General features: G+C 37.5%; 1 protein-coding gene across 1 annotated transcript; it reads left to right on the forward strand.

Annotated features, from left to right (window-relative positions):
* Positions 1 to 26,435: 26,435 nt before the first annotated feature.
* Positions 26,436 to 53,582, forward strand: SPESP1 (sperm equatorial segment protein 1). Its single transcript, XM_047739071.1, has 2 exons — positions 26,436 to 26,789; positions 50,584 to 53,582. The coding sequence occupies exons 1-2, from the start codon at positions 26,720 to 26,722 to the stop codon at positions 51,618 to 51,620; spliced, it is 1,107 nt and encodes a 368-aa protein (XP_047595027.1). The 5' UTR covers positions 26,436 to 26,719; the 3' UTR covers positions 51,621 to 53,582.
* Positions 53,583 to 60,948: the final 7,366 nt, after the last annotated feature.

Here is a 60,948-nt window from a genome sequence, read left to right on the forward strand (position 1 = left end):
ATCTGCGATTGTGGAAAGGTAAAGTGGGACAAAATTTTTAGAGGGCATTTGACTCTAAATACAAAATTTTATGTTTCTTCTTATTTTTTTAAGATTTATTTATTTATTTATTTGAGAGAGGGGGAGAGAGAGAGAGAGCTGTGATGGGGGGAGGAGCAGAGGGAGAAGGAAAGGGAATCCCAAGCAGACTCCACACTAAGAACGGAGCCCTACTTGGGGCTCGATCTCATGACCCTGCGATCAGGACCCCAGCCCAAACCAAGAGTCAGAAGCTTAACTGTGTGACCCAGGTGCCCCCCCAAATACATAATTTTAAATACAATGTATTGTGTGGAGTGGATGTGTCTGATGGAGCAGGGCTATTTCTAAGAATTTTGTTCACAGAAATATTGGCACAGATTTACAAAGATATATAAACAAGGAAATCTTATTGCTGAATAGTTATAATATTTGTGATGGTGAAAAGTTGACCACCTAGATGTTTAACAATCATGTTAAAAACTTTATGGTAGATCCAAGGGCGCCTGGGTGGCTCAGTTGGTTAAGTGTCCCACTCTTCGTCTCCATTCAGGTCATGATCTCAGGGTTGTGAGATCCAGCCCCACTTTGGGTTCTGCTGTCTCCTTGAAATTCTTTCCTCCTTCCTCTCCTGGCCCCTTTACTCTCCCAGCCCCCTCTGCTTGCATGCATGCGCTCAAATAAAAAATAAATAAATAAATAAATAAATAAATAAATAAATACTTTATTGTAGAGCCTTACTGAAGAATACTATGCAGCCATCCAAAAGAAGGAAATTGATCTATATGCAATTGACTTGGAAATAAGTCTTGGATATACCGGGGAAAAGAGAGCAAGCTGCAGAGCACCATGCATAGTATAGTTTTATTTTGTAAAATAAATTCAAAAAAACAATCTGAATACACATTCATATGTACGCTCATAAATAATTCAGCAAACACTATAGTCAGAGCAAACTTAAGAGCGGTTAGTGTTTGAGAGTGGGAATGTTTCTTTTACATTTTTTAAAATGTACTTACTTTTGTTTTTTTAAGGCAGAATTTCCTTTTTCTTTCTTTCTTTCTTTCTTTTTCTTTTTTTTTAAACCAAGGAACATCTTGTCAATTAAGTCCTGACTCAGAAAATCACTGTACCTCTCCCTTGGAATAACCACATCAGAGACAAAAGATAGCAGAGATCATATATAAAAAGACATCAAGGATCTTGCAAGTAAAAGCAGGCCTCTTCATACCATCCCAGGTATAGGGATGGAAGGGAAAAAAAAAAAAAAGAAGAGCTGTTTTATCCTGTATTTTTGGCAAGTTTTCAATTAGGTAACATATTAAGCCATTTATCAAATGCTGAATTCATTTACCAGTTCTAGCAGTTTTTTGGTGGAGTCTTTAGGGTTTTCTGTATGTAGTTTATGTCATCTGCAAATAGTGGAAGTTTTACTTCTTTCTTACCAATCTGGATGCCTTTTATTTCTTTTTGTTGTCTGATTGCTATGGCTAGGACTTCCAGTACTGTGCTGAATAAAAGTGGCGAGAGTGGACATCCCTGTCCTATTCCTGATCTTAGGGGAAAAGCCCTTAGCTTTCCCATTGAGTATGATGTTAGCTGTGGGTTTTTCATATAAAGTCTCATGTTGAGTTATGTTTCCTCTAAACCTACCTTGTTAGGGTTTTTATCATGAATGGATGTTGACTTTTCAAATGGTTTTTCTGAGTCTATTGAAATGATCATATGGTTTTTATTCTTTCTCTTACTGATGTGATGTAGCACATTGATTGATTTGCAAATACTGAACCACCTTGCATCCCAGGAATAAATCCCACTTGATTGTGGTGCATGATTTTTTTTAACATATTGTTGGATTTGGCCTAAGAATATTTTGTTGAGGATTTTGGTAACATGCTTATCAGAGATATTGGGCTCTAGTTCTCTCTCTCTCTCTCTTTTTAGATTTTATTTTTAAGTAATTTTTATACCCAATGTGGGGCTTGAACTTATAACCCCAAATTGAGTCACACGCTCTACTGACTGAGCCAACCAGGCACTCATGTGGTTTTTTTGTTTTGTCTTGTTTTTTGTGGTGTCTTTATCTGGTTTTGGTCTCAGGGTAATGCTGGCCTCATACAATGAATTTGGAAGTTTTCTTTCTTCTTCTTCTTCTATTTTTTTGGAATAGTTTGAGAAAAAATAGGCATTAACTCTTCTTTAAATGTTTGGCAGAACTCACCTGTGAAGCCATCTGATCTTGGACTTCCATTGTTGGGATTTTTTTTTTCTTTTTTAAAGAAACAAGCAATTGAGCAAAGGGCAGAGAGAGACAAACCAAGAACTGGGATTTTTTTTTCAAAGATTTTATTTATTTATTTGACAGACAGAGATCACAAGTAGGCAGAGAGGCAGACAGATAGAGAGAGAGGGGGAAGCAGGCTCCCTGCAGAGCACAGAGCCCGATGTGGGGCTCGATCCCAGGACACTGGGACCATGACCTGAGCTGAAGGCAGAGGCTTTAACCCACTGAGCCACCCAGGTGCCCCCCATTGTTGGGATTTTTTAAAAAAAAATTATTATTGATTCAATTTCATTTCTGGTAATTGGCCTGTTCAAATTTTCTGTTTCTTCATGCTTCAGTCTGGGTAGGTTATGTTCCTAAGAATTTATCCATTTCTTATTGGTTATCCAATCTGTTGGCATGGAATTTTTCACAATATTCTCTTGCAATCCTTTGTATTCTTGTGGTTTCGGTTGTTACTTCTCCTCTTCCATTTGTGATTTTGTTTATTTGAGTTCTCTCTCTCTCTCGTATTTGATGAATACGAGAAATGGATGAATGAATTTTGATGAACTTTTGTTGATCTTTTAAAGAACCAGCTCTTGGTTTCATTGTTCTGTTCTATTGTTTTTTTAGTTGCTGTTTCATTTATTTCTGTTCTAATCTTTATTATTTCCTTCTTTCTACTGGTTTTGGGTTTTGTTCTTTTCTAGCTCTTTCAGGTGTAGGGTTAGGTTGTTTTGGAGATTTTTCTTAGTTCTTGAGGTGGGCCTATTTTGCTATAAACTTCCATCTTCGAACCATTTTTGCTCCATCCCAGAAATTTTGTACCACTGTGTTTTCATTTTCATTTTTCTCCAAGTAATTTTTTATTTCCTTTTTTATTTCTCAGTTGACCTACTCATTATTTAGTAGCGTGTTATTTAAACTTCATTTATTTGTGGTCTTTCAAGATCTTTTCTTGTGGTTGATTTCTAGTTTCATAGTGGTGTGATCAGAAAAGATTCATGATCTATTGTGGAGAATGTTCCATGTGTGCTTGCAAAGAATGTGTATTCTACTGTTTTGGGATGGAATGTTCTAAATATATTTGTTAAATCCATCTGGTCTAGTGTGTCATTCAAAGCCATTGTTTCCTTGTTGATTTTCTGTTTGGCTGATCTGTCCATTGATGTAACTGGGGTGTTAAAGTCCCCTACTATTATTGTATTACTGTCAATTAGTTCCTTTATGCTTGTTATTAACTGTTTTATGTATCTGGGTGCTCCCATGTTGGGTGCATAAATATTTACAATTGTTATATCTTCTTGTTGGATTGTCCCCTTTATGATTATATGGTGTCCTTTTTTATCTCATTATAGTCTTCAATAGACAATAGGCAAAAGTCTATTTTGTCCAATTATGAGTATTGCTACCCTGCTTTCTTTTGACATCCATTTGCATGATAAGTGTTTCTCCATTCCCTCACTTTCAGTCTGCATGTGTCCTTAGGTCTTAAATGCAGCATATAGATGGGTCTTGTTTTTTTTCTCCATTTGGTCACTCTATGTCTTTTGATTGGAATGTTTAGTCCATTTACATTCAAAGTAGTTATTTATAAGTATTTATTTATTGCCATTTCATTACTTATTTTGTGGTTGTTTTTGTAGTTCTCTGATTCTTTTCTTCTCTTGCACTCTTTCATGGTTTGTTGCCTTTCTTCAGTGCTGTACTCAGAGTCCTTTCTCTTTTGCATATCTATTACTGGCTTTTGTTCTATACAAACCACTAAGTTTGTATATAACATCTTCTGCATATAGCAGTCTACATTAAGTTGGTGGTCGCTTAAGTATGAGCCCATTCTTTACTCCTCTCCTCCAACATTTTTGTATATGGTATATGATGCCATACTTTACATCTTTTTATTTTGTGAGCCCCTTCACTGATTTTTACAGATATGTTTGTTTTCACTGCTTTTGCACTTCCTACTTTTTAAACTCTTGCTTATGCTCTTTCCTTTCCACTCAGAGTCCCCTTTAACATTTCTTGTAGGGCTGGTTTATAGTCATAAACTCTTTTGGCTTTTTTTTTTTTTTTTTTTTTTTTTTTTTGTCTGGGGAACACATCTCTCTCCTTCTATTTTGAATGATACCTTACGGAGTATTCTTGGAGGCCAATATTTTTCCTTTTAGCACTTTGAATATATCATGCCACTCCCTTATGGCCCACAATGGTTCTCCTGAAAAATTCACTGATGGACTTATGGGATTTCCCCTCTACATAACTTTTTTTCCCCCACTCTTGCTTCTTTTAAGATTCTCTATGATTACTTTTGGTCATTTTAATTACTATGTGTCTTGGTGTGGACCTCCTTGTGTTGATTTTCTTGTGGGATCTCTGTGCCTCCTAGATCTGGATTTCTGTCTCCTTCCCCAGATTGGGGAAGGTTTCAGCTATTATTTCTTCAAATAAATTTTCTGCCCCCTTTTCTCTCTTCTTCTTTTGGGATTCCTATAATGCAAATATTATTAAGCTTGATGGAGTCACTGAGTTCCTTTAGTCTGTTTTCATTTTGCATAATTTTTTTCCCTCACCTGTGCAGCTTGATAACTATCCATTACCATCCCTCCAGGTCACTAATTTGCTCCTCTGCTTCTTCTAGTCTGCTATTTATTCCATCTAGTGTATTTTTAATTTCATTTATTGTGTTCTTCATTTCTGATCGGTTCTTTACACTTTCTATCTCTTCATTAAGGGTCTCACTGATGCCCTTCACTCTTTTCTCAAGTCCAGTGAGTATCTTTCTAATCATTACTTTAAATTCCCTACCAGGTATATTACTTATATCTGTTTTGCTTAAGTCTCTTATTGTAGTTTTATTCTGTTCTTTTATTTGGGACATATCCCTCTATCTCCTCATTTTGTCTAACTCTCTGCATCTTTTTCTGTGTGTTAGGAAAGTCAGCTATGTCTCCTGTTCTTAAAAGTAATGGCCTTATGAGGAAGAGGTCCTGTAATGCCCTGCAGTATGGTGTCCCCTGTTTATCAGAACCTGGTGCTTTAGGGGTATCTCCTATGTGTACTGCTGTTGTGTCCTGCCCATTTTTCTTTCAGTCCAGTTGTGTGCAGAGGCTCTCTTTGCCTGTTGTGACAGTGTTTGTCCAGATAGGTTTAACAAGGTACACACCAGTGAGCTTGCAAAATGAGGCCTGCTGCCACTGCTGGGACTGGCGCTGCCTGGGCAGGGTTCTCAGTTTTAACAAGGTGTGCCTTGGGCTTGCACAGGGCCTACAGCCACCACCACTGCTACCACTGTGCCCAAGGCCCCACAAAAAGTGCTGGTGGGGAGACACGGTGTTAGGAAGATTTGCATTAGTCTTCTGAGAAAGGGAACCCACATTGCCTGAACTGAGATAAAGTAATTGGGAAGGGTGGATCCACTGAAGCATAGAGGGTGGGGCTTGATGTAAGCAACTTAGTTAGTGAATGTCAGCATTGAGCTGGTTCCTGCAGTCCTACAGGTGGCTGTGTGTTCCTGTTGAAGTGTGGGGGAGGGAGATGGCACCTGCCACCTCCTTTGTTTCTGGAGAAGTACCTCCAATACTGCCCCTCTGGACATGCTCTGAGATGCATAAATAAGACTCTCACTCCTGTGAGTTCCAGGCATTTTTCAAACTGCTGTTTCTCTGCTGTAACTCACAGGTTGTTTGTCATGCTATCTCTTTAAGGGTGGGGACTCAGCTTCCTTATTGCCCTCCAGGCTCTCCTGGAACTGAGCTCTCTGATTTTTAAAATTCCAGGCTTTAGGTCTCACTGTAAGAAGTCACAAAATTTGGTCCCTTGGGTTTTCAAAGCCAAATGTTTTGGGGATTTATCTTCCCTGCATAGGCTCCCTGGTGTGATAATCAATTTCTCTCCTTTCTCTATGCCTGCAGCTTCCTTCCCCCTGGACAGCCACAGTCCATTTAGCTGCCCACCACATCTTTGTCCTGCCTGCCCTCTTTGATATGGCCTCTAGCCTCTTCTCTACCTTTTGTTGTAGTGTTTGTTCTGTCAGTTCTCAGGTCATTTTCTGGGTTATTTACACTGATATGTTATCTAGTTGTATCCATGGGACGAGGTGAACTTAGGGTTCTCTTACTTTGTCATCTTGGCACCCCACTGAATTAAAGTAAATTTTAAGATATTTTAAAACAGGAAGCAGAAGTTGTCTGTGAATGGCTCTAAATAAAAGGGTTATTTCTGGAAGGTTCCAAATGGACTAGGGGAAGGAAGTGGGTCAGGACATACTTGTGAGATGCAACAATTAGGAAGAGACTGAAGAGCAACTACTCAAAGACCAAGGATAACTCTCTCTCTTCCCACCCATTAAATAGTCCCTGTCAATCAACTTAGTACTCTGTGAAAGCAACCAAAGAACTAATGGAGAGTATTAGAAATGTATGGAATTAAGGAGAATTGCTAGGAATAACAGCAGTTTAATCTTGGAAAACATCATTTGAACTCTTATAAAGGGACTGAAAATAAACTTTTAATTGAAGTATAACATGCAAACATGAGTGTACTTACAATATACAGCTTATTAAATTTTCATAAACTCGACACACTCACATAACCAGCATCTAGATCAAGAAAGAGTACATTATTAGTACCTCAGGATTCCCCGCCCCCCACATTGTTGTTTTTTTAATGTCAAGTGACAGTGTGAGCCTGTTTCTGGGCTCTCTTGGGAGGGACTGACATTTCCACAATACTGAATTTTCCAATCTTTGAACATGATCTGACTCTTACAATGGGAAGCTTTACGATTCAACAGCTGCCCTTGGAAATGCAGGAATATCAAGAAGAGATTGGTTGAGTTCATCAATTTCTCTGGGGTTTCTGAGAAATTTTCTGGGGTCTCTGGGACTTCCTCTGAGAATCCCTTGAGGAAGTAGATGTCCCACCTCTCCATGATCTAAGAAGAATGTGAATGTGCCCCTTGGCTTCATGCAGCAAGTAAAAGTTGCTACCTGGAGCCTCCACTCCATTTCTTTATCCACATCACTGCAGGTGCTTGGTGTCTTCCCCTCTCCACAGGACGTCCTCCATCATTTTATGCCACTTTTTCTCTAGTTCCTCTTCTAAGAATTTACGTATGATCTGGCACTTTTGGTGGCCTTCCATCTTAGGTGCAGGGCTATTGGTCTATCTTTTATTCTTGTTGGTCACTTTGGAGTGGTGCTGCTAGCCGTTCCTTGTTGACTTGACTGCCTAACCTGGGACTGTCCTTGACATTTTTTCTTCATGCTGGTGTGTCTTAAGGGAAAACAGGGATACCTTTTTTTTTTTTTTTAAGATTTTTTTTTTTTTTTATTTGTCAGAGAGAGAGGGAGAGAGAACGAGCACAGGCAGACAGAATGGCAGGCAGAGGCAGAGGGAGAAGCAGGCTCCCCGCCAAGCAAGGAGCCCGATGTGGGACTCGATCCCAGGACGCTGGGATCATGACCTGAGCCGAAGGCAGCTGCTTAACCAACTGAGCCACCCAGGCGTCCCCAGGGATACCTTTTTAACATGTAATGCTTCCTACCAATTTCCATGATAAAGTTTTCAACATAAAAAAAAAACTAGAACAAATCAAATAGTCTATATACACATACCAGTCAACTACCATTAATATTTGCCATGTTTTCCATACTGGTCTTATTGTTGAGATGTTGTACAGCAAATACAGACATCATTATATTTCACCCTAAGTATTTCAGTAGGCATCTCTAAAAAGTAAGGTCATTTCCCTAAATGACAATAACCTTATCATCTCTAACTATATTCCTTCATATTATCTAATATCTAGAAGTTAGCCAAGATTTTTCAACTGTCCCCCAAATATCTTTATAGCTGGTTTATTCATTTATAATCTTATTGTATGTCTCTTCAATCTTGAACTATCTTACCATTCACTTATTGAAGTCACACCTTCTATATTTGTCTGTTTACTTCCTCATACAACTGCATGAGTTGTTTTTTCTATCCTTCCTCTTTTCTTTCAACCAGAAGTTAAATATTTTTTGGCAAAAATACTTGATAGGTGGTGCTGTATACTTCAGTTTTCATCATACTAGAAGGCACATGAATCTAGTTCTCCCAATATTTGCAATGCTAAGAGTGATCCCTGGGTTAAGATAATGATAACTTGATACCAGAATTACAAAATTAAATTTTCCTGTGCTTAGCAAGTAACCTGTTAGGTGAAATTTTGTGAAAATGTAAAACACCAGTTCCCATCGAGTCTTTCACCTGATGCTTTTAACATCTTTTTTGATCCTTGCATGTATCAACTATTTCATTAGGGGTTGTAAGTTGATTTTCTAATTCTATTATTCCTTCAACATTTATTATCCAGCATGTTCCTATAAATCAAACTCACCCTCATCAACAAGGTTAATCTGATTATCCTAATAACAGATCCTAGTGGAAAAGTAGGATAAATGCTTAATTACTTTCCTTTAATAACCTATTTTCAAAGTAAGAAAGTAATTACCAATTTTCAAAGTTAATGCTATAGCTACCACCACTAGTAACAAATGAGTTTGGTTTTTTACCCTTATTCTAATAGCATCATGAATTTACAATGGAATATCATTCTGAATTCTCAGTACTTCAACCAGTTATATTAAATATTTTTTGATGCCCACATTGTTACATATTTGGCCAGCAGAACCCTTTCAAGATGGTTTACTTCTTTTGACAAGCTTTTATAAATCTTTGAAAGTTTCCTTACTTTCTGACAAAACCAGATCTTCCACAGTCACCAGCTCATCATTTTACAAGCTGTGTAACCTAGAACAATTTTCTTAAACTTTCCAAGCTTCAGCATCCTCATTTATAAAATGGAAATAGTAGTACCTACCTCATAGTATTAATATGAAGAATAAATGTGATAGTGTTATTTGCTATAGTAACTGGCATTCAGTAAGTAAAAAAACATAGTTATTATTATTGGTCCAAGCTCTGCATAGTTTGGATAAGACATGTAGCCTCACCTTCTCTTTCTATACAATGGAAGATTTGGACTATAAACTTCCAATATTCAAGGATTCCCTTTTGTAACCAGATCAGTGGTTCTGTACAGACTTGACAAAAACAAAAACAAAAGAAAAAAAAGGGAAGGCCATATATGAAAACCCACAAATAAGGGGTGCCTGGGTGGCACAGTTGGTTAAGTGTCTGCCTTCAGCTCAGGTGATGATCCTAGGGTCCTGGGATGGAGCCCACATCCAGGTCCTTGCTCAGTGGAGAGCATGCTTCTCCCTCTCCCTCTGCTTGCCACTCTGCCTACTTGTGCTCTCTCTGTGTCAAATAATGAAATAAAATCTTAAAAAAAAAAACTCCACAAATTACACCATATTCAATAGTAAAAGGCTAAAATCTCTCCCCTTAAGATTAGAATCAAAATTAAAAGACTTCTTTTGTCAATGCTATTCAACATCATACTAGAAGTTCTAGTGGGAGCAATTAGGAATTGAAATGAGATGAAGGAGTGTCCTAGAACTGAGCCAATGTGCAAAGACTAGGAAAAGTGTCTCTCTCTGTGTCTTTCTCTCATTCAAGTTTCTGGGATTCAAGGAAATCTGTTAAAACACTACCTGAATATAAGCTAAAGAAAGAGAGACTTTGGAGATCACTTATAACAAAGACTGAAGACTTTACAGAATACTTTAGAAAAGTAACTAGGCAAACAAATAGCTGAAGCTTACAGAAAACAACAATAACAAACACTGAAGGAGTAAACAATCTGATCTTTTGGAGTTGCCACATTTTAATATTCAAAATGTTCAGTTTTCAAAAAAAATTATGAAGTATAAAAAGAAACAAAAAAAAAATGACCTAGTCACAGAAGATATGAATGTACCTAGGGAAGAACTGAACTTATTAGAAAAAACCTTTAAATAAATTGTCCTTAATATTCTCAAAGAACTAAAGGAAACCATGAACAAATGGTAAAGAAAACTGGAAAACAATATGGAGAAAGAGAATATTAACACAGAAATAGAAATGATAGAAAAAGAGCCAAACTGGATTCCGAAGCTAAGAATACCATAACTGAATGAAAAACCTACTAGAAGGTTTCAATAGATCTGACCAGGAAGAAGAAAAAGAAATGGCAAACTTGAAGATAGATCAAGTGAAAATACCCAGTTTGAGGAACAACAACAACAACAAAAAGAACAAAGAAAACTCAACAGAGCCTGAGAGATGTGTAGGACACTACCACACTAACATAGGTACAGTGGGGGTTCCAGAAGGAAAGGCCAGAGAAAAAAGTACACAAAGAATATTTGAAGAAATAATGGTATCACACTCCCTAAATTTGATAAAAGACATGGATTTAAACACTCAAGAAGCTCAATAAATTTCAAGAAGCATAAACAAAGAGAGCCACACTGAGACACATAATCGAATGGTCAACAAAGATAAAGAGTACCTTGAAAGTAGCAACAGATAAGTTGACTAAGTATATAAAAAGAATCCTCGATAATATTAAAGCAGATTTCACATCAGACACATGGAGGCTAGAAGCAAGTGACATGACATTTTTTAATGTTCTGAAAGAAAAAAAAACAAAAACAAACAAACAAACAAAAAACCCCTGGCAGCTGAGAATTGTGTTTATGGCAAAATTACCCTTCAAAGATGAAGGAGAAATTAGGACATTTCTGACTAGACAAAAACTAAAGGAATTTGTTGCCAGTAAAACTGCCCCACAAGAAATACTTAAAGGTGTTCTTTGGGTTGAAATGCACAGGCACTAAGCAGTAACTCAAAGCTATATGAGAAATATAGCTCTCTAATAGAAGTATGTAGGTAAATATAAAAGTCAGCATTGCTGTATTTTTGGTTTCTAACTCTACTTTTATATCTTACATGACTAAAAGACAAATGCAGAAAACAATCACTGAGTCTATGTCATGGGTGCACAGTATATAAGGATGTAATTTTTGAGGGGAAAAAAATCTAAGAAGGAAATGGAGCTGTATAGGAGCAGAATTTTGTATGCTATTAAAGTTAAGTTGAAATCAATTCAAACTAGATTGCCATTTAGGATGTTAATTGTAATCTCCATGGTAACCACTAGGAATATATCTAAAAATTATACACACAATGGTGCACTATGAAAAAATTAATGACCACCAAAGAAGGCAGTAATGAAGAAAACAGAAGAACAAAAAAGGTATAAGATATACAGAAAACAAATAGCAAATGAAAAAGTAAGTCTTTTATCTATAGTCACTTTAAATGTAAATGAATTAAACTCTCCAACAAAAGGCAGAGATTGGCAGGATGAATTTAAAAAACTATGATCCAAATGTGTGTCGATTACAAGAGACTCACTTTTTTAAGTCTTTATTATTTTTTTTTTTTTAGTTTCAGGTATAGAATTTAGTGATTCATCACAACACCCAGTGCTCATCACAACACATGCCCTCCTTAATACCCATCACCCATTTAACCCATCCCCCCACCCATCACCCCTCCAAGAAACCTCAGTTTGTTCTCTATAGTTAAGAGTCTTTTCTGGATTGCCCCTCTTTTTTCTTTTTTCCCCCTATGTTCATCTGTTTTGTTTCTTAAATTCCACATGAGTGAAATCATATGGTATTTATCTTTCTCTGACTTATTTCACTTAGCATATACTCTCTACTCCATCCACATCATTGCAAATGGAAAGATTGCATCCCTTTTTATGGCTGAGTAATAATCCATTATAGATATAGATATCTATCTATGCCTCTATATATCTATAATGGAAGATATATAGAGAAGATATGTATACATATATTCTTTATCTTCTTTATTCATCAGCTGATGGACACTTGAGCTCTTTCCATAATTTGGCTATTGTTGATAATGCTGCTATAAACATCAGGGTGCATATACCCCTTCAAATCTGTATTTTTGTATCCTTTGTGTAAATAACTAGTAGTTCAATTGCCGGATTATAGGGTAGTTCTATTTGTAACTTTCTGAGAAGCTCCATACTGTTTTCCGAAGTGGCTGTCCCAGTTTGCATTCCCACCAATAGTGCCTGAGGGTTCCCCTTTCTCTGCATCCTCACCAACACCTGTTGTTTACTGTGTTGTCAATTTTAGCCATTCTGACAGGTGTGAAGAGGTGCCTCATTAAGGCTTTGATTTGCATTTTCCTGATGATGAGTGATGTTGAGCATCTTTACATGTGTCTGTTGGCCATCTGGATGTCTTCTTTGGAAAAATGTCTATTCCTGTCTTCTGCCCATTTCTTAACTGGATTTCTTTTTGGGTGTTGAGTTAGATAAGCTCTTTGTAAATTTTGGATCACTAACCCTTTATCAGCTATGTCATTTGCAAATATCTTCTCCCATTCCATAGGCTGCCTTTTAGTTTTGTTGATTCTTTCCTTCACTGTGCAGAAGCTTTTTATCTTGATGAAATCCCAATAGTTCACTTTTGCTTTTGTTTTCCTTGCCTCTGGTGACATGTCCAGTAAGAAGTTGCTATGGCCAAGGTCAAGGAAGTTGCTACCTGTGTTCTCCTCTAGGAACTTGATGGATTCCTGTTTCACATTTAGGGCCTTCATCCATGTTGAGTTTATTTATGTGTATGGTATAAGAAAAATGGTCCAGTTTCAGTCTTCTGCATGTTGCTGTCCTGTTTTCCCAACACCATTTGTTGTAGAGACTTTTTCCATTGGATATTCTTCCCTGCTTTGTTGAAGGTTAGTAAACCATATGGTTGTGGGTCCATTTCTGGGTTTTCTATTCTGTTCCATTGATCTATGTGCCTGTTTTTGTGTCAGTACTGTACTGTCTTGATCACTACAGCTTTGTAACATAACGTGAAGTCCAGAATCATGATGCCTCCAGCTTTGCTTTCTTTTCCAAGATTGTTTTAGCTATTCAGAGTCTTTTGTGGTTCCATATATATTTTAGAATTGTTTGTTCTATCTCTGTGAAAAATGCTATTGCTATTTTGAGAGGGATTGTGTTAAATCTGTAGACCGCTTTGAGTAGTATAAACATTTTAACAATACTTGTTTTTCCAATCCATGAGCATGGAATGTCTTTCCATTTCTTTGTGTTCAATTTCTTTTATAAGTGTTTTATAGTTATCAGAGTACAGATATTTTATCTTTTTGGTTAAATTTATTCCTAGGTATCTTATGGCTTTGGGTGTAATTACAAATGAGATCAATTCCTTGATTTCTCTTTCTGTTACTTCATTATTGGGGATATAAAAATGCAACAGATGTCTGTGCATTGATTTTGTATCCTACAACTTTACTGAATTCGTGTATCAATTCTAGCAATTTTTGGTAGAGTGTCTGGGTTTTCTATATATATTATCATGTCATCTGCTAATAGTATAAGTTTGACTTCTTCCTTGCTGATTTGGATGCCTTTTATTCATCTTGTCATCTGCTGCTGAGGCTAGGACGTCCAGTACTAGGTTAAATAACAGTAGTGAGTGTGGACATCCCTGTCTTATTCCTTACCACAGAGGAAAAGCTCTCAGTTTTTCCCCATTGAGGATGATATTAGCTGTGTATTTTTCATCTATGGTCTTTATTTTTTTTAATTTTTTAATAAACATGTAATGTATTTTTAGCCCCAGGGGTACAGGTCTGTGAATTGCCCGGTTTACACACTTCATAGCACTCACCATAGCACATACCCTCCCCAATGTCCATAACCCCACCACTTTCTCCCGACCCCCCTCCCCCCAGCAACCCTCAGTTTGTTTTGTGAGATTAAGAGTCTCTGATGGCTTGCTTGTCTCCCTCCCAATCCCATCTTATTTCATTTATTCTTTTCCTACCCCCAAATCCCCCACGTTGCTTCTGCACTTCCTCATACCAGCAAGATCATATGATAGTTGTCTTTCTCCAATTGACTTAATTCACTAAGCATAATACCCTCTAGTTCCATCCACGTCGTCGCAAATGGCAAGATTTCATTTCTTTTGATGGCTACATAGTATTCCATTGTGTATATATACCACATCTTCTTTATCCATTCATCTGTTGATGGACATCTAGGTTCTTTCCATAGTTTGGCTATTGTGGACATTGCTGCTATAAACATTTGGGTGCATGTGCCCCTTCGGATCACTACGTTTGTATCTTTAGGGTAAATACCCAGTAGTGCAATTGCTGGGTCATAGGGTAGCTCTATTTTCAACTTTTTGAGGAACCTCCATGCTGTTTTCCAGAGTGGTTGCACCAGCTTGCATTCCCACCAACAGTGTAGGAGGGTTCCCCTTTCTCCACATCCTCGCCAGCATTTGTCATTTCCTGACTTGTTAATTTTAGCCATTCTGACTGGTGTGAGGTGGTATCTCATTGTGGTTTTGATTTGTATTTCCCTGATGCTGAGTGATGTGGAGCACTTTTTCATGTGTCTGTCGGCCATCTGGATGTCTTCTTGCAGAAATGTCTGTTCATGTCCTCTGCCCATTTCTTGATTGGATTATTTGTTCTTTGGGTGTTGAGTTTGCTAAGCTCTTTATAGATTTTAGGATACTAGCCCTTTATCTGATACGTCATTTGCAAATATCTTCTCCCATTCTGTCAGTTGTCTTTTGGTTTTGTTAACTGTTTCCTTTGCTGTGCAAAAGCTTTTGATCTTGACTAAATGCCACTAGTTCATTTTTGCCCTTGCTTCCCTTGCCTTTGGCGATGTTCCTAGGAAGAAGTTGCTGCGGCTAAGGTCTAAGAGGTTGCTGCCTGTGTTCTCAAGGATTTTGATGGATTCTTTTCTCACATTGAGATCCTTCATCCATTTTGAGTCTATTTTCATGTGTGGTGTAAGGAAATGGTCCAATTTCATTTCTCTGCATGTGGCTGTCCAATATTCCCAACACCATTTGTTGAAGAGGCTGTCTTTTTTCCATTGGACATTCTTTCCTGCTTTGTCGAAGATTAGTTGACCACATCTATGGCCTTTATTATGTTGAGGTATGTTCCCTCTAATCCGATTTTGTTGAGGATTTTTATCAAGAATGGACGTTGCATTTTGTCAAATGCTTTTTCTTCATTTATTGTTGATTTATTGATTGATTTATTGATTGATTATTGATTCTTTTATTGGTTCTTATCCTTATCCTTTCTTTTATTAAGAAAGTGTACCACGTTGTTGATTTACAAATATTGAGCCACCCTTGCAGCCCAGGAATAAATCCCACTTGGTCATGGTAAATGATTCTTTCATTGTACTGTTGGATTCAATTTGCTAGTATTTTGTTGAGAATTTTTACCTCCATGTTCATCACGGATATGGGCCTGTAGTTCTTTTTTTTAGTGGAGTCTTGGTCCAGTTTTGGAATCAGGGTAATGCTGGCCTCATCAATGAGTTTGGAAGTTTTCCTTCCATTTCTATTTTTTGGAATAGTTTGAGAAGAATAGTATTAACGCTTCTTTAGTGTATGTATTCTGCCGAAGCAAGCACAGGTGTTGACTATTCTTTAAATGTTTGATAGAATTCCCTTGTAAAGCCATCTGGCCCTGCACTTTTGTTTTATTTATGAAATTTCTTTGCTGGTTATTGGTCTGTTCAAGTTTTCCATTTCTTCCTGTTTCAGTTTTGGTAGTTTATATGTTTCCAGGAATTTATCCATTTCTTCCAGTTTGCCCATTTGGTAGCATATAATTTTTCATAATATACTCTTACAATTGTTTGTATTTCTGTAGGGTTGGTTGTGATTTCTCCTCTCTCATTTGTGATTTTACTTATTTGGGTCTTTTCTCTTTTCTTTTTGAAAAATCTGGCTAGGCATTTATCAATTTTATTAATTTTTTCAAAGAACAAGCTCCCAGCTCTTGGTTTCATTGATCTCTTATGTTTTTGTTTGTTTCTATATCATTTATTTCTGCTCTAATCTTTATTATTTTCCTTCCTCTGCTGGCTTTAGGCTTCATTTGTTATTCTTTTTCTAGCTCCTTTAGTGTAAGTTTAGGCTGTTTGAAATTTTTCTTGCTTTTTGAGGTAGGCCTATATTACTATATGCTTCCTCCTTATGACTGCTTATGCTGCATCCCTAAAGTTTTGGACCATAGTGTTTTCATTATCATTTGTGTCCATGTAGTTTTTAATTTCTTCTTTAACTTCTTTAATGGTTGACCCATTAAAACATGTCCTTTAACCTCCATGTATTTGTGGTCTTTCCATATTTTTTCTTGTGGTTGACTTCAAACTTCATAATGCTGTGGTCAGAAAATATGCATGGTATAATCTCAATCTTTTTGTACTGGTTGAGGCCTGATTTGTAAGCCCCATATGTGGTCTATTCTGGAGAGTGTCCCATGTGCATTTAAAAAGAATGTGTATTCTGCTGCTTTAGGATGAAATGTTCTGAATATATCTGTTAAGTCCATCTGATCCAGTATGCCATTCAAAGCCATTGTTTCCTTGTTGATTTTTTGCTTAGATAATCTCTCCACTGATGTAAGTTGAATGTTAAAGTCCCCTACTATTGTATTATTATCAAAGAGTTCGTTTATATTTCTTATTCATTGTTTTATACAAGTGGGTGCTCCCAAGTTAGGGGCATAAATATTTACAATTGTTAGATTTTCTTGTTGGATAGTTCCCTTTTTTATGATATAGTGCCCTTCTTCATTTCTTGTTACAGTATTTGGTTTAAAAACTACTTTGTCTGATAGAAGTATTGCTACTCTGGCTTTCTTTTGCTGTCCATTTGCATGATAAACGTTTTTCCATCCCCTCACTTTCTGCAGGTGTCTTTAGGTCTAAAATTGTCTCTGGTAGACAGCACATAGATGGGTCTTGTTTTTTGTTTTTTGTTTTTTTTAATCCATTCTGACATTGTATGTCTTTTAATTGCAGTGTTTAGTCCACTTATATTCAGAGTAATTATTGATAGATATGTATTTAGTGCCATTTTATTACTTGTTTCATCATTGTTTCTGAAGATTTTCTCTGTTCCTATCCAGTCTTTCTCACTTTTGGTCTTTTCTTCTACTCAAAGAATCCCTTTTAATATTTCTTGCAGGGCTGGGTTAGTGGTCACAAACTCCTTTAGTTTTTGTTTGTCTGGGAAACTCTTTACCTACAAGAGAGTCACTTCGGATCTAAGGACATGCATAGGTTGAAAGTGAAAGTTTGTAAAAAGATATTCCCATGCAAATGGTAGGCCAAGCAGAACTTTATGACAATACTAAAATCAGGGGGGAAAAATAGATCTTAATTCAAAAAACTATTATGAGACAAACAAGGACATAACATATTGGTAGAGGGGTTAATTCATCAAGAAGTTATAATAATTACACACACCAACCAACAAAGCCCCAAATATATGAAGCAAACAGTGATAGAACAGAAATGGAAAATAGTTCTACGATAGTTGGAGACTGCAATATCCTACTTTCAGTAATGAACAGAACATCTAAACAGAAGACCAATAAGGAAACAGAATAAGGAAATAGAACAACATTGTAAACCAACTAGACTTAACAGATATATAGGACATTCCACCCAATAATAGCAGAATACACATTCTACTGAAGTATACATGGAACATTCTCCAGGAGAGACCATACATTAGGCAATAGAAAAATCTTACCAATTTGTTTAACCATTTATGCATTGAATGACAGCTAAGTTGTTTCCAACCTTTTTGATTATCAATAAAACTGTTATGAAGATTCATGTCCAAGTTTTTGTATAAACACAAGTTTTTAATTCTCTTGGACAAGTGCTCAAAATTGCAACTACTGAGTCATATAGTTGTTTCAATCTGGTTTTTTTTTTTTTTAAGATTTTATTTATTTATTTGACAGATAGAGATTGCAAGTAGGCAGAGAGGCAGGCAGAGAGAGAGGAAGGGAAGCAGGCTCCCCGCTGAGCAGAGAGCCCAATGCGGAGCTCAATCCCAGGACCCTGAGATCATGACCTGAGCCAAAGGCAGAGGCTTAACCCATTGAGCCACCCAGTGCCCCGCTTCATCAGATTTTATAAGAAAATACCAAACCGTCATTCATGATGATTAGAACATTTTTTATCCCACCAGCAATTTATGAGTAATCCTATTTCCCTGCATTTTAAAAAAATTTTATTTATTTAAGTAATCTTTATATCCAACAAGGGGCTCAAACTCACAACCCCCAGATCAAGAGTCATGGGTTCTTCCAACTGAGCCAGTCAGTGTCCCTTTCCCTGCATTCTTGGCAGCATTTTGTGTTGTCACTATTTTTTTTTTAGTCATTCTAATATGTATGTAGTGGTACTCATGATGAGTTTAATTTGCAATTCCCTAATGGTTAATGATATTGAACATCTTTTTATAAGCAATATTTGCCATCTGTAGATTGTCTTCAATGAAGTGTGTCTTGCCCATTTTTAATTGAATTTTCTTTTTCTTCTGAGTTTAAGAACTCTTTATATATTCTGGATACTAATCCTTTGTCAGATTTGTGTTTCACAGATGTTTTCTCTAAGCCTGTAGCTTGTCTTTTCATCTTTTTAATAGGGTCTTTTTTGGAAAAAAATGTTATTAATTTTGATGAAATCCACTTCATCCATTTTTTCCTTGTATAGTCATGTTTTTGGCATCAAGTATAAGAATTCTTTGCTCAGTCCTAAGTCCTAAAGATTTTTTTCTATTTTTTTCTCCCTAAAGTTTTATAGTGCTCTATTTTGAGTTAATTTTTGTGAAAGGTGTGAGGTTCAGGTTGAGTTTTATTTTTTAACCTATGGATGTCCAATTGCTCCAGCTCCATTTCTTGAAAAGGTTACCATTTTCCCACTGAATTGCTTTTGCATTTTATAAAAATCCATTGATCTACATGGCTATCCTTCTGCTGCCAATACCACACAGTCTTGTTTTCCTGGTTATTTTTTAAAAGCTCTGTACTAATTCTAATGTGCTGTGAGGACTGAGAACCACTGCTGAAGCCAGAAAAATGGTCTGAAGAGACTGTCTAGTATGATTATCTCTTACACTCTGGAGAAATACAGTGAAAACATGTTGTACTTAGAAGCAAAAAAACATGTGTTTTGTGATCTTTGTAAATGAGGATGTGGCTAGGTGATCTGGCTGAATCTGTTAGCCCGAGTCTCAATTTTCTCATCAATGGAACTGGGATACTAATACATATTTAGTCTACCTTTCTGGTATGCCTGTGAGTATAAAAGGAAATATAGAGTCTGTAAGGTTTAGACTAAAGCCAGTATTCAAAAACAAAGGCTGAGTATTTGGGGGTGGGGTGGGGGTGGGGAAGGAAAATGAGATCCAGAGAGATTAACGTCTCTCTTACCCAAGGTCACCTTTTTATTTGATTCGGTGGCATTAGCTAGGAAATTTCAAGTTATTCAACAAATACTTACAGAGTACATTCTGCCAGACACTGTGAAAAGTTCCTGGGACACAAACACAAAAAGACACGGTCCCTGTCCTTAAGATTCTTCCCATTTAGTGAGGACATATACCATTTTTCAAAAGTTAAGTGAATTGAAATTAAATTTGTAGTGAGAACTCCTTTAGAATTCCAGGGACCTTTTAGGTAGATGGATTCATAGGGCAATAAATCATTGTTCTGACATCTCTGTAGGTCACCAGCTATATTCTCAGACTTTCACAGGATTTTGCATGCGGACTTTATAGAGACAAAAGGAAAGAGGGAGGGTTTCCCTGGAAAGAACTAAAAACATTCCTAGGCTCACATGCTTGCACCTCCTCTCATCCCCATTCCAAAATTTCTTTGCCATCCATTTATTAAAACAAAACAAAAACATTCCATGAAGCCAAGTCAGAGTCCTGTATTGTGAATAAAAAATACATTTGCCTACCTCAGGTGGTACAGCGCCTGCAGAAAAAGGGTAATTCCAAGGGTAAAACTACTACTTCTGTGTGCTTCCAGGTCTCATTTTACAAAGTGATTTCAGCCCAGGTCTGTCTGTAATGCAAACGCATATCGAGTAGCTTTAACAATTAGAGGAAGACTGGATATGCAACATTCCTCCAGATAGCCTAAACTGAAGAAAATCACCCGTGGAGAATAAAGGCTAGTATTACAGAATCATTTTTAGTATTATTAAATGCTATTTGGTGCGTTAAGAGTTCAAGGCATGAGAATAAATCAAAATGCATGCTAGCAAAACATCCTCTAGCACAACAAGATCAGAATCCAGTTCCCAGACCCCCAACTGGAGAGAAGCTCAGAAGTGCTTGCAAGTTCTAGCCCAGCCATTGGTGAGGCTCTGCTGCCCCCAGGTGGCTGAAGTTCTTTTCCGACAAAACCACGGGTGCTCTTGTGCTAGTAAGGGCTATGATGAGTTTTAGAATGGTTGAGTGGATGGATGGGTAGGGAGGTGGGTGGATTCATTCATTTAGTAAATATTGAATTTCAACTATTTTGCCAGGTACTGTGCCAAATGCTCTCAGGAAGTGACATTTAAGATTTGATATATGAAAATTGCATTGGCATTAAGTAAACCAAGGGCTATAGTCAGAGATGTCCTATGCATTGGTTTCAGAAGAATAGTGGAGATGAGGGCAGGACTTCCCAAACATGCTTCATTCTTCAGGGAGACAAACATAACTCTGCTAACCTTAGTCTATTAATTCAAATTCATTGGGTTAATAGGAGAAAGAATACAGAGCAGGCAGATCATGATCCCAGGGTCCTGGGATCAAGCCCCATATCAAGCTCCTTGGTCAGTGGGGAGACTGCTTCTCCCTCTCCTTCTGCTGCTCCTTCTATTTTTGTTCTCTCACTCATGCTCTCTCTCTCTCAAATTAAAAAAAAAAAATACAGAGCTGGTAAATGCAGGCTTTAGATACACATTAAGAGTATAGAGGAAGTTCTAGGTGGGGGAAGACAGGGAGAGTAAGCAGAAGTCTTTGCATCACTGAAAAACAAAGGGAAACAGATAGAAGAACAAGATACCATATTTAACATGGTTTATCCTCAAAGATGATGACACCCAGTATTAGTAAGTCATTATGCAATTTATTTTATTTTTTGTAATTCTTTTTTTAAAAAAAGATTTTATTTATTTGAGAGACAGAGCGAGCACAACAGTGGGGAGTGGCAGAGGGAGAAGCAGACTCCCTGTTGAACAGGAAGCCCGATGAGGGACTTGATCCTGGGACTCTGGGACTATGACCTGAGCCGAAGGCAGTCACCCAACCAACTGAGCCACCCAGGTGCCCTACTTTATTTTTTGAAAAAGAGAGAAAGAAAGCATGCACAAGCAGGCAGGGGAAAGGGGCAGAGTGAGAGAGAATCTTAACAGACTCCACACCTATCACAGAGCCTGAGATCATGACCTGAGCTGAAATCAAGAATCAGACACTTCCAACTGAGCCACCCAGGTGCCTCTTAAGTCATTACACTATTGATGGGTATGGGAATTGGTGCATTTCATTTGACAGCAATTCCACAATTAGAAATTTGTTGTCCAGAATTATTTGCAGGGATATATAGAGAAAAGAGCAGATGAGACTAGTGCCATTCCTTCCACCTGAGCTTAAACAATGGCCTCACAGACGCGTAAGAGCTGAGAAGTTTCTTCAGACGCGTAAGAGCTGAGAAGTTTCTTGATAATGCAATTTGCGCTGGAAGTTGTCTCTGCAGCTGAATAACTTAGTTCCTTTTAGGATTCTGTAAAAACCTACCAAAAAATTCCCAACCTTTCAATTTCCCTTGAACTCAAACATGCATTTATTGAGCAACCTATGAATGCAATATTTTGGCTGGGGTGGGGAGAGTGCAACGCAGGGATAACTTAAATCTGCTTCTCTGACCTCAAAGACTTTGGTCTAGAGAAGTTTGAATTGTAAAAATAAAACAGTAATTAAATGAAAAAAAACAGTAATTAAATGAAAAAATAGTATTGTGGGAATATGGGGAAGGGAAAAATACCATATATTCTAATTGGAAGGATAAGGAAGGGATGGCTTCCTAGCAGATATGGCATTTGGGCCTTGAAACACAGTGGATTTTAATAGATCTGGGAGATTCAGAGGAAGGACAGGTTGGTGTCTCTTCCTTTAGGCTGGAAGAGCATGAACTGTAAATCTTTACCGAGCACCAAGATGCTGTGTGAAATGGAGAAACATAAGAACCAATATAAAGGGAAGATACAATACATCCCTGAAAAAAAAATCATGTAATATTAAATGATACTGTGTGATTAGGCATCAGAACAGTTTAAAGACTCCAAAGGCGAAGCGGAGATACAGGCCAAAATACATTTTTGGGGGGTAGTGAATTAGTCACTTTAAAAATATTTCAGTGAAGGGCTCCTGGGTGGCTCAGTCAGCATCTGACTCTTGGATTTCAGCTCAGGTCATAATTTCAGGGTCATGAGATTGAGCCCCATATGGGCTCCACACTGGGCATGGAATCTACTTAAGATTCTCTCTCTCCCTATCCTATCATCTCTCCCTCCCTTCCTCTCCCTCTCTTAAAAAAACATATTTCAGTGAAGCCAATAGGAGAAAGCACAAGGCATAAAATGCATATTACTTTTACTACTACTTCTCCTCCAAGCTTCTAGATTTTGTAAAAAGTTTTTATTTTAATTGAATGATAAATACATAATATATAATACAATCTTGTTTGAAAAAATCAACAGGGGGTGCCTGGGTGGCGGTTAAACGGATGCCTTTGGCTCAGGTCATGATCCCAGGGCCCTGGGATTGAACCCCACATTGGCTCCTTGCTCAGCAGGAGCTTCTCCCCTGCCTGCCACTCCCCCTGCTTGTCCTTGCTCTCTCCCTCTCTCTCTGTGTCAAATAAATAAATTTTTTTAAATCTTTAAAAAAAAGAAGAAGAAAAAAAATTTAAGAGATAAGGGGGAAAAAACAGAGTAAAAAGAAAAATTCTCCTTTCAAAATCTTCACTTTCCCACCCAATCTCATTTCTTTTCCTAGAAGCAAGCACTGCTATCAGCTTGCTGTGTTTTCTTCAGAATGATTTCTGGAGTATTCATGTAAATATATAACTGTGCTATGGTTTTACATAAATGGATATGTGCTTTTCTGCATTTAAAAAAAATACTCAATACCCTATTTTGGAGGTTTTTCCTATGTTAGTACATAGATCATAAAGTACACAGAGTTAAAAGTCATTCTTGGTAACTAAAATCCCACAGTAAGGATATACCTTGGCTAATTCACCATGTCCATTTGTTTTTCTTTCTTTTTTTTTTTTAAGTTTATTTAAGTAATCTCTACACTCAATATGGTGCTTGAAGCGACAACCCTGAGATCAAGAGTTACACTTTCTTCTGACCGAGCCAGCCAGACGCCCCTCAACATGTCCATTTGGATGATCCATAAGTTGAAAGCCACTAAGGTCTTACCTGATTTATATAAACATACAAAAAAGCAAAAAACAACCCCAACTCTGGGTCTAACAAACCGATGTCTTCTTTGAACCTCTCACTAACAGCCCCTCACTCAATTCAGGAAATGTAAGTTATCTCTGCAAACACCAAAACCAATGAGGGGGTTCTCTCTGTAAATTGCAACCAGTGGTGGGGAAACAGATTATACATCATCCTGAAACCACCCCCAATCTATGGTTTATGCTCTCCTGTCCACCAGTTTCCTTGGCTTTTGATATTCAAAGTCAAGCAAGCATGTCCACTAAAAACACAAACAAAACAACAAAAACAAAACTTTTCAGCTAAGCAGCAGCTCCTATAAAAGTGATTTAACTTTCAACCCCATCATGAACTAAAAAAAAAAAAAAAAAAAGAAAATTCAGCCCCTCTTTTGACTTCTCTGTTCAAGATTCTAGCTGTCCTGGGGCGCCTGGGTGGCTCAGTGGGTTAAGCCTCTGCCTTCGGCTCGGGTCATGATCTCAGGGTCCTGGGATCGAGCCCCGCATCAGGCTCCCTGCTGAGCAGGGAGCCTGCTTCCCTTCCTCTCTCTCGCTCTGCCTGTCTCTCTGCCTACTTGTGATCTCTGTCAAGAAAAAAAAAAAAAAGATTCTAGCTGTCCTTCCCTGAAGCACATGCATTAAGGTGACCACAGATATCTCAATGGTGGAATGAAAGGTAGTGGGACAAGGAAGCTCAGGGAAGGTGAAACCTCAGTTAATACCTCAAATATAATTCACTACAATGGAAAGATTTCCCCAAATTAGATATACTTTATGAGCACCGTTTTATTTATTTTTTAAAATATTTTATTTATTTATTTGACAGAGAGACAGAGAGAGAGCATGAGAGGGGAGAAGGTCAGAGGGAGAAGCAGACTCCCCACGGAGCAGGGAGCCCGATGCAGGACTCGATCCTGGGACTCTGGGATCATGACCTGAGCCCAAGGCAGTCACCCAACCAACTGAGCCACCCAGGTGCCTTTATGAGCACCATTTTAATAGTTGCCCAGTATTATAACAATATTTTAGAATGCTTATTTAGAAACAAACTTTACCATTCTCTTATTTTTTAAAATTTTATTATAGATGATGGCCAATATGGCTATCTTAGGACATATCCCCCACTGAATTTATTTTATGTAATTTACATCATAGTATTTATATTATGTTAAGGCTTTTGTTACATAGTCCAAATTGCTTTCCAAATAGTTGTAAGTGTTTGATTCTAGAAGAGCTCTGGTAGGGCACACCCAAGACTCCTGCACCAAACTTGGAAGAGTTGTCTGTATCAGCTGTCATCATTTCCTAGGCTCTTACTCATTCCTCAACTCCTGTAGTCTGGCATCTGTCTAAACCACTACACTGAACTGCTTCTGTCAAGGGTCCTGTTGCTGAATGAAGTTCTCCTGTTTGACTTCTCAGAAGCATGTGACAGCCTTTGACTCCTCCTTTCCCATAAAGCTTCCATTCTCTCCTGCTTTTCCTCTCTCCACTTTGTTTCCTTTGCTCGTCCTCCTTCTAGCCTGCCATGTTTTCCAGGGATCTAATGTACCCCTAAAGGCCTTCACCTCTAAAAGCTCTCCTCAGGCAATCCGATCATACATCCCCACTTCTAGGTTCTGATGCCTCCTACACCTCCCTCTTTCTCTCAGCTTTTTCTAGGGCCCCACATTCCTCCACTCACTGGACAGGCTTCACCAGTAGGAGGTCCCAAGCCCATCTCAACAGAACAATGTTGAGAGTAAACTTCTCTTCCTCCATCTCCCCCAACTCCTGTATTCCCCATCTCACACCACATGCAAGGTGCTCAAGCCAGAAACATGAGCATGATTTCCTTCTCCCTCAGTCCTCACATTCAGACAATTTCCCAGTCTTGTTGATTCTAACTCTAAATGTCTCTCAACTCTGTCCACGGGCCCCATGTGCTCTGCCCCTATGAGTTCAGGTCTCTGTCAATCCGTGCTTGGAGTACCAGAACTCCTAACTTGGCTCCCTTCCTTTTAGTCTTGCTTCCTTCCCTCCAACCAGTTCTTGACACAGCAAGGGGAGCTTTCTGATATGCAAATCTAATTACACTTTTCCCAACTCTAAACCTTGCACTATTTCCCCATTGCCTCAGAATAAAACCCATGCCCTTTGCTTCCTGAAGCAGAGATATGGGTGCATATAGATTTTTAAATATTACCCTAGAGTAAAACTTAGTCTTGGTGGTGTACACTTCTGTGACTTTTAACACGTGTTTAGATTCTAAGGCCACCACAACTATGTGCCACTCCAAATCACTCCCTTATGCTATCCTTTTATAGCTACACTCTCTCACATCCCTAACCCCAGACAATCACGGATCTATTCACCATAGTTTGTCTCCACAGCCTGTCTTTTAAGGGAGGGAGGGGGATCTTTTGGAAAAAAACAAAACAAACCCAAGCCCCTTAAAGTGGCTTTAATGACTACCTAGCTCTTCTACCTCACCTCCAACACCTGCTCCCCACTCCATCGTGGCAATTAGACTGGACTTTTCGGTTCCCCGGGAGCGTCTAGCTTTCTTCCTTCTGGGGAGACTCCCCCCAGCCCTTTTGGGTTGGGGGGAACCTCCTCTGTGGTCCACAGTGCCGAGTGCTTCCCCCACTACAGCACTTCCACGCGGCTGTAACTGCCAGGCTACTCGTCTGTGTCTTCCATCAGACAGCTCCTTCCGCGCAAGGGCAGTCTTTCAAGCACCGCCACACACCCATCCTTCGCGGAGTCCCCCAGCCCCGCCACATCCCAGCACTCACAGCTCCAGGAGTTGCCTGGGCGTCAAGTTCGGAGTACCGCGCGCGGGCAGTTTCGAAACCCGAGCGAGCATGCGCACCGGGCGCGGCTGAGTGCTATCGCCCCGCCCCCTACGCGCCTCTCCAGGAGGGGCGGGCCTCGGCCGCTCGCGCTCCCCTCCCCCACCCCTCGCTGTGCCTGCGCGCTGGGGACAACCGTTGCAGGGCGCCCACGGCCCTGAGGGGGGACGGTCGCCCTAGGCACCCTCTCTTTTCGGCCCTGAGGTACCCGGCCTGGTGGCCCAGGACGTTCCCGTCGCATGGCGGAGTGCTGCGGACGATGCCCATGAAGTTCTTAGTCCTTCTAGTCGCGCTGTTGCTATGGCCTTCGTCCGTGCCGGCCAATCCTAGTGAGTGACCTACCTGCGGCGGCACCGACCCAGGGAACAGTCCTGAGGGAAGTCCCAAGTTTCGGGGCCCGTCGGAGACCCGGTCCTGCACTCCTCCCACACCTCAGTGACCCGCGTCCTGGGCCTCCGTTGCGGAGGTGTGTCCCTCTCTTACTCGCGCCTTCCCCCACCCGCGACCTGCACGCCGCCGCCAGCGAGGCAGGTGGTGGGTCTTAGGCGTGACCCGGGAATGCCGATCCCCCCAGTGTACTCCCACAGTGCATCCCACAGGATTCACAACCTTATTTAAACAGAATTGAAACTTACCACTTGTTCGTGTCCCTCCCCAATAGCTGAAAATCAAACATGCTAAGACTACCATATTAACATGTGGACACTTTGAGGTATTTAACTGGAGAATTCAATGTCTGATATTCCACATAAGACTATGAGGCTTGTCCATCTAGTCTAGCAAGTTCATTGTAACATTAGTGATGTTGGGGTTGGTTTAGCCAAATAAAGTTTAACAGGTAGGTGTGGAAAAAAGTACCAAGAAGCATGCCGGTTATGAAGAGCTATATTTCAGAATTGTTAAAAGGTCTTAGTTAAAAATTAGATTTAAAAAATGAAAATACAGGGCGCCTGGATGGCTCAGTGGGTTAAAGCCTCTGCCTTCAGCTCAGGTCATGATCCCAGGGTCCTGGGATGGAGCCCCACATCGGGCTCTCTGCTCAGCAGGGAGCCTGCTTCCTCCTCTCTCTCTGCCTGCCTCTCTGCCTACTTGTGATCTCTGTCAAATAAATAAATAAAATCTTTAAAAAAAATGAAAATACAGCACAACCTAAATCATGAGTGGTAGTGAGAAAAATTCTGGATAAAGTGTCCTAGATAACCAAAGTTAGCCCTGTAAATGCTAGCTGGCAGTTATGATTGTTAGCTATTTTAAAAAAGATCTTTGTAAAATGTTTCTTCTTTGCCGTAAGGAAACAGACACCCTGAAGATAATATCTTTTCTTGATTTCTAATGGTCATTATGACTAACATCAGTTATTTCGTTTTGGTAGCTATAGATCAGTAAGTCACAACTGACTGACATGCATGGAGACTTTAGTTGAAGTGACATTAATACAGTCATAGAGTACACTCTGGGATTGCTGGATCCTCGTTTAATTCAGTGCAAGCTCCTGCCTAACTGCATCATTTTGTGGCCCCATTCTCTTTCTGCACTCTTCCCTAAACTTTCTTAAGGCTTGTACGAAAAGAAAAGATAATTTTCTGGGAAGAGAGCTGTTTTGTGTTAAATGTATAGATGACACAAGGCATAAGGAAAATATATACAGATCATAGAAGATATCTTGAAAATGTAATTTACTTTTCCACAGAAGTGGATTAAGGGATATGTGAGGCAGTGTTAACATGGCTACTTTCTCTCTCTCATTCTTTTTCTCTAAGTAATTTTAATTTTGTTTATTAATTTTTGGGGGAATAAGTACACCAAAAGAAACCAGGCTTATTCTTGTGTTTGATTTAAATCAGATTTGTATTTATTTTACATGGCCGGTATTCCAATATTTGTTGGTGAGAGAATCATAAAAAATTCTGTCATGCCAAAGAAAAGGCACACAGGTTTTTATAATGAAAAGTGCAGCATTGACTTTTTTTTTCTAGAATACAAGACAGGCAGGATGCCTGGGTGGCTCAGTTGCTAAGCGTCTGCCTTCAGCTCAGATCATGATCCCGTTGTGCTTGGATCAAGCCCTACAACCGGCTCTCTGCTCGGTGAGAAGCCTGCTTCTGCCTTTCCCACTCTCCCTGCTTGTGGTACTCTCTCTCTCTCTCTGTTAAGTAAATAAATAAATAAAATCCTTTAAAAAAATAGAATACTAAGACAGTTTTGAGGTCATCTTATACAGACATCATAGGTATTGTATTAAGTAATTACATTTATTGAAAACCTCAGTATTCTTTTAACTGTCCACACCATTCTAATATGCCCAACCCAAGTTTAGCTAGTACCGATTTAATCTAAATTCAGTTTGACATGAATAAGGCTTGGGTATACAGCAGTCTGCGTTCCTGTACATGCATAAACATCCTGACAGTGCAGGATAAACATCTTTTTACTATATACTTAAATTTATATACATTCAATTTTCTTCTATCTGATTTTTCCATAGTTTTAGTTTTAAATATTTTCCAAATTTAAAAGTCATACCTCTTTATTGTGTTTATAGTATATAACTAGCTTTACTTCTTTTTTTTTTTTAAGATTTTATTTATTTTTTTGACAGATAGAGATTACAAGTAGGCAGAGAGGCAGGCAGAGAGAGAGAGGGGAAAGCAGGCTCCCCACTAGCAGAGAGAACGATGCAGGGTCGGGGGGCAATCCCCGGACCCTGAGACCACCACCTGAGCCGAAGGCAGAGGCTCAACCCACTAAGCCACCCAGGCACCCCATAACTTGATTTACTTCTTAATGAGAATGCTTGTTGCTTTAAAAAAAATTATAACTTCTAAAGTATCATTTATATAATAGTTATGTATTAAAATATTATTTAATTATGTTATTTGCCTTTTATAATTTTAAGTCATCAAATCTTCGTGAGCCTGAAGCTACAAACACAAGAATGTGAAATACTAGCTTTTGGGCTCTTTTTTATATCTCATAGATAAATTGTTTTTTCCTGGCTATCTCTTTGGATCAGTCAGCAAAAGTAGAGTTAATGATCCAGGATTGTTTTAAGCTCGGGTAAGAAAATCTCTTAACTTGCTTTCTAGGTTGGTGTTTAAAGAAAGCTCAATATGTACATTTTTGGCATATATCTTTGTCCTTAGGAAGACCTTTGTCCTAAAGGTCAAATAACTGTTCAAATAACTGAACCTAAAGGTTCAAATAAGGTTGAAATGTATTGGCAAGAACATTAAAAAGAAAAGCAGATTCCTTTTATCTCAAGTACATTCAAAAGATAAAATTCACTTCTGATGCTGCATGTTTACTTTACAGTGTTTCAAGGCCCAAGGCTATAGCACTGGGAGGGTCTCTCAGACCTACAGATGGAAGGCCATGACACACTTCGTTAATGTTTTAGGTAATGAGGAGCATGTTACCTAATATGTGAATGTCCAGAGAGCTGCCTTTAGGGGTGTTGCAGTGGTTGCATTAGACTTTCCTTTAATGTTTTATCAGGAAAAAAAAGCCATCTTTCTGTACTTTTGAGCTGCTTTTTGTGTTCTTTTGATAGGATCTCATGTGTTTTTAAAGACTTGTTTTCTGATATTAGCTGGTTGTCCCAAGACCACTTTGTATCTTCCCTACTCTGAATGGGTTCAGCCATCCTTCTGAGGAGACAGTAGAACATAGTATTAGAGACCGAAGTACCTGGGAGATGTATCAGACTTATGTCTCAGGTGATATTGTTATTTAGGTCATTTTATTGAGCAGAACTAGAAGAGATCTATTTCAAAGATGTGTTGTGAATTTGTTTTGGTTCCAATTCAATTTTAACATTACTCCTGGGATAACCCGGTTTTTAACTCTTTACTGGAACTGAATTTGTATCCCTTTTTAAAAAATATAATTTGGCATGCATGGTTGGCTAAGTTGGTGGAGCATGTGACTCTTGATCTTGGGGTTATGAGTTTGAGTCCCATCTTGGGTGTAGAGATTACTAAAAAATAAAATCTTAAAATAAATAAATAAAAATATAACTTAATGAAGCTGTTTTGGTTATGTATTGCAGCATACAGACCACCCCCCAGATTTATTATTTCTCATGGTCAGTGGACTGACTGGACTCAGCAGGGCAGTTTTGCCTCATATGGTGGATTTGAGGTCACTCATACAGCTATATTCAGCTAGAAGCTCAGGTGGGATGTTCTCATCCCACCTGGCCTCTTATCTTCCAAGGTCTTTCTCTGCATGACTTCTCATCTTTTAGTAGTCTTGCCCAAGTGTTGTTTTTTTTTTTTACCATGGTGCCTTGCTTCTTAGAGGGAGCTTTACAAGCCCTCAGTGTGCAAGCTTTTATCAAGCCTATGCTGTGTCAGACTTTCTAATGTCTCCATAGGCCAAGACAATCACATTAGGCAAGCCCATATTCACTATGGGAATATACTAACCAAGAACATAAATACCAAGAAGTGCAAGGTCATAAACTTTTTTTTTCTTCGCCCCCCCCCCAGCTTTATTGAGCTATAATTGACAAAATGTAATATACTTAAAGTATATGATGTGATAATTTAGGGGCTTCTGGGTGGCTCAGTTGGTTAAGGATCTGCCTTCAGATCAGATCATGGGTCCTGGAATTGAGCCCTTTATGGAGCTCCCTGCTCAGCGGAGAGCCTGCTTCTCCCTCTCCCTCTGCTGCTCCCCATGCTGTTCTCGCTTTCTGTCAAATAAATAAAAATCTTCAAAAATATATATACAGTGTGATGATTTGATGTATGTTTACATTGTGAAAGGATTCCCACCATTGAATTAATTAGTCTGTCACTTCACATAATTACCTTTTGGGTGTATGATCAACAGTAGTCACCATGTTACACATTAGATCCTCAGGCCTTATGCATCCTATAACTGAAAATTTGTACCCTTTTACCAGACTCTTTCTATTTCTTCCACCCCCAACCCTAAAGTTATATTTCTTTATCTGGAACACTTAATTCATATGAACAAAATTACTTGTTTTGTCTGTCAGCAAAAATTTAAATTAACAAATTATAGGGAAACTGCTAGACGAATAACAAGATAAAATGTTTCCCTTTGTGTCCATTCTTTGAGTGTACCCCACTAATGAAGCACAGTTATTAGAACTTTGATTTAAGTTGCAAGTACCTCGTCTTATTTATGTTTATGTTAATTTGAACATGTTGGTATGTTAGCTGGCAGTTTTTTTTTTTTTTAAAGATTTTATTTATTTATTTGACAGAGATCACAAGTAGGCAAAAAAGAGTGAGAGGGAGAGAAGCAGGCTCCCTGCTGAGCAGAGAGCCCGATGCGGGGCTCGATCCCAGGACCCTGGGATCATGACCTGAGCTGAAGGCAGCGGCTTAACCCACTGAGCCACCCAGGCGCCCCTAGCTGGCAGTTCTTACATGATGACAGATTTCAGGTCTTCTTATTTGTATCACTTCTGTAGACTAAGGGATGTCTATTTGTGTTCCCCCTTAATGACATGGGTGGAAGATACAAAGAATTTGTTCTCCAAATTAAGGACATTCAGCCAGAGTCTGGTCCACCTATACATATGCTTGGATATATGTTAAGCTTTATGTATATGAGTTGTTTTTTTTTTTTATCAATAAAGCCATTCCATTTTTTCATTCTTGTGGTAATAAAAATCCTAGTTATATTCGGATCTTTAAAAAAATGGAGCATCTATGGTTCTTGGTTAAATTTTGAGTGTAATCACCAGATGCCATAGCAAGCTTATAGGCCAAGGGCAAAGTAAAAACACATTTCTTAAAGAACAGAGACCAGAGGCATTCTGTTGAGCTTTAACTCCTTTGTCTCCCTGTGAAAGTTAAAAAATTTATCTTTTCCTCCTTACTGAGCTACCAACTTTCCTCCAATGAAATGGAACATTTTACTACCACACATTTGAAAATTAACAGTATTATTGGGCTTTAAAGTCTTTGTTGTATATTAAGCACATGATCAGATAGTACCCATCTTACATTGAGAGATGCAGATTTTTTTAGAATTTCCTCTAATTTATGCTGTTTTTGAGTGTATGTCCTTGAATAGCCTGCATATTATATTATGTATACGTAAGTTATTACAACCTATTGGTATCAGTATATTACCAGATTGAATGAAATATAGAAACCTTACCTTTCTTTACATCCTTTACCCTCTCCCATTTACAGTATGATTGCCTTAAGTATTTCCTTTACATACATTGAGAACCACACCAGAGTATTATAAATTTTGCTTTAACTGTCAAACATAATTTGAAAAACTCAAGAGAAGGAAAGTCTGTTGCATTTACCCATACTTTTGCACTTCCTTTTATTAGTTCTTCCTTCCCAGTGTTCCAGCATTCCTTCTTGTATCAGTTTCTTTTTGTTTAATGAAAGCCATTTAGCCATTATAGGGTAGGTCTTTTGGCAACAACTTCTCTTAATTTCCCTTCATCTGAGAGGTGTTGATCATTCTTATATTCCTGAGGGATACTTTCCCTTGATAGAGAATTCTAGGTTGACAGTCTTTTTTTTTTTTTTAAGCACTTAACAAATATACTATTTTTCCTCTGACCTCCATGGTTTTGCCTGAGAATTCAAATTGTCATTCAAATTTTTTTCCACCATAGATAAGGTGTTATTTCTCTCTTCATTCAAGATTTTATTCTTTCTCTTTAGTTTTCAGAAGTTTGACAGTATGTCTTGGCATGGATTTCTTTTGGTTTATTCTGTTTGAGTTTCACTTAGCTTTTTGAATCTGTAAGTTCATGATTTTTGCCAAACTTGGGATTTTTTTCAGCCATTATTATGTCTTTCAGTACTTTCCTAGACTCACCTTCTTTCTTCTTTCCTTCCAAGACATGGATGACATGAATGTTAGGTCTTTTTGTTATAGTCTCACACATCCCCAAAGCTCTGTTCATTTCTTTTTCAGTCTATTTTGTTTTTCACATTGAGCATTTGCCATTGTTCTGTCTTCCATTTCACAGATTCTTACCTCTGTCCCCTCCATTCTGCTGTTGAGCCCATCCATTAAGTTTTTTTTTTTCATTTCAGTCTTTGTGTTTCTCAGTTCTAAAATTTCAGTTTGGTTTTTCTTTATATATTCTTTTTTTTCCTCTATTTATTTATTTATTTTTCTTTATATATTCTATTTCTTTGCTGAGATTTTCTATTTCTTTGCTGAGAATTTCTATTTTTCTTTTTCTTTAAGATTTATTTATTTATTTTAGAGAGAGAGAGAGAGAGAGTGTGTGAGCCAGGGGGAGGGGCAGAGGGAAAGGGAGAGAAGCAGACTCCCCATTGAGCAGAGGGCCAGAGGCAGGACTTGATCCCATGACTCTGAGATCATGACCTAAGCTGAAATCAAGAGTTGGAAAGGGGCCTACTGAGCCACCCAGGCATCCCAAGACTTTCTATTTTTCATTTGTGTCAGGAATGTCCATAATTGCTTGTTGCAGCATTTCTATGATGCTGCTTTTAAACCCCTGTCAGATGGTAGTAACATCTGTGTCATCTTTGTGTTGGTGTCTGTTGACTGTTTTTTCTCATTCAAATGGAATATTCTTGGTTCATGTTGTGACCAGTGGCTTTTGATTAAAACCTGGACATTTTGGGTATTACGTTGTAAGACTCTGGATCTTACTGCAATCTATTACAGATTTAAATAGGCCTCTGAGCCTTTAACATCACTTGAGTGGTGGAAGATAACTGTTGTCTTGTTACCACAGATCCCAGCTCCTCATACAGCCTTCTCTACTGGAAGAGAATTTATTAATTCATACTTGGTAGCAACATTTCTACGGGATAAGGGCAGAGAGGTTGAAGCATGTCGCTGCAGCTTGATGAGGGTAAAAGTCTGGGCTCTATACTCAGTGTTTGCTAGTGGCTATAGGGCTACAAAGTTTTCTGTGGTGTTTGACTGGAATAGAGTGGTTATTGCCTAAAAGTTTTCTTTCTTTCTAGGCTACCCTTTTACTTGTCCTTTGGCTATAGAAAGCTATATTTTCTTGGAGACTTTTTTGGCTATGTCCATTGGTGCATTGGTGTTTCTGAGTTGCTGGCTTCTCCAGTCTGGGGTATTTGTGGCAAAAAGAAAACCCAGGGAACTCTCTGCTGTATCATTCCTTGGATCTTGAAGTTCCTAGTTGGTGTGTCTTTTCTCTGCCTTTCAAAATGCACATTTTGAATCTGACTAGTGATTCATAATACTCCACCTAAATAACTTACAGAGATTGTAAATAAATTCAATATTTTGAGAGTTTGTTTGAAGTTCTTTAAGTTTTCAATTTTATAGGCAATTAACCAGTGTACATTACTTTCCTAGCAACACTCCTTTTAATTTACAAGCAGTTTGATGCCAAACCTTAATGTTTTTCTTATAAGTCTTTAGCTAAATTCATGTTATTAGTTTAAATGTTAGCTTATAGGGTCATAATTAAAAATGGCAGGAAATATAACCAAGTTAATGTCAAAATAAAATACAATTCATATTAAATATTGTCAGAGAATTATAACACTGAAAAAACTCTACATAGGACATTTTAATTGAATTCTAATCATTTAATTGAAAAATTCTAAACATTATTTATACTTATAATGTGTAGGTTTCATAATAACTAATTTTTAAGACACCAAGTACTTGGTCTATAGCACATTTCAAGTGAAATTGCATATTCACATTATAATTATTATATGTTTTTCACTATATTTCTCAAAAAGTTTAGATACATTAGCTTAAGTGCAAAAATCTAAATTCTGCATAGATTTGGATATGCCCTGTTTATTTTCTGGTTTTGTGTTCTGTAATAACAACATGATCACCACGCAAAAGAAACACATAAAAAATGCTTTGTTAAAAAGTAAAGTTTTTTATAAGACCCAAATTTTACCAATATTCTTCTGGAATTTTAAATTATAGCAGTAAGTAAGAAACTCCCTGAGGAAATATTAAAATTACCTAGTTTTATTGTAGACCTGTATTTTATTATTCTTTAAAGTAAAGATATTTCATATAAAAGTTCCCAAATTTGAATTACATATAAATTTTTTTAAAAATTATATTCCCCCTCCTTTTTTTTTTTTAACCAAAGAAGGGTGGAAACAGTTTAGTTTTCCTTTTTAATTCAGCTTAGAAACTATTGCTTCTTTGACCAAGATTTTTTTTTTTTTAATTTTATTTATTTATTTGTCAGAGAGAGAGAGGGAGAGAGAGCAAGCACAGGCAGACAGAATGGCAGGCAGAGGCAGAGGGAGAAGCAGGCTCCCTGAGAAGCAAGGAGCCCGATGTGAGACTCGATCCCAGGACGCTGGGATCATGACCCAAGCCAAAGGCAGCTGCTTAACCAACTGAGCCACGCAGGCGTCCCCTTTGCCCAAGATTTAAGGTGACATGTTTTTCTTTCTTAAAACTTTAGTTTCAAAGAAACTAGGTATGCTACTGTATAAGATTTTTAATATTAGCATTTTATTACTATCATTACATTTTATTGTAATTTTTGGCATGCTGTTACTTCTTAGGAGCATAGAGTCTTTTTTCTTTGTGGGTTTTTTTTTTTTTTTTTTTTCATTTTTGAGTGAAAGGTTTTTCTGGAAAAAAAAATTGTTAGTTAAAATAATTAATGCAGGGACGCCTGGGTGGCTCAGTGGGTTAAAGCCTCTGACTTCAGCTCAGGTCATGATCCCAGGGTCCTGGGATCGAGCCCCGAATGGGGCTCTCTGCTCAGCAGGGAGCCTGTTTCTCTTCCTCTCTTTCTGCCTGCCTCTCTGCCCACTTGTGATCTCTGTCAAGTAAATAAATAAAATCTTAAAAAAAAAAACAGTTAATGCATAATACCATTTTAACTTTACCAATTAGGAAATTTCTCCAGAAACAAATAAAAGTGTAGCTTTTTGGATTTTTACAAAAAACACATCTATGTATAGCCACTCTTTTAAATAGACACTGTAGAAGAAATTATTTGGTTTGTTACACCTGTTACCAATTGAAGTTTCAGGTATGCTATTAGACATTTTAATTGATGCTTGATCGTATATTTTTAAGAACTTGAGACTTCCAAACATCATTTTTAAAACTTAATTAATGGGCACCTGGGTGACTAAGGTAAGCTTCTGCTTTCAGCTCAGGGCATGATCCTGGGGTCCTGGGATCCAACCCCACCTGGGACTCCCTGCTCAGTGGGGATTCTGCTTCTCCCTTTTGCTCTCCCTCTGTGTGCTCTGTCTTTCTCTCTCAAATAAGTAAATATATAAATCTTTAAAAATACAATAAAATAAATTAGTATGCATAAATTAGTATGCAGTATATCTGCATAGATAATAGAGCACAAGGTTTTCTTGGGATGGATTGTTATACAGTTTCATTAAAAAAGAAAATAAGCTTGGGACGCCTGGGTGGCTCAGTTGGTTGAGCGGCTGCCTTCGGCTCAGGTCATGATCCCAGCGTCCTGGGATCGAGTCCCACATCGGGCTCCTTGTTTGGCGGGGAGCCTGCTTCTCCCTCTGCCTCTGCCTGCCATTCTGTCTGCCTGTGCTCGCTCGCTTTCCTCTCTCTCTGACAAATAAATAAAATCTTAAAAAAAAAAAAAAGAAAAAAGAAAATAAGCCATGTAATTTACACGTGTTAAAACCATTATTTGTTCTTTAAAATGACTGAGTAGAGCTAAAAATCACATTTTTTAATTTTTAAAACTTTGTAATATCTCTGGCCAAAGAAATCATGGTTTCTCTGCTGAGATAGGAGACCCAAATCACTTCTAACTCTTTGGGAGAAGAAAAAATCTTAAGAGCTGTACCATTATATCTATAATCTTAAATTTAAGAGATATTATATTAATTTTGTCTTAGTTCAAAGTAATAAAATTTATGGCATAACGAAACTGGGAACTCCAGCTTAGTTTATAGAATGTCTTCAATTAGTTCTACTAACTGAATGAAAATAACATCTATTGATAAAATCAAATTTTTGTAAACTAGTTCTTTAAAAATGATTTTTTGTTTTATCTTTATGTTAATGTCCATAACTATAATGCAGAACAGAGTGATAAGCATGGTATTTTAAATATATACATACAGTGAAGTCCACAAATCAGAGGCTTAATGAATTTTTATGGTTAATGCCCCTGTGAAACCAGTGCCTGAACCAAGTGACAAAATATTACCAGCCTAGACTAGCTTATAAGTATTATGTTTTAATGCATGCAACTATTTAAAATCTTGCACAGAGGGGCACCTGGGTGGCTCAGTTGGTTAAGCGACAGACTCTTGATTTTGGCTTAGGTCATGATCTCAAGGTTATGAGATTGAGCCCCATGTCAGGCTGAGCCCGGAGTCTGCTTGAGATTCCTCTCCTTCTGTCCCACCCAGCACTCACTTATGCTTATTTGCTTTCTCTCTTTCTCAAATAAATAAAATGTTTTAAAAAATTAAAAATATAGTAAATAAAATACTGCATAAAATTTAGGTGACCGAAATTTCCTAAGTTTCTTGAAAATTCAACTAAGGAGCAGGAGAAACTATTTTCAGTCATATAGATGACAAAGGACTGGTCTCCAGAATATATAAAGAATACTTAAAACTCAATAATAAAGATAACCCAATTAAAAAATAGGGAAAGTATCAGAATACTGATTTCTCCAAAGAAGATATAAGATGGCCAACAGGCCTGTGAAAAGATGTTCAGTATCATTGGTTATTAAAGAAATACAAGTTGAAACTACAATGAGTTATGACAACACCAACAAGGATGGCTATGATTAAAAGTACAGATAGTAAGTATTGGGATGATATGGAGAAATTGGAACCCTCATATATTGATGGGAATGCAGTTGCTTTGGCAGTTCCTCAAAGGTTAAACATAATATTACCAAATGACCTAGTAATTTTGCTCCTGGATACTTGTTCAAGAGAATTGAAAGCATACATCCACACTAAAACTTGTACATGAACATAGCAGCATTACCCATTATCACTAAAAAGTAGAAACAAGCCAAATGTGTAGCAACTGATGAATTCATAAACAAAATGTGGTATATCCATACAATGGAATATTATTTGGCCACAAAAAGAAATGAAATACTGACATGTGCTACAATATGGATGAGTCTTAAAAACATTATGCTAAATGAAAAAAGACAGTCACAAAAGAATACATATTATATGATTCCATTTATATAAAACATCAAGAATAGGCAAATCCATAGAGACAGAAAGTAGTTTAGTGTTTGCCTAGGGCTGAGGGAATTGGGGAATGGGTTTATTTTGGGGATGATGAAACTGTTTTAAACTTAGATCATGGTGGTGGTTGCACAACTGTGAATATACTAAATACCATTTACTACCATTTACAATATACTAAATACCAAATCATATACTTTAAAATATGTAAAAGGTAAGTTATGAAGGTATTTTAATCCTAGTAACCCTTAGGGATTTTAATTCCTAAGATTATAATTTACTGATCTAAATTTATATTAGGCTGTTTAGTAAGGGCCTATTAGAAGAAGTAAAGAGTCTTTCTAAAAATTGGAGCTATTTAACTACAATAATTATGATGTTGTTGATAAACTTCAAACTTAGAAATTAAAAAAAAAACAAAACATGAAAACTGCCTCCTTAGCCTAAAATAAGGGAACTTTTGTCTTAATGCCCACATTTTCTCCCTAATAATTATTGGACTATTATTTAAGAAATAAAACCAAACAAAAAAAACAAAAAACTTAACAAAACCAAAACAAAAGACAGTTTTTAGACTAGCAGATTTATTTTAAACATAACATGACATTTAGTTTTCCTCTACTGCATTCTTACAGAATTTTATAGAAAATTTTTTTTACCTGTGATTATTTCCTTAAGATAAATTAGTGGAGGTACAATTAATTTACATACCTGCCAGACTTTGGTTCACTCATTCAGTCATTCAGTTAACAAACGCTTTTTGACTGTCTGCTATGGCTCTAGGCATTGAGTAGAACAGAGGATATAGAGAACAAAGCAGACATGGTCACAGCTTTCAAAGAGCTTACAATATGTAGTCGTTAAAAAACATTAAACAAATATATATAGTTAAGATTATCTTAAATTCTATAAAGAAAAGATCAGTGTGCTACTGAGAAACTAATGAAGAATGCGAGGATCATAAAGGAAGAAAAATTACCTTTTTTTTTTTTAAAGTAGGCTCCATACGCAGCACAGAGTCCAACATGGGGCTTGAACTTATGACCATGAGATTGAGACCTGAGCTGAGATCAAGAGTCAGATGTTTAATAGACTGAGGTGTCCCAGGAAGTTACTTTCCTTTTACCAAGGAAGTAATTATATACATGCCAATCCTAGGTTTTATTGTTTTAATTTTTTTTTTAACCTTGACTGGCAAAGATTGTTTTTAACTTGCATTTCTTTTATGAACAGTGAACTTCAGCAACTTTTCATGTTAAGTGGCTTTTTTATTTCTTGTACTCTATTCCATCTTTAATTGGCCATTCCATGACAAGGAAATGTATGTTTTGAAAGTATTGTTTATTGATTGAAGTTTTGTATTGCATTGCTCATTTTAAATCAGATTTTATTATTTTCCTCAAAATTAACTAAAAACTTACTTTTTGCTTCTGTGTGAAGTAAATGTATTCTTTTATATGTCATTGACTGTCAGTTCCTACCCATACTTTGTAGTAACAAAAACATATCAAATTTGGATTAGTTTTGGACATTTTTCCAAAGAAGACATACAGATGGCCAAAAGACACATGAAAAAATGCTCATCATCACTAATCATCAAGAAAATGCAAATCAAAAGTACAATGAGCTATCACTTCACACCTGTCAGAATGGCTAAAATCAACATAAGAAATAACAGGTGTTGGTGAGGATGTGAAGAAAGGAGAATTCTCTTGCACTGTTGCTGAGATTGCAAACTGGTGCAGCCACTGTGAAAAACAGTATGGAGGAGGTTCCTGCCAAAGTTAAAAATAGAGCTACCCTACGATTCAGCAATTGCACTACTAGGTATTTACCCAAAGAATACAAAAATACTAATTCAAAGGGTACGTGCACCTTAATGTTTATAGCAGCATTATCTACAATAGCCAAATTATGGAAATAGCCCAACTGTCCATCAACTGACGAACCGATAAAGAAGATGTGGTATATGTCCACAATCGAATATTATTCAGCTGTGAAAAAGAATGAAATCTTACCATTTACAGTGACATGGATTATGCTCAATGAAATAAATCAATCTGAGAAAGACAAATACCATATGATATTATTTATATGTGGAATTTCAGAAACAAAACAAACAAGCAAAGGGAAAAAAGAGAGAGGCAAACTAAGAAACAGATTCTTAACTATAGAGAACAAACTGATGGTTACCAGAGGGGAGGTGGCTGGGGGGGATGGGTGAAATAGGTGATGGGGATTAAGGAGGGCACTTGTCATCATGAGCACTGTGTATTGTATGGAGTGTCGAATCACTATATTGTATACCTGAAACTAATGTGACACTGTATGTTAATTAACTGGAATTTAAATAAAAATTATAAAATAAAAAGAGTAAAAAAGGTTTTTGGATCAGTTTTTAAAAATATTTCTAAATACATCTTAATATATGCAAGGGATATATTTTTGCCCAGTTGACAGTAGAGCATAATTTTGTGTATTTATTTATGGATTGATTGATTGATTATATCTTAGTATTTACATGTATTTCAAAAGAGAGTCTTATTTCTCCAGGAAAATTTTATTATCATACTTCTGTTTTACCAGCATCCTTGTGACATCTTTTTATGACAACATTGTATAGTTGTTATGTGTACCTGCTTGGAAGTAAGGCAGCCTCTTTTGAATGCCATTATTACCACCTACAAATCAAATATAATCTTAGGCAAATTACTTATCATTTCTAAGTGTCATTATTTTCCTCTCTGTAAAAACACTTCTCACATTCAAAGCCCTTAGTATAGTGTTTGGCACGTAGCAATTGCTCAGTCTGTTGAGCTATTATGGTCTTTTCAATCACTGTCTTCCAATTTTCCCCTTCAGATTTCACGCCACTTTTGTCCCTACAGTTGTTTTCCCATATATTTTTTTTTTACTTTCCTATCATTCCTGTCATGTAATTAATTCTCCCTGTACTATTTCAAGAAGAGAAGTGCAGACAGTCTCAAGCACAGCTATGACATCTGTATCTGTGATTCCTGTTAAACCTTAAGCCTGCTTAGGAAGGAGCTATCCTGCTTACTAGAGGCACTGGAAAACAGCATTATGGTTTCTAAAGGTGGAAGAGATTCTTACCTTATCCACATTCTGAGACATTGCTATGTCTGGTTGGATCACTAATTGGTAAAGAAGATAGAAGGGGATATTATAAAGCACACCCATGTAAACTACACATATCCAATGTGTAAAAAACTCAACTTATAGCAGAATAGTCTGGTCTTTGTAGGAATTTGAATTTTGTTTAGTTCATCTTTCTAGGAACTTCTGAAGAATGGGGAAAGCAGGTTTTCAGAGTGGCCAGGGCCATTTGTCAGGATGTTTGAGGCTTAACTATATTTTACCACCTTGCCTACAAACATTTGTATAAAGATCAAATTGATTTGCAAGAACAGTTCTGATTAGTGGAACTGAGAAGTCAATATGAAGTATGTAGATGTTTTAGGGATACAAAAGTAGGAGGTGGGAAGTATGTGGGGGAGAGGATAGATTTAATTAACAATAAAACAATATGGAAACAAAGGGTTCATGAAGAAGAGAAGAAAAACAAGGTAGAAGATAGCGTGTTGTTTTGTTCAGCAGCCATGAACGGGTTTTTTAATGTTGCCTAAGTAACAGTGTAAAGGGATAATGAGTACTTTAATTTTTTTTAGGAATCAGCTAGCAGAAAGGATCTCCTTTTCCTGTCCTTTGACAATCTAATTCACCTAATAGTAACCTGGGTGTCCTGTTTACTACTTTGAGAAGGGAGAAGTTAAATGATTAAAAATGGAATGTTTAGGGTGCCTGGGTGACTCAGTCAGTTTAAGCATCTGCCTTCGGCTCATGTCATGATCACAGGGTCCTGGGACTGAGTCCCACATAGGGCTTTCTGCTCGGAGGAGAGTCTGCTTCTCCCTCTACCCCTCCCTCCTGCTCTTGCTCTCTCTCTCTCTCTCTCTTTCTCTCTCTCTCACATAAATAAAATCTTTAAAAAAATAAAAAATGGAATGTTTAGCAGCCTACAATTTGATGGCAACGTCTTTTTAAAAGCATTTAAGCCTTTGTTGGCTGCACATTTTGATTTGCATGTGAATAATGGCCCAGAATTGAAATATTTACAGAACATATATAAAAAAATTTATTATGGAAGAACTTAAATATATACACAAGTAGAAATAATGGTATAATAAACCTCCATATATCTATAACCAGCTTCAACTACTAACCAATAATTAATTTTTTTCATTGATATGTCCGCCCATATTCCTTTCCCCCTCATCTTTCTGGTCCCTCTCCCCAACTTCTCAGACTTGAATTTTTTAGAAGCAAATTTGATACATCATATAATTTTATCAGTAAGTATTTTAATATGGAGCACTAAAATATAAATAAACACAATAATAATGTGAATTTCACACCTAAAAAGATAATTCCTTAGTATTATCAAATATCTAGCCAATGTTCAAACTTCTCTGACTCTCTCTTTTCTAGTTTGGTTGAATTGGGATTCGGAAAAGATTCATACATGTAATTCATTGATATATCTTTTAATTCCATTTTAATGTATTCCTCCTCCATCTCTATTTTTGTCCTTGCAATGTAATTGTTGAAATTGGATCATACGTTCTATAGTTTCCCATAGTTTAGATTTTGCTGATTATATCCTATAGTCTAGTTTATATCTTTCTTTGTTGTCCCATGTATTTTCAGCATATTGTTAGATCTTGAGAGACCTGTTAGATACAGGTTTTGACCATCTTTTCAAGACTGCTTCATAGGTGGTATTACATTCCTTCACCAGGAAACTCATAATGTCTGATTGTGTATCTTTTTGTGATACAAGAAATCATTGATATTGATAATCATTGCAAAATGTCATAATTATAAGTGGCTTCTTCATTTGTTAGCTAAATACATTTGTAAATTGAACTTCACTCACTTACAGCTATTTTTCCATATGCAGTGGTCTGTTTCTGTATTTTCTGTTCTGTTCCATTCATCTGTACATTCATGTACAATGCTATATGATTTTTATAATAGAGATTTTATAATATATTTCAGTATCTATTGGGGCTAGCCTCTACTTTTCTGGCTATTCTTATTCATTTTTCCTTCCAGATGAACTTTATAATCCATTTTCCTAACTCCAGAAAACAAGTAATGATATTTCGTTAGGAGCATATTAAATGTGTACATTAACAGAGAGAATATGACATCTAAGCATCTTTATGATATTGAATCTTCTTGTCTAGGAACATGGTATATTGGGTGCCTTTGTGGCTCAGTCGGTTAAGCATCTGTCTTTGGCTCAGGTCACAATCCCAGGGTCCTGGGATTGAGTCCCACATCAGGCTCCCTGCTCAGCTGGGAGTCTGCTTCTCTCTCTCTCCCTCTGCCTCTCCCCACTGCTTATGCTCTCTCTCTCAAATAAATAAAACCTTTTTTTTAAAAAAAAGGCTTAAAAAAAAGAACATGGTATACCTTTCCATTTGCTGAAGCTTACATTATGTTTTTTGGAAGGTTTTGTTACATTCCTATATCAGTTTTCTGTGGCTGTTATAACAAATTACTATAAACTTGGTATCTAAAAATAGAGATTTATTCTCTCACCGTTTTAGAGGCCATAAGTCTAAAATCAGTTTCACTGAGCCAAAATCAAGGTGTAAGGCAGAACTGCATTCCTTCTACAAGCTCTAAGAGACAATATTTTATTTATTTTTTTAAAGATTTTATTTATTTGACGAACAGAGATCACAAGTAGGCAGAGAGGGAGGCAGAAGAGAGAGGTGAAAGCAGGCTCCCCACGGAGCAGAGAGCCCAATGTGGGGCTTGATCCCAGGATTCTGGGATCATGACCTGAGCTGAAGGCAAAGGCTTTAACCCACTGAGCCACCCAGGTGCCCCTAAAAGACAGTATTTTAATTGGCTCTTCTAGCTTCTGGTAACTGCCAGCATTCCAAGTCTTCTGACCACTTCATTCTAATCTCTGCCTCTTCCATATTACACTCTCCTCTTCTATGTATCAAATCTCTGTTTGTCTCTCTTATAAAAAACATTTGTGATTGGATTTAGAGTCTACCCAGATAATCTAGGATAATCCCCTGTCAAGATCCTTAATTTAATCACATCTGCAAAGACCTTTTTTTTTTTGTAAGGTAATATTTACAGGTTCCAGGGAGGATTTAGCCTAATATAATTACTCCTATAGATTTTGGACATGTCTTTTTAAATTTATGATTAGATATTTTCTTTCATTATTTGTTATCAAAATAGCATCTTCTTTCTCACCTTTTAACTGGTTTACATTGGTATAGTGATTTCTGCATGTTGATTTTATAATTTGCTACTTTTCTAAATTATCTTACTCCTTGCAGCATCTTTTCAAAGGAACTCTTTTGTGTTGTCTAGATGTCTAATTATATCATCTACAAATAAACATAGTTTAACCTTTTTCTTCCCAATTCTCATGCTTCCAGTTACTTTCCATTGTCTAATTACATTGACTAATACCTCCAACATGATGTTAAATAGTAATGGAGATATTATTATCCTGATCTTATTTCTGTCTTTAGCAGAAACCTTCTAGTGTTTTTTACAGATAGGCTCCAAGGCATATTTTTAATTTTTTTTTTTTTAGGGATTTAACTTTATATTTTAAGATGAGAAATGTCATCAATTATCTTTATAGAGCTTTTATTTATTTTTCTTTATAGGGCTTTTATTTATTTTTAAAAATATTTTATTTATTTATTTGAGGGAGATCACAAGTAGGCAGAGAGGCAGGCTGGGGTGGGGGAGCAGGCTCCCCGCCGGGTAGAGAGCCCCTTGGGCTGGATCCCTGGACCCTGAGACCACGAATGGAGCCGAAGGCAGGGGCTTTAGACCCAATTGAGCTTTAACCCATTGAGCCACCCAGGAGCCTATTTATAGGGTTTTTAAAGCATTTTTCAAGTACCTAATTTATTTGGTTCTATGAAATAAAAGGACAAATATCTAAGATACAAAGTATCTTAATTTTATAGTTAAGTAATGTTGAGAAAAATTAAGTAATTGTCTAAGGTCATTATGCTTGGAAAGTGCTACAAGCAGGACCAGAGTAAAAAAAAAAAAAAAAAAAAAATTCACTGCTCTAGGCTGTATACTCATTTTACTTAATATTTTCCTCCAGGAAAACCGTAGATTTGAGAATATGTAAATAAGTTATTTTCCTTTTTTAAATGTGAGTTTTTAATTGTTTACTATATTGAGTGATTGGGTATGTGTGCTTGTGTGTTTTTAGGGAGTAAAATATTATATATAGATAAGTGTAAAGTCCCCTTTAAAGACCTGACTTCAGTCCCATTTCCTTTCCTCAGAGGCAACGTGGTATAAACTGACAGTTGTTGTTTTTTTTTCTGTTTTTGTAATGCAAGTGCCAGACTTAAGCTTTGATTGTGGAGGCATCCATTTCAAAGAGCCAATCCATTTCAAAGTCTGCTATCTTAAATATGCACATTGCCAGCCAAAAACCTAGATAAAGAGCCAGGCCACCTCCCTCTACTGAGGCTCCTTTGTTTTGGAGATCTTAGTTGATTTTGAGAACTGGCCTTTTGGGCCAGTTGTTTTTCCTCTTCCTGAGCTTCAAATTCATGCTCTTATGTTTTAAATTCATTAATAATGAGTAAACCCTAGAGCCCAGATGTTTGACCCCAATACAAGGAGAACCCCTGGCCCATTTGCACTCTAAGCACCCCCTACCCTCCAACTACCTTCTCTTTGGCACTGTCTCTAGCTCCCTCGATTTCCTGGGCTCCCGCTTGCTCTCATTTCCCTCTCTCTGTTTTCCTCTCTCCATCCCCCTCCACCTCCCGCTGTGTGGTCTCAAGTGTGCTATGTAATTTCCAGTTCTAAACCTTTATTTTGTCAAAGTTTCGTGATGGTTGTTGCTGAAGGATGTCTTGCAATCATATTAAGAACCATAAGAGTCAGTCCAGTCATACAACACTGATTTGGAAAGGGGAAATGTCAATGGGTAGCTCACTCCAGGGCCCAAGTGAGCTCTACCAGGCATTTCTAGTCTGCAGCCTTACTGTGGATAGGCTGAGACCGGCACAAAACAGGCAACGACCCACAAGAGTTAGGTATGTTAGCTTACTAGTCCATTTTTTATAAAATCCACAATTCACAGACAAAATGCATGATATGGGGTCAGCGATTTTAAGAAAATTATCAGAGGGATAATATCAAAGTTTACCTCCCTTTTTTCACCTATCTTCACCATATGGATCTTTAAGTAAGCAAAGCTTTTCAAAACATTACATAAAATGCAGAATCTGCCTTTAGAATCTAGATCTCCAGACAAATCTTGTATTGATGGGTCCGTGATCAAAGCAGCGAGACTGATACAAAGTGAAGGTCAAGCAAAGCTTTATTTCGCACCAAGCATCGAGAATCAAACCAACTGTTGGGGGCCGCCTCTTATAGAGAGGGTGACCCCTCCCAGCCTCATGGACTAACTTTTATAGAGCAAAGGCCATGTGGTTGGGCCTGGCCACACACAGGTGGCCAATGAGATTGCAACACACAGAGAAAGCTGCACAGTCATGCTCGGTCACACATGGGTGGCCAATTGAATTACAGTTCACCGCATAGTAGCTATTTGAACTAGCCTATCACCTTGGTCAGAATTGGCGTCCAAAAGGCGGGGCCCACCCTCCTTGGTAGCTAGGGAGACAGTATGCTCACTCCACTGATTGGATGTCTCCACCTGGCCCAACTCACCCCTGCAACTGGGCTCTGTTATCTCCACCTGACCTGACCCGCCCTTGTATTTGGGCTCTGTTACCTGGGACTGGTCGACCATATATTTTTTTTTTTTTTTAAGATTTTGTTTATTTATTTGACAGAGAGAGATCACAAGTAGGCAGAGAGGCAGGCAGAGAGAGAGAAGGGGGGAAGCAGGCTCCCTGCTGAGCAGAGAGCCCGATATGGGACTCGATCCCAGGACCCTGAGATCATGACCTGAGCCGAAGGCAGAGGCCTAATGCACTGAGCCACCCAGGCGCCCTGGTCGACCATATTTTACTAGTTTCCCGGACTTGCTTTTAAGTAAGTTCCTCGGGGGTGGGGGGGCGGCTGCGGGATCAGTTTAAGTTTTACTGCATAAACAACAAAATGGCTATTCAACCAAGGTGGAGCCGCTCTGGCTAAACAGGCCCTTACAGTATCTTTCCCTGATCATTTTGCCTTACTAAACTCTTCTCATTAAGAATTTTTAAAAAAATTTTGGGGCGTCTGTGTGGCTCAGTTATTAAGTGTCTGCCTTTGACTCAGGTCATGATCCCAGGGTCTCGGGATGAGCCCTGCATCAGGCTCCCTGCTCAGTGGGAGGCCTGTTTCTCCCTCTCCCACTCTCCCTGCTTGTATTCCCTCTCCACTCTCTCTCTGTCAAATAAAATCTTTAAAAAAAAAAAAAGAAAGAAAGAAATTTTTAAAATTTAGAAATATACTTTCAGTTTTGATTAAATCTCCATCTGGTATTTCTAAGTTGTAAGAAGAGTTAAGGAAGAGAGGAAAAACATGTAAACATAAAGCTTTTTTTTTTTTTTTTAACCGTTTTGTGCTTGTGAAAGTGCTGAATAGAAGTACCTGCTGAACAGAAGGTTTGGTATTTCATTTGGCCTGCAGAGGGAGGATTTAGGTAGGAGTTATGCATTAGAGTTTGGTAAAAAGTGACTTACTCTCTTGAATTAAGTCAATTTATATCCTTGATAGTGGCAAAATCATTTCAAAATGACATGTAGTGGGCGCCTGGGTGGCTCAGTGGGTTAAGCCTCTGCCTTCGGCTCAGGTCATGATCTCAGGGTCCTGGGATCGAGCCCCACATCAGGCTCTCTGCTTAGCAGGGAGCCTGCTTCCCTTCCCCTCTCTCTGCCTGCCTCTCTGCCTGCTTGTGATCTCTCGGTCAAATAAATAAATAAAATCTTTAAAAAAAAATGACATGTAGTACAAAATTCCAGCACTTAATATTAAAAACCGTCTTAGGAGTAGGGGAGTTGAGGGGAATTTCAGAATATCTTATCCAATAATTTTTTTTTGTTTTCTATGTTGGAAATGAGAGGCTTCACCAACCACTCAGATGCTGCAAAATACCATTACAAATAGAACTGCCATTTTGTTTTGAGAGCGAAATGTTGTTGGTTTAGACCGGGAGCTGGCAAACTTTTTCTGTAAAGGACCAGATAGTGTTTTCAGCTTTGTACCCCATGTGATCTCTGTTGTAACTACTCAATTCTATTGTTGCAACCAAAAGCAGCCATAGATAATATATAAACAAATGGGCAAGACTGGTTGGGTTCCAGTAAAACTTTATGTACAAAGATGGATGTTAATGTAGGAAACAAAGGCAAAAGAAAAAAAAAATTTCCTCACAACATAAAGCCAATTGGCAAGTCCTTGATTTGGGCAGAGTGACCTTCCTCTAGGAACTCAAGTTACCTTGATGTTGACACCTCGCTAAGGGCAAAAGGCAATCTTCACTTAACATTATTCCAATTACCAGGATCCTGTAATGCTCCTTTAACATATAAAAATCCCTTTGGAAACTTCCTTTTTCTGTAACCTCCAGGATATATGTTAGCAGTCATCCTTCAAGCAGATGGCCCACAGATACACATTTGAAGAGTTTCATGAATAAGGTTTTATTAGACAGTAATAAATGACCTTTGCCTAACAATAGTTACCCCTCAAGGTCCTGGAAACTTTGTTTCCAGATTCCTTAGAGATTTACACTGTCCTTAACCCCTTGAAAATATATAATTGGCCACCCCCCACAGTCCCAGTGCAACCCTTTCTGCCCATGGGTGCTGTCTCCTTGCTTTACTAATATCACCCTTTGGGGGCCTGGGTGGCTCAGTGGGTTAAGCCTCTGTCTTCGGCTCAGGTCATGATCTCAAGTTCCTGGGATCGATCCCCGCATCGAGCCCCGCATCGGGCTCTCTGCTCAGCAGGGAGCCTGCTTCACCTCCTCTCTCTGCCTGCCTCTCTGCCTACTTGTGATCTCTGTCTGTGTCAAATAAATAAATAAAATCTTTAAAAAAATAATAATAATATCACCCTTTTACACCAAAGATGTCTCAAGAGTTCTTTCTTGACTGTTTGCTCTAAACCTTAACATTTCCACATCAGAAATGACCCAGGGGTGTAGTTAGATCTTTGCCTGTTTGAAGGCAGTGGTATACTGGTAAACGTTCAACAACTGGCTCTTTGGAGAGACTGGTAAGCTGAGATTTACAGCATTTGCCCATCACAGTTGATTTCAATAAAGAAGACTATGTATTTGGTGTTACTAAGCAGGGACATAGAAAGAGATACAGAGTGGTACACCATTACATAGCATTTCTACCATACAGCTACCCTAGATGTAAATAACAAGACCATAGATAATAGTAAAATGACATAAAATAATAAGAAGTGATAAATTTTGAATACTTATTACCTTTATTTTGAATACAATTTATTTACTTGCAAATTAAAATAATTTTTAATAATGTCTGTGTTTAACGTTTGGTTCACAGCATTCCTAAAGATTGAATAATTGATTCTGGTGAGGCAGTAGGAACCAATTCCAGTACACTGCTGTGGGGGACGAAATGATCAGGATTTTGGTTTAATGAGCTACCTACTGAATCATATGGGAGAGTAAAAGCAAAAAATTATAAAGAATTGTGTGGATATGCAAACTTTCCTAATCTTGTTCATGTGTTTTGTTAAGAATCTGAAAATATATATATGTTTTATTTAAGTGAAAATCAACCAAGTCAAAGGTGCTTTATTTCTTGGTTCTTTCTCTCAACTTTTAAGTGATAACATCTGAATTAAATTTAGGTCAGTAGATTCTGTCGATATGTCATATATAATGTTAAGTGTTACTTATTGTTCGATTTTTTTTTTTTCCTTTAAGGCATAACCGTGACGCCTGACGAAGAACAAAACTTAAATCATTATGTAGAAGTTTTACAGAACCTAATACTAAGTGTTCCTACTAGGGAGCCAGGTCGTGAGAAAAAATCAAAGTCTCCAAATAATGTTCATTCTATAGGACGGAAGGTATCAAGATTAAAGGAGATAATCACACATGGAGACGTTTCAACTGAAAATGATGTTTTAATCAATCCTCTTGGTGAAGAAACCACAGCTTCCCCTACTGGAGGCTTCACACTGGAAGTACAGAAGAAAAAACCTACCGAAAGCACAGCATTCTGGTCGATTAAACCAAATAATGTTTCTATTGTTTTGCGCACAGATGAACCTTATATTGTAAAAGAGCCAGAGCCAGAGCCAGAGCCAGAACCAGAATTATCACAAACAAGGCCATGGCTAAACTTTACTGAGACATCCCCAAGCCCAGAGGTCACCTCAGGCCAACCATCTATCACTTCTTTAAGTAGAAGCACTGACATGAATACCGTCACAGAGCTAGAAGATGTTCCTCAGCTCTCAGGCGAATATGAAATGGGAACACCTGACACAGTAACATTTGAAAAACACCCACAGATTCTGAATAATGAAGACATTTTGAAAAAAATTTCAGATATTCATTCACAGGTACAACGGGTACCTCTTGCTGAGAGCCTCAAGCCAGAATACAGAGAGGACATTCGAGCCTCTAGAGAGCACCTAAAACGGAGCCTTGCTTTAGCAGAAGCAGCAGAACATAAACTACAAAAGATGTATAAATCCCAGCTATTACCACTAGGACGAAGCAGTAGTGGAATTGATGACATTGAAACTGTTATTAACACGCTGTACAATTCCAGATCTAAATTAGCTAAATATTTAGATATTAGATATGTTCCACCAGAGATGAGACAAAAAGCTACTGCAGTATTCAATACATTGAAAAAAATATTATGTGTAAGTCAACAAGAAACTCAAAATCTTATTAGGAAGTTATTAAGCAATAATATAAAAATTTTAAACCTACTTGATGTTCCATGACAAAGTTGATTTAAGCAAACTGTGCATTCATTTCACTAGAGAATTAGTGATTCACAAGTTTTATGAGAATATTTTCTATTCAATGTGCTAACATCTTTACATGTCATGTTATAAAAAACTTTCATATGCACAAAAGCCTAATAATTTAAAATAAAATTTTGGTTCAGGAGTTTGTAGTTTTTTTCTCATTAATTAAAAGTTATGAAGATCTAACCTTTAAAATGTTTAAGCTTTGATTTTACTTGAATAGATTAGTTAAGTTCACCCATTTTATAAAAGTTAAGAGATTGTGTGCAATCTGTATGTAGCTTGTTTTAAATAATTGAATATAAATGTAAAATTTTAGTATATATATGGTCTTTATTACTCTTTCAGAGAATCTGAGTTTTCTGTCTGAATAGCGTAGTTGGAACTTGAATCAGCTGTTTTATTGAATATCTGTTTGCCTCCTTTAAAAGGTGGATGGTATATGGAGAGATGTCCCTGTTTCTTTGTTGTTAAATACTTTTGGAGTATCAGTGAGTTACTGTAACTTGGATTTGTAATGTAGTCATTCTCACCTAATTCCTATTTTTGTCTGTTTCTATACATATACTTTGAGGCTTTGCAAATCTTTTGTGAGGAATATGACTAACATGATTAAGGTTAACTGTGTAATATTGTGCTTATGGTGCATGTAATTCTCTTTCATGATTTGACCAGTATTGTGTTTAAATTTGTTTATTCATTCATTCATCAAACCAGTCATTTATAGTTTAGTAGAGATTTATTGTCCTTTTACACTATGTGCAGAAAAAATGCTAGGCTTTGGGGATATAGTAAGACCTGTTTCTTCTCTCTATGAGATTGTGTTACAGGAGGAAAGACAGACATTAAATAAATAACTTTGCTAATTTTAAAATTTCAGTTGTGACAAGTTGTTATAAAGCTGTGAGAAGCTTGACCTCACCTAGACGGAAAATAATGGGAAAGCTGTCCCGAGAAGGCAGCATTTCTGGTGGTATCTGAAGGATCAGGGTGCATGTAGGGGAAGGCAGCATTCCCAGCAGAGGGAACAGCAAGTGTGATGCTCTGAGTTGGGAATGAGTATGGCAAGTTCAAGAAGTAGCTGGAGTGTAGAAACGTAAGGCAGAACATCTCAAGATGGAGCTGGTGAGGTACCCAGGGTTGGAATAGATCCTGCAAGGCCTTAAAATGTATATATTATCGACGATGCTAGCTGTTATCCTATGATCAGTGAGAAGCGTTTGTGGATTTTAAGCAAAATATGGGAATGATCAAATTGGTGTTTAAAAAAAAAAAACACTTTGGCTGCAGTTTTGGAGGCAGACAAAAGTAAAAGCATACTAGGCACAGGCCAAATTTAGCTCGGACTAGTTCGAAAGAAGTATTAGTTTAGAGGTAGAATCAACAGTATTTGGTGATTGCTTGGACATGGAGACTGAGAGAGTAGCAGGGATTGAAGATAATTCTTCCACAATTAGCTATATCATAAAAAAGACCACATAGGTTTTGTTTCACAATAGCACTCTTTACTGTTTCCTGTGGGGTTTTTTTTTTTTTTTTTCATTTTGTGTGTGTGTTTCTTATTTTTTAAATCAATTTTACTATGGAAGATTTCAAACGTGAAAAAGTAAACAGATTAATAGATATATGTACCTAATGTCCAGTTTCAACAATGATCTACTAATGACCTGTCTTGTTTCACCTAAACCCTCTTCCTTTCCCCTCTTCCCCATTTCATGTTGAATTAAACCCCAGATACTTTTTCATTTCATTTGTAAAGATTATAGTGTGAAGCTTTTAAGTTTTTTTAAAAAACAACCCCAATATCACCACACATACAAATTTAATTATTCTTTGTCATCAAATGTCCAGTCATTGTTCAAATTTCAGGCTGTCTACTATTGAGTATGTATGAAGCAAAGATCCAAATAAAATTCACACATTGAGATTTATTGATTTGACAGATAAGTCTTTTAATCTAAAGAGTTTCTTCCACCTTTTCTCCCCCTTGAAGCTTATTTATCCAAAAAATTGGTCATTTGACCTATAGTTTTACACCTATGGATTTTGCTGATTGTATCTCCATAATGCCATTTCGTATGGTTTCCTGTCCTCCATATTTTCTGTAAATTGATAGTTGGATCTGGAGAGGCTTTATCAGACTCAGGTTTATCTCATTTTTTGGTCAAGATAGTGTAGATCATCTGGTTGTGTTTATTTTTGTATTTATAGAGCAGCCTTTGATGTTCATTACCTAGATAGATTATTGATCAGGTGTTGCAAAATGGACATATCATTCCTTTTTTTTTTTTTTTAAGATTTTATTTTTTTTATTTGACAGAGAGATCACAAGTAGTCAGAGAGGCAAGCAGAGGGAAAGGGAAGCAGGCTCCCCGCTAAGCAGAGAGCCTGATGTGGGACTCAATCCCAGGACCCTGAGATCATGACCTGAGCTGGAAGGCAGAGGCTTCAACCCACTGAGCCACCCAGGCGCCCTATATCATTCCTTTCTTATTAGCTGGAATGTCTATAATGAGAAACTTCCTCTCCTATTATTCAGTTCCCTAGGGGTCCAATGTGTCCTGGAAAAACATAAAATTTTACTCTTTTTTAACAATTTTCAAAATAATTAGTTCGATTATCCACACATTACATATACAAACTTTTATATTTTGGCCAATCTGTTAGATGAAAAGTATTATCTAGTTGTTGTAATGTATATTTCTTTAATTATGAGTGAGGTTGGACAGCTTTTTTTTTTTTAATATTCTTTTTTTTTAAAGATTTTATTTATTTATTTGACAGATAGAGATCACAGGTAGGCAGAGAGGCAGGCAGAGAGAGAGGGCGAGAGAGAGGAGGGAGCAGGCTCCCCGCTGAGCAGAGACCCTGATGGGGGGCTCGATCCCAGGACCCTGAGATCATGACCTGAGCCGAAGGCAGAGGCTTTAACCCACTGAGCCACCCAGGCGCCCTGGACATCTTTTTATATTTATATTTTTATTTCTGGAAATGGCTTCTTCATGTTTATTTCTCTACTGGTTGCTTTTCCTTGGTGATACATACAACCTTTTAATATAACAAGGAAATTGGAATTTTGTGTCATATTTTTACAAATATTTTGTCTAGTTTTAATTATTTGTATTTTGATTTTTCCATGTAGAAATCAAAAACATTTATAAATCAAATTTATACTTTTTTTTCTTTGGGTGCCTTTGTGTTTTATGTCTGACCTTTCTCTGAGATTTTACAAAATTCCTCTTTTTTATTCTAGTGCTTTAATGGTTTTACCTTTTTAAAGATAAACTTTATTTTTTAGAGCAGTTTTAGACAAAATTAAGGAGAAAGGTGCAGTTTCCATATATACCCACATATGTATGGCCTCCTCCACTATCAATTTCCCCCACCAAAATAGTGCATTTGTTAAAATCAATAAATTTTCATTGATGTATCATTATGACCTCCAAGTGCATAGTTTACATTAGGATTCACTCTTGGTGGCATACATTCTGTAGGTTTGGACAAGTGTACGATGATAGTTTTTCACTATTAAAGTATCATAAAGAGTAGTTTCATTGCCCTAAAAGTCCTCTGTGCTCTGCCTACTCTTCCCTCCCTCCCCTCAATCTCTGGCAACCACTGGTCTTTTTACTGTCTCCATAGTTTTGTCTTTTCCTAGAATGTCATATAGCTGGAATCATATAGTATGAAGGTTTTCCAGCTTGGCTTCTCTCAATCACATTTAAGTTTCCTCTGTGTCTTTTCATGGCTTTATAGCTTATTTAATTTTAGCTCCGAATAATGTCTGTTTATTTATCCATTCACCAATAAAGGACATTTTGGTTGCTTCCAAGTTTTGGCAATTATGAATAAAGCTGCTATAACATTTATGTGCAGGTGTCTGTATGGACATCAGTTTTCAATTCCTTGGGGTAAATACCAAGGAGCCCAGTTGCTGGGTTGTACAGTAAGAGTATTTTTAGTTCTGTAGAAGCCATTAAACTATCTTCCAAAGTGTGCCATTTTGCATTCCCAGCAGCAATGAATGAGAGTTCTGTTCCTCCACATCCTCAGCCAGCACTTGGTGGTGTCAGTGTTCTGGATTTTTACCATTCTTTTTTTTTTTTTTTTTAAAGATTTTATTTGCTTATTGGACAGAGAGAGATCACAAGTAGGCAGAGAGGCAGGCAGAGAGAGAGAGGAGGAAGCAGGCTCCCCACCAAGGAAAGAGCCCGATGTGGGGCTCGATCCCAGGACCCTGGGATCATGACCTGAGCTGAAGGCAGAGGCTTTAACCCTCTGAGCCACCCAGGCGCCCCGATTTTTACCATTCTAATAGGTGTGTAGTGGTCTTATTGTCGTGACCTATTTTTTTTAATTAAAGTTTTAAAGTATTTGATAATTGTAGATAAACATGCCATTTTAAGAAATAATACAAAGAGATCTAGTTAAGGTACTCTTTACTCATTTCATCTAATGGTAATATCTTCAAAACTATAGTGCAATATCACAAGCAAGATAAATATGTTGGTATAAGATATAAAACATTAACAATACTGTAGGGTTCCTTCATGTTGCCCTTTTATAGCTACACCTACTTCCCTCCTGTTTTCACACCTTCCTATCTCTGCTAACCACCATTCTCTTCTCCATTTCCATATTTTTGTCCTTTCAAGAATGTTCTGTAAGTAGAATCATACAGCATGTAATCTTTGGGGATTGGCTTATTTTCCTGCAGCTCAATTCTCCAGAGCTTGAGCAAGTTTGCTGCATGTGCCAGTCCCTTCCTTTTTACTCGAATGGTGCCGCACAGTTTGCTTAGCCATTCACCCGCTTAACAACCTCTGGGCTATTTCCAGGTTTGGGCTATTATAAGCTCCTATAAACATTCATTTGCAGGTTTTTACAGGTTTTTGTGTGAATGTAAGTTCTCGTTTATCCTAGGGATTTCATTTATCCTAGGGATAAATGCCTAGGAATGACATTGCTGTGATGTACGGTAGTTACATAGTCAGTGTTATAAGAAACTGCCCACCATTCTTCAGAGTGGCTGCACCGTATCCTAAAACCACCAATGTACGAGTTTCTCTGAAACTTCACCAGCATTTGGGGTCATCACTATTATTTAACATTATTTTATTTTAAAGTATACAATAGCTTTAGTGTATTTGTAAAATTTTACAACCACCGTAACTATCTAATTCCAGGAATCTTCAGCACCACCCCCAAAGAGAACCCCTTATCTGTTAGCAGTCTTCTCCCCATTCCTTTTCCCCCAGCCCCTAGCAACTGTGTTCTGTCTCTATGGATTTGCTTACTGGACACTTCATATGATGTAATCCTACAATATGTGTTCTTCTGTGACTGGCTTCTTTTTACTTAACAGTGTTTTCAAATTTTATCTGTATTCTAGCATATATCTATACTTCATTACTTATGGCTGAATAGTATTCCATTTTATGGATATATTGAATTTTGTTTATGCAAGCCTCAGTTGATAGACTTTGGGTTTTCCCCACTTTTTGGCTATTAGGAATAATGCTACTACAGACGTACACATTTTAGTGTGCACATAAGTTTTAAATTCTCTTGGGTATATACCTAGGAGCAAAATTATTGGGTCATATGTGAACTTTCTGTATAACTTTGGGAGACTACCAAACTTTTCTAAAGGGCTTGAACAATTTTTTACATTCTCCCTAGCAATATATGAGGATTTCAATTTCTTCACATCCTCCCCAACACTTATCAAGGTCTTTTTTTAATTACAGCCACCCCTGTGGGAGTGAAGTGGTTTTGATCTGTATTTCTCTGATAGCTAACGCTATTGTGCACTATTGCATACCTTTTTTCATGTGCCTGTTTGCTATTTGTATATCTTCTTTGGAGAAAATCTGTTCAGATCCTTTGCCATTTCATAATTGGTTTCTTTGTCATATTATTACTGAGTTGTAAGTCTTTATATATTCTGGACACTGGCCCCTTATTAGATATACAATTAGAAAATATTTTCTCAAAAAAAAAAAGAAAATATTTTCTCCCATTCTGTCAGTTGTCTTTTCACTCTCTTAATGGTATTGTTTTCAGCACAGAATTTAAAATTTCAATACAGTCCAGTGTTTATTTCCTTTTGCTGCTTGTGCTTTTGTGTCACATCTAAGAAACAATTTCCAAATGCAAGTTCCCTTATTCAGTATGACTGGTGTCCTCGTTAGAAGATTAAAAAGCCACATGAAGACTGAGACACACAGAACACTGTGTGATGACAGAGATATAGATTGGAAGGACAAGGATCACGGCCATCACCAAAAGCAAAGAAGAGGAAAGGCAAGATTCTGCCCAGAGTTTCAGAGGGAGAATGACCTTGCTGACACCTTGAGTCTGGAATGTTAGCCTCCAAAACCATGAGAGTAAATTTCTGTTGTTTAAAACCATCTAGTTTATGGTACTCTCGTTATGACAGTCCTAGTAAACCAAAATAGTTATGGCGTTTATTTTTTATTTATTTTTAAAGATCTATTTATGTATGACAGAGAGAGATAGCAAGAGAGGGAATACAAGCACAGGGGAGTTAGAGAGGGAGAAGCAGGCTCTCTGCTGAGCATGGAGCCTGATTTGGGGCTTGATCCTAGGACACTGGGTAGACGTTTAATGACTGGGCCACCCAAGTACCCCATTTATGGTGTTTAATTCTTTTGTATATATTGCTTAATTCCTTATGCTAGTAGTATTAAGGATGTTGCACTAATGAGAAATATTGGTCTGTAGTTTTCCTTTTTCGCATTTTTTTGGTCTGGTTTTGGCATCAGAGTAATATTACTTTCATCAAATGAATTGGGGAGTGTTCCTCTTCCATTTTCTGGAAAAGATTGTGTAAACTCATCTTAATTCTTCTTTCAGCAGTTGATAGAATTCTCTAGTGTACCCTAAGGCTCCCCTTACCTGAAATATCTTCATTTTCCCCTCATTCCTGAAGGGTCATTTTGCCAGATATTGGCTTTGGGTTGATAGTTCTTAATTTTCATCACTTTAAAAATGTACTAATTCCTTCTTATCTCCATGGTTTTTGTTGAGAAACCCATTACCATTTGCATTGTTTTTTTCTTATTGGTAAAATGTAATTTCTCTTTCACTGTTTTCTAGGGTTTGTCTGTTTTTCTTTAATATGACTTTTCAGATATTTAACTATAATATGTCTTGGTGTAGATTATTTTGGATTTATTCTGTTTGGAATTGTTCAGCTTCTTGATTCTATGGGCTTATGCTTTTGGCCAAATTTGGAAAATTTTTGTCCATTATTTTTTTGAGTACTTATCTTTTTTTTTTTTTTTTTAAAGATCTTATTTATTTATTTGGGAGAGAGAGTGAGTGAGTGAGAGAAAGCTAGCATGAATGGGGTGGGACTAGAAGAGAGGGAGAAGCAGACTTCCCACTTAGCAGGGAGCCTGATGCAGGGAGCCTGATCCTGGGACTCAGGGATCATGACCTGAGCTGAAGGTAAACACTTAACCTACTGAGCCACCCAGGTGCCTCTCTTTGAGTACTTTTTCAACCCCACCTTCTTCTTTCTTTTTGGAACTGCAGTGATGGGAACACTAGATCTTTTATTATAGTCCCATGGATCCTGGGACTCTAGTCATTTATATTTTTTCAGCTCACTTTCTTTTTATTGTTCAGATTGGGTAATTTCTATTATTCTGTCTTCAAGTTTACTTATTATTACCTCTGTTCCCTCTGTTCTTCTGTTGAGCCCATCTACTGAGCTTTTTGTTTCAGTTATTTTATTTTTCATTTCCAAAATTTCGACTTGGTCCTTCTTTATATCTTCTAGTTCTTTGCTAAGACTGTCTTTCTTTGGGGGAGATTTTAAACTTTTTTCATTTATATGAAGCATGTTTGTAAGGTTCATTGAAGCATTTTTATGATGGCTGCTTTAACATCTTTGTCATATAGTTGTAAAATTGCTGTTATCTTGGTCTTGACATCTCTTGATTATTGTATCTGCTGGATAGTGGTGAAACTCCTGACTCTACTAGGCCTCCTCTGACACCATTCTAGTGGTGATGAGGAGGGATGACTCATTACTGCTGGATGGGGTGGAAGTTCAGGCTACCCACATACTGTTCACTAATATGAAGTGGGGGATTAAGTACATCCATTGGGGAAGAAAGTCCTGTATTCCTACTGAGTCTTTTCTAATACCACCCTGGTGAGGGGAGGGTCCCTATTTGGCTTTTACCAATGGGGATGGGGATTGAGTCAGAGGTTACAGTTTTTATGTTATGTTTGGCTAGAACAGAGGGGTTACTGTCTAAGTTTTGTGTGTTGCTAGCCTGCCCCTTTCCAATCCTTTGGCTACAGATAATAGCTTTTGTTAGGGTTTTTATCTCGGTGCCTGCTCATGTTTCTGGTTTGTCAGGTTTTTAAGCTCTAGGTCTGGGATATATGAAAGGGGGAAAAAGGCTGGAGAATGCACCACCATGTCATTTCTTGGATTCAGAGTTCTCTAGAGAGTATACCTTCTTTTTCACCACCACTTAGAGTCTTCTTATGTTTATTTTATATGTAATATCCGAAGTTTTTAGTTGTGCTTAGGAGTTTGTTCTTTATCCTAAAGACAGTGAAAATATTTTAAAATATTTTAAGCATTTTTTAAAAAGATTTTTATTTATTTATTGAGACAGAGAAAGCACGAGCAGGAGGGAAGGATAGAGGGAGAAGCAGGCTTCCCACTGAGCAGGGAGCCTGATGCAGGACTCGATCCCCGGACCCTGGGATCATGACCTGAGTATTTTAAGCATTTTTAACAAGTCGTTTTCGTCACTGCAGGATAAGGATAAGAGAGAACAAGACTGGATATAGAAGCCAGCTACAAAACTGTGATAGGAATCTTAAAGACAATGATGTCCTGCACTTGGAAGGTAATAGAGGAAATGGAAATAAGTAGTTGAATTTCAGAAATATTTAGGAATTGGGGTGCCTGGGTGGCTCAGTGGGTTAAAGCCTCTGCCTTCGGCTCAGGTCATGGTCTCAGGGTCCTGGGATCAAGCCCCACATCGGGCTCTCTGCTCGGTGGGGAGCCTGCTTCCTCCTCTCTCTCTGCCTGCCTCTCTGCCTACTTGTGATCTCTCTCTCTGTCAAATAAATAAATAGATGTTAAAAAAAAAGTCCCATTTACCAATTGCACCAAAAATAGTAAGACATCAAGGAATAAATCTAACCAAGATGTGAAAGATCTGTACTCTGCAAACTATAAAATATTGAAGAAAGAAATTGAAGATGATGAAATGGAAAGACATCCCATGCTCATGGATCAGAAGAA

This window comes from Lutra lutra, chromosome 7 (genome assembly GCF_902655055.1).
Source record: "Lutra lutra chromosome 7, mLutLut1.2, whole genome shotgun sequence".
NCBI lineage: Eukaryota > Metazoa > Chordata > Mammalia > Carnivora > Mustelidae > Lutra > Lutra lutra.

Excerpts from the sequence above, each read along its gene's own strand:
- SPESP1 (XM_047739071.1), top strand. The coding sequence starts at position 26,720 with ATGCCCATGAAGTTCTTAGTCCTTCTAGTCGCGCTGTTGCTATGGCCT. Across the intron at positions 26,790-50,583 it reads GTCCGTGCCGGCCAATCCTA|GCATAACCGTGACGCCTGAC; the intron begins GTGAGTGACCTA and ends TTTTCCTTTAAG.